This window comes from Parasteatoda tepidariorum, chromosome 5 (assembly GCF_043381705.1).
Source record: "Parasteatoda tepidariorum isolate YZ-2023 chromosome 5, CAS_Ptep_4.0, whole genome shotgun sequence".
Taxonomy (NCBI): domain Eukaryota; kingdom Metazoa; phylum Arthropoda; class Arachnida; order Araneae; family Theridiidae; genus Parasteatoda; species Parasteatoda tepidariorum.
Genome location: NC_092208.1, coordinates 57,171,886 through 57,229,187, shown reverse-complemented (window position 1 = coordinate 57,229,187; position 57,302 = coordinate 57,171,886). Strand labels below are relative to the sequence as shown.

Sequence of the window (57,302 nt, the reverse complement as noted above, 5' to 3'; positions counted from 1 at the left end):
TATATATATATATATATCCTACTTTCTTTGTCTGAAGCCTCTATCAAATCAGCAACATCTTTTATAGATCAAAATTTCATCACGAGTCTTGAGAGTCTTTTTAAATATTTCAAAGTTCTTAATGCAGATATTAGTGGCTAAACACAGGAAACATTGCTATTTCTGCATGTCAATCCAAATCAGTAAGATCTAACAAGAATCTTGAGGGGCAAATTTTTTATTTTGACCTCCGCAATTGTCTGAAGCAAATACTATTTATAACAGCTTAAATCAAGGAAATATTATAAAATGACAAAATCTATAATCCAAAACAACTATCTAAAACAACTATCTAAAAGGTTTTACTCTATTGCAAGCACAAAGTTTTCAGTTTAGGAGTAAACCTTTTTTGCTTTCTACAATTAAATTTGCTCCTTTCGACCACTGAGGTTCTTTTAGTTTAATTTCTCATTTTATTTTTCCATTTTTTATTGACAACTTTACATTTTATTCTTCGAATTCTCATTTACTTCCGGCAAATCATGAAAACGGACGCCTATATCTGAGAGCTTACTAACTCTTAATACTAATTTATATATTTTTGAAACGAATGAAGTTTTTTATCATGTAGTGCCTATCCCATCCAAATTTGTCATTAATTCCAAGTTATTTGTGCATACGTTCTGGGATACACAATTCCAACGATTCAAACGTTTAATAATACAATTTAACTACTGTTCGCTAGATTTTGGGAAAAAATCAAATGAAAACCTTTTTGTTAGCAGAAGTTCCATTAGTATTAGTTTAAACTAATTAATTTGATTTGTAATTACTCTATACAGCTCAAAAAGTACTAATAAACTTTTTGTGAAACAAAAGTTTAAAAGAAGCTCCAAAAAATTCCAAAAAGAGTATTTAAATCCATAAATTCCAATTTTACATTAGTAATATAGATAAGAAAAAATCTAATTTCAAAGTATTCCTAAGCGTGTTTAATATACACATGCAATTCAAACTGTATAATTACTCATTTGAAGCGAAACCCAGTTCAGCTGATCATGATATTGACAAATATCAGCTACACTGTTAGAATTTTCATTCTGAACGGTTTTGAAATCACAGGCAGCAGTCTGTCCATCCAGCTAACCGTAAATTTTAGAGTACGGAGCATTTCTTTACTTTTATTTTTGCGAAACCGTTTACAGCTGATACAGTTAAAAATCCGTGAATATGAAACTATTCGGTGATTGCTACGCCATTCATGCGTGATTGATCGTTTCGTATTCTAATGTTTTAGGATCGCCGATTGAAGAGTGCAAGACACTAAAATCTTTTCAAGTATTGCAGGCGAAATATTGTGGTTTTAACACTGGGATTTGATTTGAGCCCTTGTTCTGCTGGTCAAGAGAGTGACTGATTAGCCCTCTCAGATACAGTATGTATACCCAGTAACAGTATGTACTACTGCCCTGGATTCTCTTCTAACAATACAGGATCACAATAATATCTGGATACTTTCTGACAGTCTCAGTTCCATACAGTACTTATCGCATTGGAGGAAGGTGAGAGACAAAACAGGAGCTTCAATCCTGCACAAATTTATAATCCTCTCTCGACTGCGTGAAGTCCACCTCCAGTGGATCCCTTCTCACGTTGGGGATCTGGGCAATGATATCTCCAACACTCTGGCTAAGGAGGGGACAGAAGAAACTTTGATGAGTCCAAATTCACTGACCTTCATGGAACTGGCATCGAAAAGGAAAAAAGAAGACAATGTTTCCTGGCTCGTACCCCCCAAACATCACTGGTGCCAGAACACCTGTCCAGGAGGTGCACTCAACATTCGGTGCAACCACAAGGATCAGACGGCTCTTACCAGGCTTACTAGCGGCCACCTTAAGTCTCTTTCTTCTGAGGGTAGTGTTAAAATCTTCCCAAACTGCCCAGGTGCCACAACATGCAGGCTTCTCCCCAACATATCCTGGACTGTCTTGGACTGGACAAGAGGGACATTCTAGAAAACCCACTTTTGGTGACCGACTTCCTCCGGGTCATGAATTTCATGGACATTGTTTAGCCCTGCTAATTTGGGGGATTAGGAAGAAGACCAGTATGTACCCAGCTGCATGGAACAAAATGTCTTCTTAAAAAAAGGAGAAGGGCCTAGTTGGCCCAGGTGTGATTTTCCGTAATATCGACTCCCGGGCACCTCCACTCACCACTGTTTTATTCGATAACTGTTTCATCGCCTTATCTAGTAATCCTCACTGAAAGGCAACCCTATGCTCGCCTTAATACAGCACTAGCAAAAAAACAAATCTTCGCACTCATTGTTTTTTTAAAAAGTTGTTTATTGATTTAAGTGAAGATTTTATTCTCGTTTAAGATTGGAATAATTTCAATAATGTTGGAGAAAATACTTCGTCCTTCAATAAAGAATGAGGTGGAAAAATTTGCTGAAATATCATATAACGACAATACATACCCTCCAACTGCTACGGAATTTCCGTAGTTTCAGAAATCTTCTTTTCAGACGGTAGCAAAATTAATGTCTTAATATTTAAAAAAAATTAATTTTAGCGTAACTTGTCCGCTATTACTTATAAAAGTGCAGGCCATATGGCTAGATTCTTAAGTTCTGATAAAAGTTTTATGAGAGATCCATTTGCTTTAAAAATTTCTACTTTGGTTCGCTACCACTAGAAAGAATTATTTTCAAAATCCTCATAAGTTGGAGGGTATGACAATACATACACGCAATTATTTAAGTTAATTACATAAATATTTCGGTTAAAATAAATTTTTAAATCGAAACTATTTCTGTAAATTAAATGAAAATTTGGAGTAATAAAATATTTATATCTTCAGAATAATCAATTTCTTTTTAATACCTTAATTAACAAACTAAGTTAAAAAAAACTACCACCTATATAAATAATCACATTATTAAATGTTCATATTTTTATAAAAAAGGTATCAAATTTTCCTTACACAGTTTGAAAAATTATTCTTTTTATTTCCTTCATTTTTACCAGGTTTTTCAATTATTTCTATTTTAGAAAAAATATGTATCTTCCCTCAAAATGCTCACAATATCTTTAAAAAAGAAAAAAAGAATTACATATTTTTACTAAACATTTGTTTGAAAATATTTTCTTCATAAGAGAGTCTTTAAAAAAATGAAAAAAATTTGGATTGAGATGGAATCTGGATTGTAGATAAATCTGGAATCTGGATCTGGATAAAATTTGGATTGTAGATGAGAAATAAATCTATGACATATTCACTACTATTTTCGCATAGTTAATTTATTTTTTATATAGCTTTAAATCCCATTTATTACAACATAAATTGTGACGGCTAAACTTTTTTAACGTATCTTAAATTTTTCAAGGAAAAATTTGTCCGATATTTTCCTATACTCTTGCTTCTATCACTGTTATTTGTGCACATCTGAAATTATTCATCTGCTTTTTATTTGTTTCCTAGATAATTTTATCACTTTATTTTGCTATATACTTATCCTTTTATGCTATGCTTCACTAATTTCATGACTTATCCATCGCGTAACTTTTTTATCATAATTTTATAACAACTTTAGATTATTCGATTCTGTAACTCAACAATTGGTCTATTTATTTCACAATTTTTTAAATTCAATTTAAACGCTTTTAATAAAGATATGAAAAAATACTATGAAAATTATTAAATTTATTGTCACTCTAAAATGAGACCTTTTTTTCCTTAGTACAAAAGCACATTTACTAACTTAAGGTAACGTAATTTAACACGATTTATCTATTTTGGTAAGAACGATTCAGAGAAACGCAGGATCAATAAAAGTAAGATGCGCATTTTAATTTAAATTCTACTTCAAAAATGAAACATAGAAAGCTTTTTTGTTATTATTTTTTCAGCATTCATTAGTCTTCAAAATTTCAAAAGAATTTATAAGTTGCTCGAATCATATAATAGTCTCATTTGTTGCATCATGTTTTTCTAACTCAGTAAAGTATCTAACCAGCTGCAAGAAACAAATTGGCTTAATAAGGTGTTCATCAGACACTTATTACTGTAAGATTATCAGGCATCTGCTTTAGTATTTGACATTTGGTGATAGAAAAGAAAAATATTATTTTATAATCCTTATTACATGGTTTAACTTCCAGTTAACGATACTCATTGATAGCGCTCGATTCTCATTGGCTGGGTGCCTAGTTGGCGCGAATAAAATTATGGTCGTTTAATCATCCCTTGAATCATCCTATTAGAAGAAAACAATCGATAAACGACTTTTTAAATTTAGGAGAACGCTATACCGCAGGTGGATCACTTTATCATAAATTCTCCTTCACTTCCATAATTAATTTAAAATTATATGAATGCAAAAATTGAGTTTAGGCAAACCTAGAACAAGAGATGAAGTGTCCAATACTGAAAAGACATCTTCAAAATATTGAAATGAAAAGAAATTATGAGGTTAAAACTTCGGAATACGCAATGAAGGAGTTCTCTTCCAATAATTGCATTTTGATAATTTAAAAAAAAAATTATCAGCAATTGAAACTTTTTGACTTTCTGAACTCACTTTTTTTGCTTTAAATTTTAAATAAGTAGTGGAAAGTGAAATAGAGTTCGCGATGAAATGTTTCTCCCTATGTACAGCGTATTCCTAACTACTTTAAATTGTTTTTCTGTTTTGGTTGAATATTTTATTTTATAACCGCCGTTGAACAGCCGACCCCAATTTTGAGTTTACGACTACTAATGTTCAACTCCATAGCCTTGTAATTTTGCACCCAATGCAGAAGACAAGAGAATTTCTGGATCAAGTAATGGAAGAAATTTGCCTTCGTGGAAGCCTTGTTTGATGGGACTAACCCGTATTTGTATTACATGGAGAGGAAAACCAAGAAAACCTCCCATGGTTAGCTTAACGGCTAGGGGATTCTAATCTATGATCTGTGTACCACCGGCTTGTGTGCGAAGTCGAGCACAGAAAGGTAGAACAGTTTAACGAGGATCGATAGCACGCTTCCTATGCAGAATGATCAAAGTGGTCACCCATCCGTTTACTGACCACAGCCAGTGATGCTTGACTTCGGTGTTCTACTGACAGCTGCATCCTTATCATAAAGGAAGATTTTTCCGTAAAGGAAAACTATTCAAGGATATAGTTTGTCTACTGTAAAAACTCCCCTTGCCACTAAGTCTGAGGCCATCTACTGCTATGGAAACAGGAATAACGCATTTCAGTTAGGTTAGTTTCTTTTTACTCTAGGGCTAACACAATAGATTAAAGGAAAATATCCCCTTTCCCTTGCCGATCCGAGCTAAAACCTGTCCTAAACAACAAGCCTACACCCCTACGTGAAATAGTTAGACTTCGTTATTATAGTCACCGCCATGGGTACAGACGAATGGCTAGGGGAGTTCTTACTTTAGACAAACTATAAGAAAATTTATTACTTACAACAAATTATTTTTCCACTTTTCAGCTCTAAAAAATCTCGATTGTTTTCCTATTTAAATACTGGCATAATCAGTTATTGTTAAAACATGAATAAATGAAAAGTAAATGAAATAAGAGAAACTTAACTTTTAAAAATATTTATTTGAAATATTTTTTGGCTTGCAAACAAGTACAAAATATCAAATCATGCTAGCAATCATTATAAATACATACAAAACAGCATTAAGACAGAAATTCAAAATCAAGGAAAGGATAAACACACACTAAAAAAGCAAATCAAAGCGTAGAAAAAAAAAGAAAAAAAAACAGAACCAAACCATTCACCAACTAAAGCATTACCTAAACCAAAGCATTACCTAAACCAAAGCATTTCCTAAACCAAAGCATTACCTAAACCAAAGTATTACCTAACCGAAGCATTACCTGAACCAAAGCATTACCTAAACCAAAGCATGACCTAAACCAAAGCATGAACTAAACCAAAGCTAAGCAAAAGCATTAACCACACCAAAGCTAAAGGAAATCAACACAAAGCAAAACAGGTACTTTAACATATGGCATATCACATGCAAAAAATTACCTTCTTACCTTTATGTTGTTTTACATCGTAAGGCAACGATAGAAAATGCTTGAATATATATTTGGATTGAGCAGGGTGACTAAAGTTTTCAACATAAAATTTGATTAAATTTTTATTTCTTTCAAATATTTTCTTGCACTTAAGTTTCGATAAATTATGCAACCTATTGTACTCATATTCACCTCTAAGAGATTCTTCCAATTCCTTTTCGGTAACAAAAGAATTAGTTGATTCATGTAACACAATAAGAAAACATGTCTTTTGACTCGTTGTAAGATATACATCAGAATTTGAGATTCCAAAATTGTAAAGTTGAATGTTCTTCAGCATTTCTAAGATTAATCTATGCTCCATTGGCATCACCTGGGATCTGAAAAAAAAATTCAAAGGTTTTCAAACTTTTACAAATACTGAGATAATTTATCAATAGTTTTTATAAAATTAATATTTTAATACTAAAAAATGCGTCGATTATTATGAAATCAGCCTGTTTCTTTAAATAATAATTGTTAGTTTTTTTCAGAAATTTCAAAAACATTTAAGAAATAATACTTAAACGGTTTTTTTCAATTTTATAATATTATTTGAATAAAAATAACTTTTGCTAAGAAAATTTATATATTTGAATAAACGGAAATTTTTTCGATTGTTTTGCATTTCCAATTAAAATAGAAGTTTAAAAAAAAACAGAGATTGTTAAGAAACAATATATGGATGGTGTTTTCAATAGAAATGTAAACAATAACAATCTCGAGCTCGGCACCTACTCTAGTTCCGGTTAAAAAGTTTGCAGCTGCTTACTACATGTTATTCTGATAGGCGATGTTTTCAAACGGATAATTTTGTTTTCAATAAAAGAAATAAATTAGATAATTTCTGAGCTCAAATCTGCCATATTTCATAAGATATTAATGTTAATATGTAATTCTTTTGAGTTTGAAGTGGAAATTTGTTTTAGTTTTTTAGAGATATATTGTTAAAAAAGGTGACATGGTTGCTAGATTTTAAATAACTCGCTTTTTTGCCAGTCGTGATATGGCCTCTTTCCGCAAGTTTATTACTGTTTGTTCTTGCTGCAAGCTGTGCACCATCTTACGTTAGTGTTAACACTTTTAGCATTGTAAACACCAGTATTGTTAGCATTGTAAACACAAGTAATAAAGTAATCAAATACATTGTTTGCAAGAATCTCAAAACACAATGATGCCAAACAGCTTTAAAATACAACGGAAACAGTAACCCGGAAATTTAGGCGGTACCGAGCTTGCAGCGTTCCCTAGTGTAGAAAACACCATCCACAGTTTAAAATTGTGTCGAAATATTTTCAGTGAGCAGCGTAATCACCATTCTGTAAATAGATTTTTGGAATCTTAGTCAAAAAAAAAAAAGGGAAAAAAGAATATGCATTAGGATTACAATTAATATGAAAGTCAGGAAAAACGAAAAAACCAATTGAAATATATTGAACTGCAATTAAAAAAGGCAGGACTAGAAACTGATGAAACTTGGAGGTGTTTTTATTTTTCATACAACTCTTAACTCTTTTCTTATTCTTCCGGCTATCAAACAGGATTTAATGTTTTTATCCCTCGTCCCTTTTTGACAGATTTTAGTTTTTCTTTTCTCCACGTTTAAATACTAGTTAACGGCTACTTCTGTAATGCATTTTTGCATACTTCTGCATTTTTAATACATTGAAAAATCTATCTAAATATTCGCACTGCTAAGAAAAGTACGATCAAGATTATCAGAATGTGGTAAAATTTACTGCGTTTCTGGTTCCATAGAAACTAAAAAAAAAAAAAAAAAACTCTGCACCAATGTGAGTTGGTAATTATTTGATAAAATTAACAAAAAATATCGCTCTGCATTATGTGATAAAATTTGGTAAATGTGGTAAAATTTGGTACTTTTTTCTACCCAAGATCATGAGAAAAAAAAACATTCATTCCGGTAAAATTTTTTTCAGTTTTGTTCATTTTATTAAATGTGTGGAAATAAATACTGAAGTTTTAGAAAGCAGAATTTCTGGTAAATGATTACCATATAAACGGAAAAAATACCAAATGAACGGTTTTAAGACCGTATATTTTGATTTTTATGCCCAGAATCAAAATGTCGTACTTTTAGTACGGTAATTTTACTGGAATTTTTCCAAGTGTGGAATTTCATTTTGATCTTAGGCTATGATATTTAGTCAATTCAAAGTGACAAATATAACTGTTTTGATCTTAAATGCAATTTTAGCCATAAAAATCTTATGTTTAAGAGCTTCTTTTCGAGTAATTCCTATGGCTGACAAGATTCAGAATTTCAATTCCGTATAAACAAATAATAAAAAATTTATTTTTATGAAATACAAATCAATTCATGCTAAGGTAATTATCATGCACAAAGCCGAGATGGCACAGTGGTTAAGACACTAAGCTGTCGTTGATAAAAGCTGGGGTTCTATCACCAGTGGTGAGCTGAAATGCACCCAGTTTCAGATCGATGGGTGCCAGCTTGTCAGGGAAGTAAAGGTGGCTTGTGCTCGGTGCTGACCACATTGCTACAATAAGGGCATTGGTGACGAAAATGTGGAGCCTTATCTTCCATGACTCTATAGCTTTATTGAGATGTTGCGGGAATGCTTTTCTTCATTGCATTAGGTATATCAAACAAATCGTTAATGTTTAAATTTAGCAGCTGAGTATTAAAAATTTAAGAATTAAAAGTTTTTAAGATTTTTTCTTAATTATCTAAATAGATATTTTAATTTCCAATGTATTTAAAAAAATTCTACAATTTTTGATTATTTTTTTTTAATTATTTAATAATTGAAACCTATATTTATAGTTTTTAAAAAAAATTCGGAAAAGCTATTTTCTATTAAATTGTAATAACATTCATTTGAAGCAATTTTCTTGCAATTAATCTTCTGAATTTCTTATCTTTAATTCATTATATTGAATAATTTTTGAATTTTGCCAGTTTAATGATTGAGGTAAACTTGCCTAAATGTCTTAATATTAAAACAATCATTTAAAGTGTGACATAATAAATAATTATTCATAATAATGAAATGAAATAACAATAATAATAAAATTCATTAAAATAATAAAATAAAAATAATATTAAAATTCATAAAAAAATATTGGATATCAGAAACAATACAATCAATAATAATTCTTCTTTTAATTTTCTCCTGTTTAAAATGCACCATCACATTAAAGTTTCAAATTTTAATGATTAGCTTTATTGGCAATTTTAAGTTTTGCAATTACATTAAACGGCTTTCTGGTTGAAAGTAAATAATAGAAACTATGACCTCTAAAACATTTGTCACAAAATTATGGTAAGAGTTTCTCAATATATGAAAATATTCAAATACTTTATTTTGCACAGGAGTTATAAAAATTTATAAGCAAAATTTGATATGCTTTGAAAGGTGTGAAAATATGATTCGCTCAGGAGAAAAGAATTACTGTAAAATTGACGTATTGTATGGTAATGACATTTCCGGAAAAAAAGTCGTAATTCTGATAATGAAACCAAAATATAAAATGTTTTAACCATTACTTTTTCTATTCATATGGTAACGGCTTACCGATAATTCTGATTTTCAAAACAAAGTTAATATTACCAGACAATTAGTAAAAAATAAAAAACTAAAAAGTAAATTTAACCAAATACATGCCATGTTTTAAGTTATGTTTTAAGGTATCAGGATTAAGATAGCAAATTTTAAAAAGTTCAGCAAATTCTATCCCAAATTATGAAATGATATTTTATTGTTAATTTCCCCAAAATCATTACTAGAACTCTTCAGTATAAAAATTACGGAATTTTTTTCGTGTCACGAAAGAGCCAGAAACACAATGTATGTACGATATTCTGATGATTTTGAACATAAATAGAAATGTAAATTTGGGAATGTAAATTATATTGCTAATTATGTTCATTAAGGAATGTAAATTTAGTGCACATGAAGAAATGTAAATTTAAGGCACATTAAAGAATGCAAATTTAGTGCGAGTTAAGAAAGCCAAATTTAGTACATTTTAATGAACGTAAATTTAGTACACATTAAAGAATGTTAATCTCTACTTTCACTTCAATAGTTCTAAATAATGATAAACTTAGTTGTTAACTCACGATGCCGACTCTTAATACAAACTTTTACTTTAGCATATTTGGAAAGGATGTAATACAAATTTTTACACCAGCAAATTTGGAAAGAATGTATTGCCCTATAAGCACTCAGAATCTTAACCCTAGAAGATAATTTTTTCAATCATGATTTCTGTTAAAAATATGCAATATTAAAATAAAATCTAGTTTAATAGATCATTAAAAAATCTTGTTAATTAGACTTAACTTACAAATCTGGAAATTCTCCATCTTTGTTCAGTTTTTCATCTGCAGGAAATAAAGTAAATCCATACTCCATTAATTTTTTTAATCTTTGTTCGTCTCCACAAACAACGGCATCAATAATGGAAAAATTTCTGCAGTACTTCCACGCAATTCTTGAATGCTCTTGTGTGAATAAAATATCATGCCCTTTTGCTCTTTGAACGTGCTGCAAAATGTAGCTGAAAAACTTTGGGGAATGCTTAAGTTCCCGAACATTTTTCTCAACTTTAATTTTTGCAAGAACTGAAAGGATTCCTAAAACAATTTCACTGTCATCAATGTTCTTATCACAGCATAAATTTAAAAGTTTAGAGATAAAAAGAAATTGATCCTCTCCTTTCTTGTCATCGGAAAAAATCATAAGCACGGGTGGTATTAGAGTTGTAACTTTAATAAATTTTTTCAATCCAGTCTCCAGCAAACTATTATCATTACAACTTGTTTTCCGGACATGCTGATGACAGTCTTTAAGTATTTGCATCATATAAAAAGAGAGAAGATTCTCGTTTATCAAAAAATTTATTTTCTTCATCATAAGTCTCATCAGATCTTGTACACGATTTCGCTCGTTTTTTGAATTCTCTGAAACCAAAGACTTTCTTCTGCAACGACAAAAGTTTTTCTCAGAATGCCAAACTAAGTGTGTGGATAAATCTTGTATGGTTTTTGAATAACTTGAAATGTTTGCATAAGGCTCTTTGTAACGATCAGATAAATCATAAATGTCAATGTGCTTTTTTAAATAATTTGCTTTGTCTTCTAACTCTGAGAAAAATGAATAACTCTCTGGATGCTCTTTAAGCAAGATACTATCACATGACGTTTTTAAATTGATAATGTTAAGAGCGTCTAAATTTCCATCAATCTTTTTGTGACTTTTAAGATAATTTTCTAGTTTTTTTCTTCCTCTTGGATCCATCGTGTTCTGTAAACAACAATAAGTGAAATGAAATAACTAATTCATACATTAAATTGTTAATATACATAGGATATGTCTTTAATATGAATTAATTCCATCTAATATGTAAGAATTGTATTATGATAGGAATTATAAATTTAATTTTTACTTAAAATATGTTTATTTTATTTGAAATACTTTTTATGTGAGTGATTATTTTTATGATCCTCTAATACATTAGCAGATGCAACTTCAAATCAGCGTCAAATTGTGCTTTTTTATAAAATGCTGTGAAGTTGCTTTTCTTAAACATTTTTTTCTTAATCTTGCGGTTTTTCGTAAACAAAATTCCTTCCTTAAACAAAAAGTAATCTATTATATTCTAATTACGTTATTTTTTTTCAAGGGATTTAATTTTTTTTCTCACTTGATTTGAATGGAAGAGGGTATATTTAAGTTTGATTTTCCTCCCGCATGTTTAATTGCTTATACCAAATTTAGTTTTGTTTAGTTTATGTTTGCTGCTGATTGATTAGAACTAAGCTGTTTTTGTCCAATATATACTCGTATCATTATAAGAATATCTTCAGAAGGGGAGCCTTGGGGGAGCCTGAAACCCTTATAGGGCGCGTCCCCTGGTGGCGGATAGAGGGACGCCTCCATTGGATTCTTCCAATGGGTAGTAGAGAGGAAATGAAATACTCTCCGCTGACCAACAGGCAGAAATCCAACCTTTTCTGAGGCTCTGGCAACCCTTTTTCATGGATAGAGATTTTAATATCAATGGCGATCAACAATACAAAGGATGTTGTATATAGGACCTTTGATCACATTTAAAATTATTTTCTGTTCATGACACGACACTAAACCACCATTATAAGAGGATCCTCAGAAGAACAAATTTAGGTGAATAAATTAATAAATTTACGTTTAATAAATTTAACTTTCGTGAATAAATTTAATTTTCAAAACTTTTTTGTCACAATTATTTTCATAATTCATTTTTGACCATGTTAACCGAATTCTGATTCCGTTCGTATGTCAATCTTTTTTGCCAAAAGGATTATAAAACTGATGTTGCAAACACATCATCTGAATGGTTCTATTAATTTATTAGTTGTTTATTTTTATACGTCATTCTCTACCTATTGCTGATTTTCTCACATTGTTTACTTTTTGAAACGAATAATTAATATTTATAGACTGAAAGGGAAAAGTAAAATCCCTTTTGGCCGTATTTATATTCATAATTCATTTTTGACCATGTTAACTAAAATGTGATTCATTTCGCATGACAATTTTTTTTTGCCAAAAGGATTATACAACAGTAACTGATGATGCAAACACATCGTCTGAATGGTTTTATTAATTTATTAGTTGTCTTTTTTTATACGTCATTCTCTACCTATTGCTGATTTTCTCACATTGTTTACTTTTTGAAACGAATAATTAAAATTTCTAGGCTGAAAGAGTAAAGTAAAGTCATTTTCGGCCGTATTTATATTCATAATTCATTTTTGATCATGCTAACTGAATTCTGATTCATTTCGTATGACAATCTTTTTTGCTAATTGGATTATACAACAGAATCTGATGTTGCAAACACATCATCTGAATGGTTTTATTAATTTATTCGGTATTTATTTTCATATGTTATTCTCTACCCATTGGTAATTTTCTCACATTATTTTATTTTTGAAACAAATAAGTCACAATAATTAGATTTTTTGACTGATTTGGAGTAGTAATATACAGAGGAAAATGTTAATTTATGGATTATTAAAATTGTTTGTGGGAAATCTAAGACGCTGTTAACTAACTAATGTATTGAGCTAATTTAAAACTACATCTTTAAAATAATTGCAGAGCTTGATTATAGAGTTTAAAAAAATATTACTCAATCAATAGTTTTAGAGCAAAGGATTAAAAAAATGTTTATATATTCAACAAATTTATCATAGTAATAATAATTAATAATGACAACACTTTTGATAAATCTTTCTAGTAATAAGTTAATAAAAAAGAATTTCAAGTACACGAAAAATAGAAAAGATAGCTTTTTCAATGAGTTTGAATGTAATACTAAAAATGACTACAAAGCTTTCAAGAAAACAACAAAAAAATAACCTGTAAGTGAAATTAAACAAATAACCACAAAATATGAAGATAAAATAGTCCTAGAATTGCCTGATGGGCCTGCAATATAGCTTACCTCAACAATGTGATAAAAAAATCATCAACAATGTGATAAAAAATAATATTTAAAGCTCAAGTCTCATTTATTTAAGTATTTGAGAAGCAAGAAAGTCAGAAAATCTCAACCAGCATATATATTTCAATTTAAGCAGTAGCTCTCAACCTTAGCAGTGTCTTTTCTTTTAATAATTCCAGAGGTATTTAAAAATTTACCCTTCCTCGAACCAAAAAAAAAAAAAAAAAAAAAAAAAAAAAAAAANTTATTAAAAAAAAAAAAAAAAAAAAAAAAAAAAAAAAACATTTTACTATTTATTTCTGAAAAAGTCATTTTACCATGATGTAAAAGTTGAACTTAAAAGTTCAGTTTTAAAGTAATGAAAATTCATATATTTTAAAATAGGAGTTTGACAGATTTTTTTTTCATTTTACCATACAAAATGTGTAATAAAATATGATCGAAAATTATTACTGCTATTAGATGATAAGAGAGCCCTATAAGGAGGGGATAACTTTAGAATGTATAGTTTTGGTGGAATGTTTCAAAAGTTGTTGACTCCTATTGAAGAAGTATTCGGTATTTAGAACATAATAAGTATTCTGAAATTTATTTGCCATCTCTTCCCTGGTAGAAAGACCTCAAAATATTTTTCTCCTCTCGAGAAAGTTTGAATTCGTATCGTGTTTTATGACATTCATCTGTCAGATTCGTCTGTCAGCCCGTAACTTTTTTAGAACGGTGACGCATTCCCTATATCGCAATTCCAGTCTCAGTAAAATGAAACGATGCAGGACTTTTTTTTCTATTTTTTCTTTAACCAAGATGTGACGTATGTCAAGGAGAAAACAGAGCATTACTATAGTCTTTTCGAATGTAGACGTGGAAAGTTAGAATAATGGGATATATTGAAAAAACGCGAGAAAAGTTTTTCGCTTAATAGTTTAAGAAAAGAAAGCTTTTACCATATGGATAAAAATATCAAGTTCAAACTTATCGTTATTTTTAATAGCTCTGAAGTTATTGAAAATGTGTTTATTATGTTTCTATGATGTCTACCGAGATTTTTGTACCATTTACCCTCGTCAAATGCTAGCATTGCTGGGTCCCAACTCCCTGATGAGAAAAGCAGAGGGGACGAGGGTCAATAAAGGTATGTTAATATTTTATTTGTACTTTTATTATTATTTCTTTTAAAAGTCCCATACCTGGTGTAAGTTTTTTTAAAAAACTTATTTAAAGATGCCATTCAAACTTTGATTTACCACAAAGGGATTCGACGCTTTTTTTCAGAAAGGGTGCCAATCAAAATCATTGCATCAGAAATTAGGCATTTGAATAAAATAGCAGCGTAGTCTCAAGGATATGGCGCCTTTTCATAAAGGGTAGCAGGGCAGGGTCTTAGCAGGGTTTGTTGATTTAAATCAGCTTCATTTAAATCACGATTTAAATCATGATTTAAATCAACTGATTTTTATATGTATATTGATTTGAAGAGTTAAAAAAACAGTGTTTTAAGTTATTGATACTTTAATTATTTTCTTTTCTTAGTCTTAAAATTTATTTTAAATGAAGTGCTGCATAAATTAATTTTAGTTAACGAAATTACTTTCTTTCTTGATGTGTGATAAACTCCAACACATTTGAAATTACATTTTTAAAAATCTTTTGATTCTTGAAATTGAAAATAACATTAACATGAATTAAACATTCAATGCTGCCTTAATATAGACTTGCATAGATGTAGAAAATAATTAATAAAAAGGAATTTTTTTCACAAAAAAATACAAATTATGTTAATTAAAATTCTATTTTTTTGATTGAAAAAGCATGGAATTAAAATCTAGATTATATTTTTTTTGGTGGAAAATGTATATTTTTAAAGCTTGAAGTTTTATTAAAAAGAAATTACCCTAATATACCAAAAATAGAAAAAAATGCTGATAAATTCAGATATTTTTTTCCTGATATAGTGTCGTTCTTCCCCTTAAAACTCTTTCAAAGTCTATTTAAAGCAGTGTGGATATTAACTGGTAACAGGGTGCATGTTTACAGTATCTTTGTCAGACTTTCTATTTCATTACAGATTTTCTATACAGAAATTTTGTGAAAAACAATTCCAATGGGTACGTAGATTTTTTAAATTTTTTTTTAGCTTAACTCTTCTACGTATTTTGATATGGGATTAAAAATTAATGTTTTACTATAAAAATATATAGATTAAATATTTATTTATTTTTTGATGAATGACTACATTTATAAACACAATCTGTTACATTTATTTTGTCATTTTAAAAATCAAGAGAAAAAGAAAAGAAAAGAAATCACAATTTTAAATTAAAATTATGGTTTGCTAAATGAAACTTTGTTTTAATAGTTAAAGTATTCATTAAATTCTCTATTTCATCTAGTATTTAAATTTCAATCATGCATTTATTTCAAAATGGTTGCTGTGCATTCAAAGCTATATATTATAATAAAAAATTGTTTTAGGCAGTTAGATCTTCTAAAATATTGTTCTAATATAGTTTTAATATTAATTTAAGTTTTATTAAGCATTTATAAAGTGTTTTTAATTAAAAAATCAAAGTTCTTACAGTGTATTTGAATAAAAATCCAAAAAATCCGATTTAAATCAAAAAAGTAAAAAACCCTGCTTCTTAGATATTTTTTCTTTTTGAAATTGCGGAATGAATTTATTTATTTTGGCCACCAAAATTTTTGTGCTGCACCAGCACTTTCCTTATATCATCAAGTATTTATATTATCATACTCCTAATAAATAACACTCATAAATAAATAACTCTGATAAAAAAAATGTATTTAAAATTTTTAAAAATCGCGAGGATTTTTTAAAATTTCACATTAATTTATATTAATTATACATTCACTAAAATGACGTTTCATTTTTAAACATTGCAAATTTTTTAATCGGAGTATTTAAATGTATTTTCGACAGATATAGTACAGCCCACATACATAGAATTTAGAATTTAAAACATGTGTAACATACATTTTAAACTCGAAATGTAAATTTACTTATGTCAATCAAAAATAAAGAGTAAAATATAAAAGTTAATAAATTTTAAGAGCCCTTTTGTTTTAGAAAAGAAATTAATTGAAGAAACTTCAAAGTATTTTTAATAGTGATTGTAAAATCATGTAAATCACTTTGTAGACGAATCATTTTATTGAAAATGGTGGATAATATTATATTGAAATAGAAAATCACATTTTTGGTCAATATTTATAAAGCATTCAAGTATTTCAACAATATTTTTTGTTTATAATTTAAACTCGAATCTTAAAATGAAAGACAGTTTGTTTACATTAAATTATCTATTCAAGCAAAATGCAATTTTTTTAACAATTTCTCATATAAAAGCTTTAATTTTTTCGAAATTAATATTTTTTATTCCGAAAGTAATAAACACATTCACATATAAGAGGTAATGTTTTTAAAAATATCATACTTACACATTTTATGAACAAAATAAGTAATACCAGGTGAAAAGATAAATTTCCAAATTAACCATGAATGTAATGAATAAGAATTATTATCTTCATACGAACTTTAATTACTGTCTTTAAAATTAAGTAAAATAATAAACATTATGTGTTTAAAATAACCAAAGCATAATATTTTATTGCATACCGAATACACCCTAAACTATAAACTTTATGTGACGATAATAATCGGAAAATTCACCAACGTTTTCAATTTGGATGATTAAACTATAAAAATATGCAATTATGCACATGAATTACTATGGAACGAAAACATTCTAATAAATGCCGCTAAGCATATCATATCAGTAATCATAAGCATATCAGTATGCCTATCAGGAATCATAAACAGAAACTTATAACGTAATACTTACCTGCGATGTTTAGCCTCGATATAAGTACTAGATGAAAGTGATAAAAAAAGATGAAAGTACTAAAAAAAGATGAAAAGAAGTTCTTTTCAGAAGCATATAATAGAAAAATAAAAGAAAGTGTATGTCAAAAGTTGCATCATAATCAACATAATCAATCAGAAAAATTTGCGCATGCGCAATTTGATATGCTTCTGGAATATTCTGAAATGTATTAGAGAAAATAGCTAAAAAATAATAAACGTTGATTTTTATTTTTATTTTTACTAGCGCATAACTGATTAATAAAAAAATTTGTCTATATTTTCTTTGAAATTTAAAAGTTGTCAACAATATATTCAAAATTATTATTATCAGAAAAATGAGCGTATGCGCTGCATGATACAGTAAACAAAAGGCGTGGAATTTGACAGTAAGGGAACTACTTTTTTGCATTATCTTAGCTTATGATATTTTGTTTATTTTTTTACTCTTTGATTATGGAGTTTACATTATTTGTAGCATAAACACTAGTAAAAATTCTTAAAATATAGGATATTTCGACTTGGACTGTAGAGGGGGAAAAACGGTCTATATTTTAAGTATTGTTAAATAATTTTTCGATAAATTTTATTCTATGGTACACAAAATACCAAAATTTTTTATTCATAATATTTTAGCGGACGAAAAGTTTTTTTTTCATTTTAAATTAGCCAAGCATTCTCCTATTGGAACACACCATGTAACTTCCAACATTTCTGAAATTAATTTTTGTTCCCAATCATCGTTTCATAATTTAATCAAAATTATTTTTTTGATAAACAGGAAAGTATTATAAGTACTTTCTTATAATATTGAAAGCAACGTGGGTAATAAAAAATGCAGCTATTTTTATATCTACTGAAGCTTGATTTTCAATGATGATATTCCTGAAAATTATATTATAATGATATTATTGATAATTCAATAATGAAACAATTGTTCATGTAATTTAAGCATGACATTAGACCAGTGATACCAAAGCAAGTCGACAAATATTTTGATAATTTGAAACAAATGGAATCAAAATTAAAAATAATAAGCATGAAATTAGTTGTTGTTCTTTTTCCTCTGTGTAATTTGAGTGAAAAATTCTATTTATATGCCACTCATTTTTAAAACACTTTCTGAAAAAAATATATTTTATAAATAAAATTTGGTCCTCAAATTAACATTGCAGTTAAATATAAAAACCAGATTAATTGTTTATCTCAAGTAATTTGCTAGTGAAGAGTAAGAATCATTCTGTAGAAATGTTTTTTTTCATTATTTAAATTGTGAAATTAATTTAAATTTTATCACAACAGAAAGCAAAATTTTTCATAACAGCTACTTCAAATACTTTCAAATTTTCATCGTATTATTTCTGTCTATTTTATAAGCATCATACGTGCTTGAAAATGTTTTTATTTTTTTAATTTATTTCTCCATATATTTTCAGTATATAGATTCATTACTATATTTAGTAAAAATATCTTATTAGGTAGAATTTGTTTTAGAATTAAGGTAAAAATTCTTTTTTGTCAAGGAATATTAAAAACTATTTTCATTCTGAAATGCTTTCTAACTTAGGATTTTGAATTGAACTTGCAGATCTCATTGTACTTTTTTCTTTGTAATAGAGACCCTTGATCCATGTCCAATTGTCAAGGGTTCAATTGAAAACTTAGCGTTAACCTGTCATATTGCAAAAATAGTTATTCAGAAAAAAGAAAAGATACAAGTAAAATGAATATAGCTTTGAAAGTTATCATAATATAGTTAACTCCTTTTTGATTTTCAGCCTTATATAGTATAATATTCTTCTACACATTCTGCATATTGCCATTAGCTTACTTTTCCTATGAAGAACAAGACTAAGACAATAGACCTTCAATGAGAGTAAGTCTTTTAATCCTTTGCTGTATTCAAGGAGAATAGACTACTTTTTGTCATAAAATGATAATACTAATTGTACATTCATTGATTTCAACTAAAATTTTACAATCAAGATTTTTTTAACTAGGATAATAGTATTTTATATTAGAAAATGAATGAAATTTCGAACTGTTACAGTATGTTTAAAAGTTAAAATTGTTCAATGGATTTAAAATATAGAGAGTACACCTTTATTCATTTTATGCAATTAAACAATTTAGTGTTTAAAAGACTTTTATGACAGATTTTTATTTATTATAAAAAATATATGGCATTTTGCAAACGGAATTTTTTTATTCAACTCTTTCATTGAATGAAAATTTTAAAAGTTGAATTAGAATTAAAATCCGTATTTGGAATTTGAGAATAATATTTAATATGTACTGTTGTATCTTTGATATTTTTTATTATTATTTTAAATATTGAAAAAAATTACAGAGTGAAGAATTATGATGTTTTGCAAAAACTATGAACAGGATTGCTCAAAAAGTGGCTGTTTGCTTGTAAAAGGTTAATGTTATGTAATGTGTGCTACACTGGCTTCATGTTTTGCAAATCATCCATTTTGTAGTATTTTAATTTATTTATTTTTAAAGCAGAACAGGGATAGAAATTGAGAAAATTAAGTCACCGGTCTAAGGGACCAGCAACAAAACAATATTGCAAGTTCAGTTTTTTTAAAAAGTTACTAATATGAATTGTTGAGTAAAAAATTACAATTTAGAGACTGAATAATAGTGATTAAATAAATTATTTTTTGACAAAAACACAAAATCAAAAACCCAAAATAGCTTACTATTCTTTTGCATCAGTTGCTGCTCTAGGGGTCCGCTGATAATTTATTTTATTGTAGTCCAAGTCAAATTTTATTACTCCCAGATCAATGGACTTGCTAATTTCGCCTTAACTTATTTGGTACATTTTTTTCTTTTTTTTAGTTTTAAAAGACATTAAAAGAAATATATCCTCTCGTTTTGTATTATTTTAATTCTTATATTATTTTACAGGCATGCACAACAGCTTTCTGATACACTTTGGTATTTCTCCTGGTTATATCTGGATTGTTGATTGCTGGGTAAAAATTTATAATTTTTTTGCATTAGTCAAGCTTTTTCTTTATTCCTTTTTGAATATATGTTTTGCGTTTATTAGTTTAAACAATATAGGGGGGAATTGGCTCAGTTTCAACTAACTGTATAAATCCTATTTAAAAAATTTTTTTTAAGATAATAAGCTTCTTTTTGATTAGTAACTATTATAACATTATAATACTATCCGAACTGTATTGTACTGTATAACATTGTATACACTTATTAAGTCACTTTTATGTTTAGAGGTAAGTTGATTTTTACTATAATTCAGTTTGTCAAAAATTTAAAACTTTAAATTTTCGAATTCATTTTTAGGCAATAAAAATTATTAAGGAAGCTGTTAGCAAAACCATTATTTGATTTTTCATAACACATTGTCAGTTTTTTAAATTTTATAGTAACTTTATCTCAGGTTGTCTAAAGATTCAACAATAAGAATTATTTTTATGCGATTAGTTTGCTAAATAATAAAAAAGACAAGGTTGTTAAGAAAAAAAAGTTTTGATCACCGTGTCTCTGCATAAAGCTGTGGAAGGTTATATAGAACATAAGTAAGTGAAATGAATTGTTAAAAAATCATGCTTTGTTCCTAATAAGTTATGAAATGAAGTAAAAAAATGGAGAAACAAGGACCTAATAGATGGAAAACCTTGAAATCACATCACATTTGTTTCCTCTTCCAACTTATTAATCAAAATACATATAAAATTAGACATTTTTGGACATGTTGAAGCATAATATCACTTAATTTTGCTGCATCCATAATATGATACAAAGTTGGACCTCAACAGCATGTTTTTTAAATTTAATTTAACAATAATATGGTTCAACTTCTACTGAAACACTGTTCAATTTCACATTTTTTAAGGTTTCAACAAATTTATACTGTCTTATGGTAGAGGGTTTTATGAGAGTGAGAGTGTACAATGATGTCTATCTAATAAAGTAATAAAAAATTGTCAAGTCGATATAATTTTCCCTATCAAACCCATTATTTACATCAAATTCATTTTCTGTCTATAATAGCAGTACAGTTTTAAACTTTTTAAAGTTCTCTTTAAGTAAAATAAAAATTATGTATTTAATTAATGTGCATTTTTTATGGAAAACTACCTCTAAAAAATTTACAGAAGCTGGAAGTAGTACCTATGTAATAGAGTAGTCAGTAGAGGGTACCTATGCTATAGTTCAATGCTTAAATATTTTTTTCTGAGAGTGTATTTTGATGTCTATCTAATAAAGTAATCAAAAGTTGTCAAGTTGATTTGATTTTCCCTATCAAACCCATTATTTACATCAAACTCATTTTCTGTCAATAGCAACAGCAGTGTTTTAAGCTTTTTAAGTTCACTTTAAGTGAAATACAAATTATGTGTTTAATTAATGTACATTTTTTATAGAAAACTACCTATAAAACATTTACATTAGCTAGAAGTAGTACCTATGTTATAGTTCAATGTTGAAGCCTTTTTCTGAGAGTTTACTATGATGTCTATCCAATAAAGTAATCAATTGTCAAATTTATATATATATATATATATATATATATAGACATATAATAATATAATACTTTTAAATGCATTTTCTTTGTATTTTAGCTATGAAAATGGCATTTTGAAGCATTTGGCAAAATTATATTGTATTAAATACACTGTAACATCATACAACAACAGCAGTAGCAACACGCATCAAGTATTTTGTTGTAAATGTACATTTTTTATTTTGAAATGTTAATACTTTTTGACTTTTCAATAAAGTACTTTGTGGAGAAAAAAATTATGTTTCTTTTTTAAATGAAACAAAACGTTTTTAGGCAGAATTTGCATAGGGAAATTCCAGTTAATTCCCTAATATTTATCGTTCACAAACAAATTTATATCGAAATATTATATATATGACCTAATAGATGGNTTTTAGAAATTTGCATTTTTTTTTAAAGAAAACAAACCCACAATATTCTCATACGAATAGGCATATATATATATATATATATAAGAGTTTTTTGATTTCACAAAAATAGTATGGTTTTTGACTTTCCACCCCTTAAAGATCACGAAATATTTAGTGTAGTATAATTCAGAAAAAATTAGAAATGAAATCACTTTTTTTTAAATTAAAAATAATTAAATTTTTTATATGAATTTTAAAGTTTTTGTTAATATTAAAGGCATGACAGCATTTTGAAAGCAGTAATAAAAAAAGCAAATATATCTATGCTATTTAGAGTGACTGTGTTTTCAAGTAAATAAATATCATACAACTTTTAAAATGTTAATATCGATATTATTTCGATTAAACTGTAAAAATAGTATGGTTTTTGACTTTCCCACTCTTAGAGATCACGAAATTTTTAGTCTAGTATAATTCAGAAAAATTAGAAATGAAATCACTTTCTTTAAAGTTTAAAATAATTAAATTTCAGTATGAGAATTTTAGAGTCTTTGTTACTATTAAACGCATGGCAGCTTTACTTCAAAGTGCATTTACATTGTGTGCATGAGCTACTATTTGCGCCTTTTATTTTTTAAGAAGTTTTTGTGGTGATGTTATTTTTGGGAAAATATGCAAATTACATTAATTCATTTTATTTATTTTTCATGTTTCAAAATCATAAATAAATACAGTAGAAAGTATAATACATTGATAAGTGAAAAATGAAGGTATATATTTTTATAAAAATAGATATAAAATACAAAAATACATGAAGATGTATAAAATCTGTAAGTTGCAGCCTAATATAGTAATGAATAAATAAAAAAATGATTTGATGTAAAATATCACACAACTGTCAGATAAAATAAATAAATGAAACTAACTGATAAATATCAAAATGAGCAGGTAAAGTTGATAACTAATAATGAACAAAAAAATATCACAGGTATTAAGTACATATGGTTATATTTTGTCATAAATTGTTAAATAAATTTAAAACTAACATTCTCTGCTCTACTTCATCAAAGTTAGATTCTTTTCACAATTGATAAAACGGCATATTGCATCATGATATTTGTACATGATAATTGATACAGGAAATTAATAATTCAAAGTACTGCGAATCATATTTTTCACACGAATGGTAATTACAATTTCACATTTATAATTACAGATATTTCACAATTATAGCCATAAATAATTTACATCTACAATAATAAATATTTTTTCCATGCTCTAAATATATAATTTTCAAAAATGACTGCTTTAGTTTAGAATTAAAGCTGTAAAAAAAAAAAAAAGTTTCCATTAAAAATATTATATTTGATAGAAAATTGATAAAAAATTCATTAAAAAATAGATAACTTTAAAAAAGAAAGATCCAGTATTACAACAATGATTCTTAACCCTGTGAGGCTATTTGAAGTATACTTCATACCAAATTCATTGATTTTATAAATGTCGATGATAAGCTATTTTTTCCCTTATGGTTTTGCCACCATCTGATAAATTTTTTAAATAGAAAAAAATCCCAATGAAGGAATTTGTTTACATATACGTCGATAATAGTAAAGTTTATCATCGGGCCAAGGAGAGAGGCTGACACTGGGGAGCTATTTTCTCTAGTGCATTATGCGCATGTTCATTAAACAATTTCTCATCGAGTTTGCTTGAATTTATGCTAGCAGAATTAATAAATTTGGTTATTTATAAGTACTGAAGTTCAAATTTGCATCCGAGTCTTTAGAAAAGGCAATTTTTTTTAGAAATCCTCCCCCAAAAAACTGTTAAAAAATTAAATAATTTAAGGTAAAAAACTAAATAATTTTTTTGCAATTAAATCCAATCCCTTAAATTTGTTAACATGACCTTACTAGAAAAAAAGTAGTTCTGATAAAATTTCTTAAAAATGATACAATTACTCATATATTTTTATCTATATCTGTTGCGCAAAAGTAATTTCTTTTTCAAATAACTTCGAATATCGAATTTTTTTATCATTGCTTATAAGTGTGGCAAAAAAATAATGGATTTTTAGAGTATTGCTGCCATTGTTTTTAGTACGCACTGTTTAGACAACTGTTTTTCACTTTAGAGTATTGCTACCAGGTAAATAATCATATTATTCATAGTACCATAAGCAATTATGTTAGAATTTAGTGTATTACATGAAATATTTTTCTAAAAAATATATGTCTGAGAATTTTAAATGAGTTCTAAACGAAAAAATTCTGATCTTAAACAAAAGTTAATTGGGAATTCTGAAATTTATTACAATTATTCTACATTTTAGGTTAGCTTTTTCTAAATTTAAGTGTTTGACTATTCATGTTTTTGCTTCTACATTTTAGCTTCGTCATGCATTTATCTGTTTGTTCTTCCAACACACATTGTTAAACAATGCCTATGTACAAGACTCAATGCAAGCATTTTTATTTTTTCAACGCTCTATTTACTTTTAATAACAACTTTAATTATGTGGTAAATAAATAAGAAGGAAAAATTCTCTTAGATGAATTACATATTTACAAACGTTGTACAAGTTTTCCATAAATATAGCATACAGTCTTTAGAATAGCATTTTCAACCGTTCTTTAAATTACGACTCTTGTCAATTCGAATTAAGGAAAGCAATTGAAAATAACCTTTAATATATAATCTCTAATCGCTCTCTAGATTAAGATATTCATGCAATCGTTTTGGAACTGGCAATTGAAAAATACCATGAGGAAGATTCCACGATTCCTTTAGTCTGTCTCGAATTGCATATCTGCTTAAATGCATGAGTGATCTTGGTTCCTTTTGTCCTGAAGCCAAATCAGTAAAACATCGTTCATACATCATACTAAACTTAACGTTCTTTTCATACCTCATCGGATTTAAAACGTTATGTTTCGCTAAAATAAGATATTCAGCAAATATGGCAGAAAGCATTTCTGCGTGTTTTACATATGGATCCTGGATCGCTTGCCAAAGTAGATAAAAACACTGTTTCTGCTCGTCTGATGCAATATACAGTCTGTTTGAAGAAGCGCTTGGAGAATGCACAAGAAACAAATTCACGGAACGGATGCAACACATCATCCGTAGTACCATTAGATAACGAGTTGGTAGGATATCATCACTAAAAATAAATAAATATAATTCATTAAAATAACTAAATAATTTATTCTGATGCATTTTTAATTAATTATATTATCTTTCATTGTTAGAATTTTTTTGTTATTATAGACAAGTTAAGGGGCCCACAATGTGCACATTTACAAGTTAAGAAGTGTGAAGCAATATGGTTCCATTAGAAAATCACGGTAAATTACCTAAAAAGCATGTTATAATACGTGCAGTCAAATGTGGCCGTTTGGGTTAAGTGAAGTGTTACGTTTGATTACAATATCATCTGAATTTTTATAACTTTAAGATAGTTAAGTTGAACTATAGTACTGAGCAAAGAGCGTGGTTACAAACTTAAAATTGATTGCCCTATACCATGGTCCAAATTGAACGAAAACATGATTAAATTAACAGTTAAATGACGTGGCAAATTTGCTCGATATTAGTTTCAAACGAACCTATTTTTCTGAGAGTACCACGAAGAGCAAGTTAGCTTTAATTTCGCCTAACTCAATACTTTTATTCTAAAATAATCTACCAAAAATTTTATTAGTTTCTATTTTATAACATTTTTGCTTTTAATGAAAATTCTATTTCAGACAATAGATAATCATCCCTCTTAAACATTTTTAATTGTAATGTCTTGTTGTATAGAAATTTTCACACATATAAATTAATAAAATTTCCTTAAGAATACCTGAAAATTTATGTATAATATTTCTGCTTAAAATATATTTGAACCTGGAAATCAATTAAATAAAAGAAGCAAACAAAATAGTTGTATATTTTCAGGAGATTAGGGGCACAGAAATTGCTATGCTTGATAAATCAGTAAGTAAACAAAATTTAAGAGAAACAATTGAAACAATTGAATATCTTAAAAATCATGCAATCTTTAATTTTTTTTTTATTTTTCTAAAATAACATACTCTATTTATGTAAAATTGCTACACATTCTTTTCGAAGTGTTAAAATTCAAAACTAATCATAATTCATTTATTTCAAACTCGTGATGATTGAAATTTTAATTGTCTTTGCATGTACATATATATACATAATATAAGATATGATATGATATAGATCTTAAGATATGATATTTATCATTAGTCCTATTAAATTTGTGACATACTGATACAAATAATGTATTCATTCTGTTCAAAATTAGAAATAAAATAACACTTAACGGAATTTTGATAACTGTGAAAAGTACTAAAGTAAAGTCCTTAAAACATTTCAAAATCAATATAATCATGCAATTTAATTTTGTTTTATTTCGAAGAATTTGTCATGTTTTAAATTTGATTTGACTAAACCAAAGTAAAAGGTTTATGAAAGAAATATTTTCTCTAGAAACTAAATGTAAATAGATTTTTTATTAAAAGTTACATAATTATTTTTTTTCTTACAAAAATATAAAAAAACATTTAGAAGCGTCTTTGCTTTTTAAGAATTTTTTTAAAGTTTATCCGTATATCAAGCAGAATTTGATAAACATTATAGCTCTTTGAAATTAAATAGACATTATTAGAAAAATTTATTCAAATTATTCTACGTTGAATAAATGATTCTAAATCTGGTTCTTAAATTCTAATTATGATTTCAATAAATTACGTTTTCCAAATAAATTTCAATCCTAAAACTAAACTTTAAAACATATTGGTGTTTATTGGAAATAATAGACATTAATTTTTATTCAGATTACATTCTTATCTATTTTTATTGAAAGAGAACCTATCAAAATAACCTGGTTTGATAAATAAAGTAATTCTGAAACAAATATATTATTGTAAGTATGAAGAACCTCACAGAAATTAGTTATACAATTTGAGTAATTTAGTTGTACAATTTGAGTAATTTAAAAGTTGACATACACGTAAGAAAGTTTTATAAACTTGTTCTGAAATAAAATTAGATATTATTTCTCAATTATATTGTGGCTAATGTGTAATCACGGTTTCTACATCACATCAGAAACCTAATACGAAACCAGGTAAAAACCTCATAGAAATCAGTTATACAATTTGAGTTATTAAAAAAGTAACTTACATGTAAGGAAACCCATGACTACTTCTTCTCAACTCAACATTGGGAAAAACTTCGAATCCATACTGCAAGAGGGTTTTAACCCTTTGAATATTTCCAAACGAAACAGCGTTAATGACACTAAAATTTCTTGAATACTCCCATAATGTTCTTGGGTGGTGCAGACAATATGTGCTCATATCGAATTTCTCTTTCCTTACATGTTCTAGAATGTATTCCAAAAAATCTTCAGGATATAGTGGTTGACGAACATAAAGAGAATCAAACGGGGCTATTCCACATCTATCAATAGTCATTTTAAGAAGAGAAATGACCAAACCAGAATTTTTTATTTTAGTAGTGTTGCAAAAGTTCAACAGTTCAGCCATAAACTCATACTGTTCAACATCCTCTCCTGACAGCTCAACAGGTAGTTTAAGTGTTTTACAAACGTTTATAAACTTCTTTACAAGTTCTTCTCCTTCCATCGAAGTTGTGCAAGCTCGAATTTTTTTCCTCATTAAACACAAATAGTCATTAAAAAAGTTACCTTTCAAGATACTCGTCAACTTTCGTTTGAAGTACAAATATTTCAATTTTGTCAACGAACTGAGGGTGTTTAGTTCCATTGTTAGGCTTGCAGAGAGATCTTTCAAAAAACAGTTGACATGATGTGAAATTTCGTACTCAACGCCATTTCTGTCAGTCTTCAGTTTGCATTTTTGTCCCAGTTGTCGTAAAGACAATAAGGCCCATTCCATGTGTGGGGCTCTTGAAGACAAATAGTTCTGGCATCTTCCTTCGAAATCAATTATATTTAATGCCAGCAAAGAATAACAGCAACAATCATATTTTACTCTCTCCATTATGAAGTATTTTTGAATTCATGAAAGTAATTCTAAATTACAGAATGTAAAACAAACCTTCTGCTATGAATATTATAAGTTTAAATGTAATTCAGCTTTTTTTCCCGTAGTTTTAATTATAATCAGTTTCAGATAAAGATCAGATAACGAATTAGGATTACGAATTAATTAAACATTATTAACCGTGAACTTACATCAGAAAGGAATTTCATTACCAGAAACGCACACTTCCCATGATCAAACATGTTTATTTACAAATAAACGACTTTGTTCTGATACGTTTTAAAATAAAATTGTTGGCTCATTATTATTATGCAATCATATCTGACAATTCTAATGGTAATGACCAGCTTTGCTTCATTATCTTTTATTTCCCGCCGAATTATGACACTAAAAATAGCATTTACAAACGCCACGTGTGATTCATTTAGAAAATAAACTAATCTCTAAAAGTTTGAAAACATGAATAATTCACTCTTGTCTGTTTACGTAGAATAAAAAAAAATATAGTACGTAGTAAACAAAATTTTATGTTATCTTACATACTGAGGTGATTCGATAATTTTGAAATCGAATCACCTCTTCGATGAAAGGTTCATCCTTTGCTACTTCCATCACCTTCTCAATTATTAATTAAAAAATAAATAATAATATCTATTAAATATTTATTTAAACATAATAAATTCATTTTATTTTAAAGAGCTCTATCCTTTAAACTATATTTCAACAAAAAAGTCCCGTTAATTCTATTTGATTTCTATAAATGTATTGAATAAAAAATTTCAAAAGCAAATGATTACATATCTGTAATTTATTCAACAGTTCTTGCAACATGTTAATTTTTAATGATAATTAATAATACAAATATATTGATCATGCTGTTATTGTATCATTATTATTATCGTACCAATTTTTTTTTCTCGAAATAAAAATGAAAAAACAATGAAGTACTTTTCATAAACGGATTCGAAATACAAAATTTAAACAAAAATTTTGGGTAAAAGTACAATTTAAAATGAAATATATAAATACTGAAATTACGAATGTGAAATTAGAATTTAAAAAAAACTTACATAATTATTTAATCGCATGGATAAAAAGATAGATATTCAAAAGCAAATTTCGTGTGCATAATTTTTAAATGCAATCCCTAAGTGAGAAAAATCTTTAATATAATAATTAAAAATGTAAATTTCAGTTAAAACATTTTAAATGCAAATTCCGAATATAAAACAGTAACCATTCTAAATATTTGTTTTTTTATTCATTAAATTATGGAAAGCATTATGTTATTCTAAAAAATAACAACAAATAACCAACAGCAAAAAATTTAATTCAACACTTTTACTGTGAAAAATTCTCCAAAAAGTATTGTATTAAACAAACAAAATATTTCGCCATGTTCAAATTATATTGCTTTATAACTTTGATAAAGACATAAACACAAATTACACTAAGAAGAAAGCAAGGTCGAAAATGTGATAAAATACCAAGTTCTTGGCTCTATGAGAACACCAGAAAGCACAGCAATTTTTATCGAAATGCTTTACTAACGACAAATTAACAACAAAATATGGTTTAATATTGTGTGATAAGATTCGGTAAATATGCTGAAATTTGATAATTTTATCATAATGCCTTAGAGCACGGCAAATAAATACATTTATTCGGTTGAATTTACAAAGCGACGAAATTTAAAAAAATTCATAAATAGATTTAACATTTTACTTTTCTATCTAAATATATTGAGCAAAAATAAAATTGAACAGTTGGTATTAAAATAGAGACAGACTTGTGATATTCACTTTAGAAATTTTAAGAAACCAAGTTCGTTACTGTCAATATATTTCTGTTTCATAACTCTTGTTTTACATCTATAAAATAATTAATTATTTTCTTCGTTCTAATTTAACAATTCAGATTTTTTTTCTTTTTTGTATGATAGTTTAGTAGATAACTTCGATTATAAACTTAAAGAAGATGCGGGAAATTTTCAAATTAAATAAAAGTGATGATTTTGGTATCATACAAATGAACCATGAAATGAAACACAAATGAAATAAAAGAACATCGTAAAAAAACGTAACAATTTAAGCGTAATGCGTTTTAATTTAAATTCTTTAAGAAATAACTAAAACAATTACTAAAACTGGAAAATTGGATTGAAAAATCACAATATATATGTAAAAAAATACATGAATTAACGAAACGTCAATGGACAATTAATTATTACGCAAATTGAAATTACGCAAGACAATGAAATATTTCTACCTTCAAAACAGTTAATGACCTTCCTAGTGTTTTTATTTTAGGTGCTTATATTTGTTTATTACTTGTGCAAGGAATTAGATAAAATTTTGTACATTAGCATAATGCGTATTACTTTAAATGATGCTGACGCTAAAAAATTTTGCTACGCAATAATATGTAGTGTGTAAATATGATTCAATTCGTTACAATTTTAGATTAAAATATTTATTATTCTTCGTTGCATATAACTCAAATTTTGCAATCGTTAAAAATTGTTAAATTTAAATTTATGAAGTGGTGTTAATTAGACAAATAAATAAATAAAAAATGAAAATATATAAATAGAAATATACAAATAAAATAAATAAATTAATTAATTAATTAATGAACTTTCTCATAATATTGCATTCTACACGGAGAAAAATATTCTGGTAAAATTGCAGTACTGTATCTTAATGGCATTACTGACTTTTTTATAAAAAAAGAGAGAAGAAAAAAACATATTTATAGTAATAAAACAAAAATATATGGTATTTATAAACCATTCACCTGACAATCTTTCCGTTAATATGCTAACGGCTTACAAGAAAGTCTGGTCACAACCGAATAAATGGTTTTTATGCCATACTTTAAGAAATCATGATAAAACTACCATATTCTGCCAGAGTTACTAAATTTTGTCACATATTATAACATTACATGTTTTGGTTAGCTTAGCCAAACATGTTTTGGTTAGTTTAACGAAACATGTTTTGGTTAGTTTAACCAAAATCACTACCGAAGCTCTTCGAGCTTTTAGTGAGAATTTAGTGTTCCAATAGAGCCAGAAACATAGCAAATTTAAACATTTTCTGGTAGTTTTACAACACTTTTTTTTCTCAGTGTAGGCAATCTCTCCTGTGATTTCTCGACAATTTCTGCATAAAAAAATGCTTATTGATATGTGTAGTTGTAAAAGTCCTTAAAACGCCATAATGTCCTTTTACATGTTAAAATATTTTTTTAGGAATGGCGAACACCACTTTTGGGCTTTCAAAAAATCTTTTATTTTGCAAACGTTGCTCATAGTGTGTAAATTCAGAACTTCAATTGTATTTTCTTAAGAAACCATAACGTTAAATCTTGTTTTTACGAAACCTCAAAAGCTATTCGACCGATTTCTACTCATTAGCTTATAAGACTATATAATATTATAGTTCACTGAATTTATGACAATGGTGCATAAGAATTTTTTATCTGTCTACATTTGACTGAAAAATGAATAGGTGTAAATAAATAACATTCACAACCAAATAAATCACATAGAAATGCTTGAATTTAAAGACCTAGTCACATAAATAAATAAAAATTCCATGGTGAGCAAAAACTACAATTTGCTATAGTTACTTCCATTTTATTAATACCATATAAGTAGCTTTTATATCATTTAAACTAACACTAATGTTTCTTTAGTATTAAATTCTGCTTTAAAAAACCCTATAATTTTGAGCATTTTACTGTTCTTTTTTTTTAAAATATTAGCTATTCAAAAACTGACTGCACACATCTTATTTTTTACAAAACAATATAAAAAACATAATTTTATGCAAAATGGTTTCTAAAAGAAAAATCACATTTTTATGTTTTTTCAGTAATTAAAATAACGTTTTTTTTACCTCTCATATCATTATATATTTAATTAGTAAATCAGTTTTAGAATTGAAATACATGCAATAAAAAGGGTTTACAAAAAGAGCTTTTAATAGGTTAAAATTATAAATCTCACAATGACTCTTAAAATTTCGCATTTTAAAGTAATCAAATATTTTAAGAATATTCCCTAAATAATAAGACAATAGCAATCACATAACTAAATAACAAAAAGATCATATAAATAACAAGCATATGACACGCATTTCACTAAAAATAAGTATTTGACACATATTTCACTGGAATGCACACAACTGAAAGAGATTTTTGCAAGCTTTAAACGAGTTTTTCAAATTTTTTTTAAAACTTGATGGAAAAGAAATGATCGAAACAATCTAAATATTTGATTTATACGCTTTTTTTTCCTTTTCTTTCTTGCAAAAAAAAAGAACTTTTTAAACGAAAAAGTTCGAATAAAAAATGTTCATATTTTACTTAAAACACTGAAAAACTATTTAGTTGCTTTTCCTACTTTATAGCCAAGACTGAAAACGATGTAAATGGTTGTCAAAAATCATTACAGCGTAACGTAACTACCACTACGATTATTAAATACCAATTCACAGTATAAGACATGGTACTCGATTTTATCTTAGGGTACCTTTTGTTAAATGAAGATTGCCATTGACGATAATTCTTTTCACACCATGGTAGCCTGGACGTGATTTGAACACGCCTGCCTCGTAAGTAACGTCCACTACGACAACAGCACGCCAACTTCGATGGATGATCAACACTGAAGAGCTGACTTGCTATTTGCGACATTGTCCTCTTCGCGTTGTTACTTCTCAGTCCCAATCACACACAACGAAGCCTGTCCACACTCGACTGCTAATAGCCTCACAGAAGCAACCACTCACACAATCATGATCTTAATACAACTCTCACGATCAGCATTAAAAAAAATCTGGTGATCTTAATACAGCTCTCCTGACTTCTCACTAAAACAACCATGAATATATTAGTGAAAATAATTCCTTAATTGAATTCTATCCCAGAAAAAATTCTGGTGGGTGAGCAATGCAATTAACTACCACTACGATTATTAAATACCAATACCCTAGTATATAAGACATGTCAACTCGATTTGTCGATATATAAGACATGTCAATTTTGACTTTGGTTACTTTATGATGCCTGTAGGTTGACATTGTCGATAACACTTTCCCCACAACAGCTTATAATTACTGTCTAAAATCATCAAATTAATATTTTTATTAAATATTATATTAAAACTAAAGAACTTGTATAAAAACTAAGCTTTTATTCGTAATCTTACCTCCCAATACTTAAAGCAATAAGAAGTGAAAGAGACTAACTCAAAATATAATGCAATTAAATACAATTAAAGTAAAATTGTAAGATATTAACGTCATAATATAAGTTATATTCAAAACTATAATAAGAAATGTAATGAGCTGCAAAATATAACTAAAAGGATGTAATAATATACGCTGTCATTTTTTCAAATTTCTAAAATAATTTTCTAAATTTTAATGCTATCGATGAAAATATTTTATTCAAAAATAGGCTTCATTTAATAATATCAATCTTACAAAATTATCTTGGGTTGTAGAATACAAAATATTAAGTAGTATGTACTTCATAAACAAAATTCAACACAATAAACCCTAAATAGGAAATATTTTTAAACAATTTTTTATCTTTTAAATTTAATATTAGTAAAATTATTTAACCCACAAAAACCTATAAAATTTTTCTCATCAAAAGTAAGTGTGAAATACTTGCTTACCAATTCGATTATGTTTCATAAATTTGATAAATTATTAGTTATGATTTAGTTTTTATCGATAAAATGCGGAAATGCATTGTTCAGAATATCTGAGATTATCTGTACATTTAAACTTAATGATTGTTCATTTTTTATAAACTAAACACTGATAAAGCCCTCAGTAACTCAGACTGACTACACAATGACACTAATTAACTTAACAACTACAAATATTCTCGTTTGAAGTTATACAACCAGTTAAAAACCAAAGTCCCTTTTAAAGGACAGTTGTACACTCATATAATATATATATAATAAATATATAATACTTTTAAATGCATTTTCTTTGAAATTTTAGCTGTGAAAATGGCATGTTGAAGCCTTAGGTGAAATTATATGATATTAAATACAATCTAACATCATACAGCAAAAGCAGTAGCAACACGCATCAAGCATTTTGTTGTAAATGTACCTTTTTTATTTTGAAATGTTATTATTCTTTTACTTTTCAATAAAGTATTTTGTGGGGGAAAAATTATGTTTCTTTATTATTTTAGCCATACATAAAATTATTTGCGAAGTTTTTTGTTAATTTGAAAAGCTTTTAAAAACCTTTTACATTTAACTTTTTTAAATAAAACAAAACGTTTATAGGCAGAATTTGCATTAGAAAATTCCAGTTAATTTTCGAATATTTATCGTTGACAAGCAAATTTATATCGAAAAATTAAGGGTAAGTATTAATGGGTTAATAATAATTGACTAAATAAAATATTCTCCGGAATAAGGATTTTGAATCTGCTACAATTCAGTTAGTTTAAATATTTTCTTATTATAAATTAATTTTAAACCTTTTTTTAAATAATAATCATTACAAATTATCGTTTTTTCAAAATTGTATTTCTAAACACTAATCGTTTAAATTTTTTCTTGTTAATAAAATTGTGTATAACAGGAGAAAAAATTTATATCCATTAGCGCCATTTTGTTCTTCTCTACAGATTTTCGTAGTTCTTCTTAAATGTTTTGGAGGGAACCTTTTTTAAAATATAAATCCCATAAAAAAATTTAAATTATTTGGGTAAGATGATTATCCGGATAATTGATTTTTAAATATTGTATTTTTATTTAAAAACTGATTATCTCCAAACAAAATAATTTATTAGATAAATTTGACAAGTGAATCTTAAATTGATTTTTTTTATAGTTTGCTTGACTGAATTTAATTTGTATAGTTATACAATTTAGACTCGATAAAGTTATACAATTTAGACGATAAGCTTTCACTATAGAGAAAACAATAGTAATATAAACATGTTTTAAACTTTCTTCTTGCTAGAACAAAAAAAAAACGTTTCCTATAGTAAAAAAAAACTTCTGTATTATGGTTTCAATAATACTGATTAATTTTACCGATCGGTGATAAAATATACGTATTTTCTTAATCAATAAAATAATTCCGAAGTATATAATTATTATATTGAAAATAATTTATGTATGAATCAAAAAATTTAAAACGATTTAAGTACGTATGTATCATTAATTAGAACGTGATCTCAGAACTTATTAAATACATCATGTTGAACATCTTGTACAAAAACATTAAATAGTTTACATCAGTTGTATATGCAAAAGCAAATTAATAAAATTAAATGTTCATAACGTAAAAATGATTAACTGCTCATAATGCTCATGTTAAGCAAATAGTTATAATTTAACTTTTCTTTGTAATCTTTGAAAAATACTATCACAATTTTATAAGGAAGTTGGTGAAACATTGCTAAAAAGGGATTTCATTATTACTAGCAATAACTGAGAGGCTAACCGTTTTCAAGTGGATACGTACATATGATGTTATCGTAAGTAAATCGTGGCATTTGTCTACGCCGAAGGCAATTAGGTTCCACACACACGCGTGACGTCGCTTACAGTCATCCATTTAAATCTAATATAAATCACATGGCTAGTCATATTCACTTTACTTCTTGTCGAATTGCAAATATCCAATTAGTGCATCAATTAATTCGCGGATTATTATTTCCAAAAGTCTAGTCGACCACTTGTTATATTTCTTCCTAAAAATTATCTTTAAGCCACTGTAATTTTAAATGTAGTATTACATTATGTAATTGTATCTACTGTTTAGTTATTAACTCGTTTTAAATTGAAATCGAATAAACAGTTTTTTAAAAATATTTCACTCTGATGAAGTTAAGGTAAAATATTTTAAAGTGTACACTGAACATGGTAAATGATAGAATAAAATGAAAGTCTTCAAATTAAGCTGTTTTTAGTTCTTTTTATAATATGAAAAATTTGATGGATCAATACAATTAATTACCTTTATTTTTTCGCTCTAAAATGGTGTTCTCCTTCAAACGCTTCTCTGAATAAGCTTTTTGACCTACAAAATACATTAGTTAATTGCTATAAACATACAATATAATATTACATACTTTCATACAATACCATTTAGTACAATGATGCTTGTTATTGATCTTTAAAAGTCATGCCACTTATATATTGGTCATAACTTGTTGGATTATGCACGAGTTCTTTTAACATCTAAAACAAAGCAATTTCTTGCAGTAGATTGCATATAATTTATGGATAAAAACATCCACTCAAACAGTGAGCAAATTTTTCAGTTACAATTTATTTTCGAATATATTTTTACAATTTAAATCACAATAGATTTGCATAGTGTAAGGGGCATAACACTGTGTAAAATATTCCGAATCAAAATACAGTATAAAGTAGTAAAACTTACTGTGCATCATCTGCAAAATCCTTTTGGATGAAAAATTATTTCACCGTAATATCCATTTTTACCGTAGAACATCATACCATAATATTTATATTTATTTCGTTAGAGTGATTAAGTGATTTCACGGTAATAGTCTCTTTAAAAGATACTGTTTATTAGATTTTTTATCCCCTTAACATATGCCAGTAAAAATGCATTTTACTGTAAAAAGTACCGGCACCTTGAGTAAGGGTACTTTTTAAAGTAATTTAATCTTGAATTTTTTACAGTGTAGTTATTTTATATCCTCGAAAACATCACCTTACTTATTACTTGATTAAAACACTTCATTAGCTTCAAAAATAGGCAGAGGGAAATAAAAGCCGAAATGTTTCAAGCACTCAAAAACAAGTGTCCATTTTCAAGACTTTCCAGATGTGAATGAGAAGAAACAAAAGTGATTTTATATATAAATCGTAAAGTTGCCAACGAAAATTTGAAAATAAAGTGAGAAACAGAACTGTAAAAAGCGTAGTTGCGGAGAAGGAAACAAAAATAAAGATGGAAAAACATGGGGGAAAAACCACAGTGACTGAGAAAGTCAAATCGGGGTAGATTTCATGAGGAACTAATGTCGTCAACAAGGGAATCAGCATTCATTTGAATGTAACAAGCTTCCAGGGCGTCAAGATAAGCTGATGTTACCAGGATGAAAATAATTTCGGCATCAATTCAATTAACCCCCATAACACATCAACTCATCTTGATGCTTTGGAATCTTGTTTCATTCATGTGAATGCTAATCCGTCTCCATAACTTTGTAAGGAATGTAGTTTTTTTATCAAATAATATCTTACCGATTAAGTTTTTGGGTAATTTTTTTAGGGTCTCCTTAGTTGTTTCTTTGGCAAAAGAAAGCCGCCAGATTGACAGAGAATGCTGTGGGCTATCATATCATGCGTAAATAATTTTTCATCTAACATAAGGAAAAAAATAGCAAAAAACTGCTGAAATTCTTTTTTGAACATCTCTTAACTTGTTTCTAATCAATATTATAAAGCTGAGTGGAGAGAATTACAATGGAGATAAAATTCTGGTACTTGAATACTTACTTTTACTATATAAGGATTAATTGCACTTTTTCAAAAAAATATCAATGTATGAAACTAAAATTACGTTTTAGTAACAAATTGTTCTATATAATTTTTTTTTTTAATTTTTAAAAATTTTATATTTACAAGTTTTGCTACGCATAAGCTGAATTTTAACAAGGATAGCATACATCTTCCCGAATCCCTTGGGTCATAGACAAACTTGAATGAATTTATAGATAGCGCTTTAAATTAATTTAATAAATTCTGCTTACCGACCATTTACTTTTGATGGATTAGAGATTATTTTTTTAAAATATAATTTTTAGTGAATGCAATTGAATAAAAAAAATATATTAAATGCTTCCTGCGTGACACCAAAATATCTGCCGCGTGCCACCTAGTGTCACTCATACCATAGACTAGAATATGTAACACGTATATAAAATAAAATAACATTTTAAACACTAAAAATCAGCAACCATTTTAATAAATGCTGTTTAGAAATAATAACTATTCATAGTATTTAAAATTTTTAATTTGAACCTCCCATTTATTTTAAATATTAAAAAAAATTTATCTTTAATCTTTGTTTATAAAATTGTTTTTTGTCTGAACATGAAATACGATTTTATTATGTATTTTTCTGATTATTGCGTAATCTTATGATTATGGTGATTTTTATGACTTTTTAAATTTTTGCTACGATTAGGAAATATTTATTACTGCTTAAATTCTTATAATTTCCATTTTTTTCCTTTTTCCTTTTTTTATTTATAGAATTTTTTTTATTTATTTTCTACAAGACTTTGGAATACAAGAGATCTCTTTGTAGTAAAATTATGAGGTTTGAAAAGTTTCAACATGGCTCTGAATTCTTATCAGATAAACATTGACATTTTTGTTTTTAATCAGGCATGTCTGATAATGCCAATTCATTATGACGCAATATTTTTTTATGTTTAATGCTTTATTACACAACTAATGGCTCTCTCTTTCTAATCAATATAATTAATTTCTCATATTGGAAAAATATGCACGCAGACAAAAGAAACTCTACCTTACTGTAAATTACCATACAGTATGGTAATGACGTTTTTGGTGAAAAAAAGCATAATTCTGACAATTGAAACCAAAACGGTATTGAAATAATGCATTTAATAGTTTTACCGTTCATATGATAGCAGTTAGGAGGAAATTCCGGTTTTCAAAATTATAGTTCTTATTACCACACATTTAGTAAAAAATACTAATCTTGAAAGAAAATTTAACCGATCAAAATTTTTTATGCTAAGCTCTAAAATATTATGATAAGATTACCACATTCAACAAATTGTATCATATATTATAAAACCATATTTTATTGTTGACTGTGCAAAGCACCTCGGTAAAAATTACCGAGCTTTTTGGTGTTCCCATAGAGTCAGAAACATATTAAATTTGACCATATTCTGGTACTTTTGAGCTCACTTTTTTTCTCAGTGCATCAATTATTCAATTAATAGATCAAAAGTTTCTTTCTTTATTTATTTTTTCAAGTGTAACTTTATTTATTATCCTATATTATACTGCAAAAATTCCGGATTAAATTATGATATAGTACTCCGGCACTTTTGGTGCATCATCCATAGAATCCATTTTACTGTAAAACCCATTTTTACTATAAAATTTAATTTTTTCCATAAAATATTTTACCACAAGTTTTACAGCAATTTTCATTTAATTAAAATGTTTCAGTGATTTTCAGGTAATTATTACTTAAAAATTGCGGTATATAAGATTTTTTGTGTTCCGTAACATGTTCTGGTAAAAAAGTACTGACACCCTGAGTGTCAATACTTTTTACCATAATTTGATCCGAAATTTTTTGCAAAGTATTTAATGTTTACTTGTGTTGCTTCGTGCTGTTTAAAGACTGTTTTAGATTTCTAATAATTGTCTTTCTCTTCTTCTTAATACGTGTTCATTGTTTGTCTTTCCATCTAGTTTTCATTCATAGTTTTCAAACGTTATTGTTAATTTTCCTCTGCAGATATAAATAAACATCTATTGTCTTCTTCTTCTTCTTTCAAATCCCCATTTCTAGCCTAGCTAGACAAGGTCCATTAGATTGTTCACCTTCAAAAAGTCTAAAACAAGTAAGGGTCTTTCAATTAGGTCTTGTTTTAAAAGACCGAGGCAGTCCAGTAGATGTTCAGGGGATGCCTGGGCCGAAGAGCACTTGGTACAGAGGGCAAAGCACTTTTCTCCTCCAGAGTACCTCAGTGATTTCAGGTGTCTACAGCGGAGACGTGTGATGGCGGTTTGAGACTGACGGTCTTTGTCAGCTGTCAAACAGCTACCCGGTCTGGTACCCTGGTACCAATTGTGACTGAGTGGAGTGAGCCATGCTGATTGATTTTTGGCTTTAGCAATGGAGAAAAGCTCTGAGGATGTAAGAGACACTGGAGGCGCAGTGGCCTCAGCTGCACCTGCCTTGGCAAGACTATCTGCCATTTCACTGCCTGATATATCTACGTGTGAGGATATCCATTGTACATGAATTCGACAATATTTGGAGAGGTTTAAAAGTTTACAAAGGATGTTCGTGCTAGTATTGTCCCTCACTCTGTGCCAGCTAGCCAAGTGCTGAACCGCGCTTCTACTGTCGGTAAGGATTCAAATCTCTTTCGGAATTGAAAGAGATAGTATTGAGGCAAGTCCATCATCGATGGCGATAAGCTCGCTCCTAAAAACGGAACAGTGGTCGGGATTCCTTTTCTGGATCTTGATTTCGCTCATCTGAGTTTTGATGAAGATCCCACTCCCGGTGTGATTGTCTTCGCTCTTGCTTCCATCCGTATATATTTGAACAGCCTCCGTTGGGATAGTGTAGATTCTCTCAAGTGCTGCTTGTCTAAGAACTGCAGGGTGATCATTTTGCTTGTTGACTGCCACCGGGAGATCGGTGTGGAAAGACACCTCCGAAGGACCTTCCGCAGGGTCTATGCTCTGCCTGAGGAAGTGCTGTTCCACGTTTCCAAAAGTTATGTTGGACGAAAATACTTGGCTGAAAGGGCTGTTTCGCTTGAGCCTTTGACTACGTTGCCACTTCGTTAGTAAATCCGAAGTTCCGTTTTGTGATCCAAAACTATAGAGTTTGCTGTAATATTTTACCATGCATGAACTTCTTCGGAGGCTTAAAGGTTGCAGGTCAGCCTCAAACAGTATAATATCACCAGGACAGGAATTTCGGAGGCCAGTGATAATCCGCGCAGCGCTGAGTAGGATTCTCTCTAGTTTTTGAAAATTTGTATGGGAAGCACAACTGTAGATAGGGAATCCATATTCTAGAATAGGCACTAAAAGATTGATGTAGGTGCTCCTAAGGGTCGAGACCTCAGCACCCCAGTCTCTTCCCGATATATACTTAAGTATATTAAGACGCTTCCTTGCCTTTAGTACAAGATGGTCGATGTTTTTATTACTTAGGATTTCTGGATCCAATACAAATCCTAGATATTTCGGGTGTTTTTCAACTGCAACTGGTTGAACATCTATTGTTGATATACTAGACTGTTGTTGCATGCGCAAGAAGTAAGATATTATTTGTAGTTTCATATTTGCTTCATTTGTCTGCTGCAATTATTAGATACTCAGCTCGCTATCTTAATTCTTTTTGGAATAATTCGATAGAAAAATTCATTTCGAAATGCAAAATTCTTATTCATAATACACGTTAGTTTAAATCATGAATTTGAATGAAAATGTTTTTTATGAGATATATTATGTAATATTTTTTCAAAATACGGAGGCAACGCTCTTCTAGCTCCAAAACGTCTTTATTTATTTTCTGAAACATAGAATTGTTCGATTTTGGGAAACCATTTTAAAATCTTACTCCTTAATATCTCATACGTCAAAATACATTTAATGCGATGTTTCAAATGTTTTCATTTATTCCTAGAAACGAAATGTGCGCTTTCTGAAAAAATTTTAATATCTTATTTATTAAAATACTTTTAATGCTACCTTGTTCCAGTTTCAAAATATATTTAACTATTCCCTGAAACGAAGTGTCCGCTTTTCTGAAAACCATTTTAAAGTCTTATACCTTAAAATACATTTAATGCAATTTTTTCAGTTCCAAAACATCCTCATTTATTTCTTGAAACGAAATGAACGCTTTTCTGAAATCGCCTTAAAACCTTATACCTTAAAATATTTTTAATGCTCCAGTTTCAAAATGTATTTATTTATTCCCTAAAACGAAACGTCAAACGAAATGTGCGCTTTTCTAAAACCATTTTGAAACCTTATATCTGAAAATAATTTTAAGGCAACGTTCCTTCAATTTAAAAATTTATTTATTTATTCCCTGAAACGAAGTCTTTGCTTTGTTGTTGTTTTTGTTTTCGTGTTCATGGATCTTTAAATCACATCAAAGGTCTGGACTATTGCGGCCGCCAGCTCCAGGCAGTTTCTGCAGGGAACGTATGTCCTGGTCTTGTCCAGGAGAATTTTCATCCCTCTGAAATGGTTAGTTTTAAGTCTTGCTATTACCAATGTCAAGGCTCTAGGGAAGGGTCTTTGCTTTTCTGAAACCATTTAAAAAACATGTACCTCAAAATGCATTTAACACAATTTTATCTCTGCTTTAAAACATCTTTATTTATTCCTTGAAACGAAATGTTAGCTTTTTTAAAAAAAACTATTTTGTAAATTTCGCACTTTAAAATACTTTTAATGTAACGTTTTTCTATTTTTAAAAGTTTTAATTTAATCCCGGAAACATAGAAATGTTTGCTTTTCCGATACCATTTTTAAATCTTTTCTTTTCATAATATATGCATTAAAAAAAAATTTACTACACAAAATATTAAAGTTCAAATTGTATTTTTATGAAACATCGGGGTACCATCTTGTGATGTCATAATAGGCATTACATATTTCCCAGCTTTTAAAATTTATTTAATTTCTTACACTTATTTTTTTAATCATTCTTAACCGAATTTTAATTAAATTAACTCAATTTAAATTTTATTACAATTTGTAAAAAGCGGATAGAAAATATTTTATTCTTTTCTTAACAATCAATGTAACGATTAACTTTTTTATTTTAATACTAATGTAAGACTCATTAATTCACTGTCACGACTAAATCAGAAACAAAAATTCTTTATTTCTTACCACAAAATTGTTTCAGTTACATGGTCATACTAATTCTCACAGTCTCTTTGCGATTCAATTTCGCAAAAATATTTTAAGAATTTTTTTTCGATAAATGCATTTAATATTGAATATAGGGGGTTGGCTTTATTTTTGGCTATATTATCTCTCAATAAATCGCCAATCATGGATCTCTTCCCATCCTCCTAACTGTCTGTTGGGAACAATTAATTCCCTTTCAATTTTTAATTATTGGCGATAGGATTGGGGGGAGCCCTTTTCGGCCTCTCCGTCCCAACTGCTGAATATCTATCTTAACAGAAATTCTCGATGTGAAGAAAATTACATTTTTGATACCTTTAAGGGACTTCCTTTCATTATTTTTATATTTTTGAATGCGCTCATATTCAACTTAATATTTACTCAATACACTAATGTTTCCTAAAATGATTTTATTCATTTCTCTGAGATGAATATCCCTAATTGATATTCAAATTAAAGAGTATCTCACACGGCCAAAAATATGCTTAATACTACAATGATGCTACCTTAAACAAACCACTAAAATTAGACTGATAATCACCGTCTTCACACATTTAATTTTTTAAAAATAAAGTTCATTTGTTGGAGTAATAAAATTACATAAAGAAATTTTGATTGATTTTATTTCTTCTCACACAGCGAAATTCACTCCGTACTTTACAAATCGGAAATTTTTAAAAAGAATAAGGTTATTTATCTATGAGATAAATAATCTACTAATGTATGTAAGCATAAAAGTATAAAAATATGCATAAAAGCGGCGAATAATTTACGGTTGATTTATATTCATCCCCGTAAATCTGGGAAAGGATATATTTATACAATTAATGTCATTTCATTTTTTATTTCAGCTAAAAATAATCTACTAGAGATAAAATAAGGTACAAAATTATAGAAAAAAATTATTATTATTTTTAATGACTGATTGAGATTATGATTGAAGAAATTAGGGTGAACTTCTAGATATTTCACTCCCTACGTTATTTACTTGCCTTCCTTTAACTTAGTAAACTCGTTTTTTTAAAGCCGAGGTGCACCCAAGTATCCAATTCAATTTAGAAAATACATTTTTTACAAAATTGCAAAATTATAATCCATCTTATCGAACGTTGTCAAAAATAAAACAATGAACAATTCGACGTTGATAAGATATTGGTTTCCTTGTTTACTTCAATCAACTTTTACTACAGAGCAACTCTTTTATATAACCTCCTCTATAAAAATTTTTGATTTAAACATAAGATAAAACAAAAATTGTTGTTCTTTTTTAACAAAAAGAAAAACCAAGTGATAAGATAACTTATAGTCCATAAAGCACCTATAAAAGCAATAAATTATTGAATTGAAAAAATTTTTACAGCGAAATGGATATTATTTCTCTAATATTTGCTGCTTTAGTTATTTTCATTACTCTGGTATGGCTTATCAAAAGAAATTCTGATAAAAAGTCATTGCCTGGACCCACTGGATTACCTATCGTTGGCTATTTACCATTTTTAACAAAAAAACCCTACATCAAGTTGCAACAGCTTGCTAAAAAATACGGTCCAATTTTCAAGTAAGTTGCTTTCTTTAAAAAATTATCTATTTTTTTGTTAAACGAGAAAACATTTAAAGAGAAATCGATATTGTCATTCCCATTATGAATTATTAATTGCATAGTTTAATTTAAAATTTCAATAAAATGCAGCTCAGCTGACTTAAAGGTAAACTCCATTGTAGAAAATTTAAGCAAAAATTAATCATATTTATTAATATTATAGATATAATTTTATTTTTTGTGTACAACTATTATTGGCAGTGCATAAATTTCGGAATTTTGTGAAGAAAATTAGTTAAGTTCCCCTGCAGAAATTTTATGGAAAATTAATTCTCTGTCAAATGGCTGAAAATTTAATATGCGGTAGCTCAAAACATTCTCATTGACATGAAGTATAAAAATTGATAGTTTCCGAAATACGATGGTTCAAACTATAAATAGTAATTCACACGTCATTAGCATTAACCGTGAAAATTTAAAAAAAGCTAGTAAATTAACTTTTAAGTAAGCATTGAAAGTAGTGAAAAAAGCTAGTAGCTCGTCAGAATGTCCAGCATTAAATGAGTAACTTGCATTAGACTGTTAGAATTTTCATTCTAAAATTATGGTAAAATAACTGGCGGTAGTCAGTTCATCTAATTAACCATAAAGTTTTCGGAAAAGAATATTTTGTACTTTTACGGTTTTTAAGACCGTTTACAATTAGTGTGGTTAAAAAGCCATAAAAAGAAATTTAACTGGACATTATAGATAGCTCAGCAACTTTTTGGCTGCATTGATCTATGCGTGATTTATGAGATTATCGTATTCTAATAACTCAGAGTCAAAAGTTAGGGAGTGCAGGACTCAGGGAACTCTTCATATTTTGAAGGGAATGGTGGAATTATTGTGGTGCCAGTGCTCGAACTCCCGTTCTGTCTTTCATAGAATTGACAGATTAGCACTATCGGCTAAAATATGTGCTATCCATCAGCAAGGAATTTAGTGATTTCATTAGGTGGATCTAATTAGTGCAACAAAACTCTGGTTTTTTAACCGTATTAAGTGAAAGCAGTTAATAAATGACTTTCTCACAATTAACAGTTTGATTACCATCTTATTTGTGGTTATTTTACTATTTTGTTAGAATATGGTAAAATAACAGTAAATAAATTGTTATTTAACTATTTTTTCCGATAAATTTTTAACAGTTACTTCTTTGCATTCACCTAAGCCAATAAAGCTGCGCGCTTCAAGCACCTTTCAACACTGTAACCATTGCCTATACCTCTTATGTTTGATGCTCTTTATCTCGGAAACTATCTATTTTTGGACTTCGTATCAATGAGAACTTTTGCTCAAAATGTTTTGAACTTCTATAACATATTAAATTTTCAGCCAGTTAATTTCTAAAAGATTTGTGAGAGGTCCTGTGCGTTTTATAAATTAGTACAGCATTTAATAAACGACTGGGATGATTCTTTTGAGATTGGTAACTTTTAAAAGCCGTAAGTTTTTGTCCTGGTCGCATGCATTTTTTTTTAAATCTTTTTGCTTCATTTAAAACAAACTCCTGCTCACTCCAAGGAGATTGAAAAATTAATCGTTCATTTTGTAGTTTAGGAACAAAAGAAACAAATTAGCTTTTGAGTTGCATTATAGGAAAAAACCGTGAAAAATTCCTTGTTATTCTAATGATCATTAAACACAAATGAAACTAGTTCCTTTATCATTGATGATATATTTTGTCAGGGCTATTCAAGGAAAATCAAGGAAATTTTTCTTTTTTCTGGTATTTGGCATTATGCCACTGTATATTGAAGGCCTGGTTTCTTAGGACAGGTTGGAATTGCAAAACGTCAGCTTGAATTGAACTCTAACCACTGATTGGTCAATTGGTGTGTTTGACAGCATACGTCACATAAAACGCCCAGCTTGAGCGACAACTACCGTACAAAGTACAAATCAAGATTACAACGTGACGTTAACGACAGAAACAATGGCGTACAACATCCCACAGTCCATTGAAATCAGCCAAGATTTTGATTTTAACATTAAACATAGCCTCTTCTTCCTCTTCTTCTTCATTTATCTAAGCTATAATGTGTTTTTTTTCTTGGACAAAGTCATTATTTGTTCTCTAAAGCACTGGTCGACAATAACAAAATCAATTGAAATTGAAAATAAATGTTTGTTTACGTTATTAACGCATGCGCAATGCGAGATGATGTCTGCGTTGGGCCAACTGCTCACGCTGAGCTAACAAAACAGTATTTTGTTGGCGTCAGGGTAACGTCAATTTAACGCTGACGCCCAGATAAGGCGCTTTTCCAGATCCAGTTAAGAAACCAGATCTTATGAAAGAATAGATTAGAAATGAGAAAATAAGATAGCATAGAATCTTGTAAACATAAAATTATTAATACGTCATAATCTATTTGATTTGTGGTGTAATCAGCTTATTTGGTTCAAGTAGCCGAGGTTCATGCTCTGGCGACCCTCAATGTATTTTTGTTATCTCCTTAATGAACTGAACTGAATATCAGGAAATGAAATGTGATATACCATAGTATAACTTTGTTCTTTTCTTTCTTTGTGATTTGCTTTACGTCTATTCGCGATCGCAACGAACTATAGGGGGCGTTGTTGTATGAGACGCTTACCTGCGATTTCCATATGAACCGTCATTCAGTTACTCTGGAGACGTCGTTAATGTAGCGTGTAGCATTGCAACGTTCCTTCTTTAATGTGGCTTATTAAATTTAAAAAAGAAAAATGCTTGATCTTCTTTCTTGTACAACCGAAAACAAAATGGTATCTCTTTTTATTAGAGAAGGAATATCCAAAACACATCGGAAAAATATTTGTACATTAACAGAAAAAAATATGTATATTCTTATAAGAGTTAAAACCTAATGCCCGAGAAATAGTATTACTAAATTTAATGATATAACATGAAAGGCCCATTTAAACTTTACATTCTATAGTTTTAAGAATCATATTACTTCAAAAATTAAAATGAACAAAAAGTATACATAAGCCTCATAATTTTATGAAATTTAATTTTGTAAACAAAGTTTTTTGACAACAATTTTTATCAAAAAATTTCAAGTTTCAATAAAAATCATTATTTAGAAACTAAGAAACGTAAAATAAAGAATGCTGACGAAACAAAAAAAAAAAAACAATTCTTTTTTGTCGCCATTTTTAGTGCTACGAAAATTCGTCTTTGGGATTTGCCAAAAACAAAACAAGATGCAATTTTATTTTTTCAGGAGGGAAATATTTTACCGAAAAAACGAAAATGTACCAATTCCCACAACATAAAACTTTATCTTGGTAAACGTACGTTTTGGAAATGTTATTTCATTTGGAATCTTATTTATCAGAGTTCATATGGCGATATGATTGTTTTGAATCTATGCTAAACTCTATATCGGCTCATTTTCCACCGAAATCCGATTGACTATTTTGATTTTAAATAAAGTGTTTTATTTTATGAATTGTCGCAAAAATTTTAAGTGTAGATTGGCGGCACTTAAAAACCGCCAAATCTGTAGCGGCGGTGGCGTTAATACGTAAGTACCGAATTTTTATTCCATACTTTTCTGAATCATATTACTTCAAACATTGGAATATACAAGAAGTATACATAAACACATAATGTTATACCATTTAATTTTTCAAAAAAAGTATTTTGAGAACAATTTTTATCAAAAAATTATAAACTAAAAAACGGAAAATAAAGAATTCTTAGGATAAAAAAAACGATTTTAAGAATTCTTAACATTGAAATAAAAACTTTCATATTGTTTCTTTTTTTATTATTCTTATAGTTCTTAATCAGACGTAAAAAACCATTCTGTAGAGAACCATCATCAAATGAAAAAAAAATATTTACAAGCAAATTTTTTATTGTAAAAATCATTGCACTTACCTGATTTATGATTCCCGGAGAATTCCAAAATGATAAGTTCCTTGTTTGAAAACTTTATTCTCAAATAATAGATACATAGTTTATACCTTCATTACTTTTAGATAACATACTACACAGCAAAATTTTATAATTGATATGAATTTGAATATGTAGCTAAAAACAGAATAGCTGAATTCTAGTTGAACTTATTCTTTCAAAATTAAAAAAAACTTACCAAGAAAACGATTTAAATTAATTAAGAATCAGCACAAATGGCACTATTTCAAGTAACTTGGATAATTTTTTATTGTTGTTTTCCGAATTATATGGATACAGAAATATATACTATTCTATAACGAAGAAGAATATGCTATAACTATTACAATTCTGTATGTTCTGAATTCATATTTATTCACTGGAATGACGAAAGCAATGTTGACTTCACTTTAATTCGTAATGAATTGAAGACAGAAGAAATGCATTTTACCTTAATACACACATCTGTAACAGTATCCGAAATCGGAAGTCATCAGTTGCAAGTTTGTTGATAATAGAAATTAAAAATTATTGAGGAATTTTTCTTCAAATGTTTGGCGTGTTCTGTTCCTGAAAGATTTACTAATATTCTGGAGATTTTTTTCAAGTTCTTCGGCCTTTTCCTTAGGGAAATTTTGTTTCTTATTTGCTGCTAAAAAATGGCGTCTGATTCAGTCAATGACTTTGATGGCAGAAAATGTGATTGTATTAAGTTAATGTCCGATATTTACAGGCTCCCGCTAGACGGCGTACTCGAGCGTTGCGATCGCGAATTCTTTAGTTTTTACGCGTTCGATAATTCTTGGATGGTTTTTGAAGGAAAATTTTATTAAAGTTATGTTTATATTTCGCATTTCTCCTTTTTTTTATCTTTGGCAACTGACTTAACTAAAAGTGCAAAACACGCAACCGATTCTCGCCAAAGATTTATTCATTTTTTTTTTATTTGTTCAGAATTCGACTAGGCAGCGTGGATGTACTTGTTCTCTGTGACTTTAAAGTTATAAAGGATGCCTTTGCTGAAGATGCCTTTATGGGTAGACCAGCTGATGGTCCCATCCCATTGAGTGACGAAACAATAAGTAAATATTATGAACTATAATTATTCAACATTGGTTTCATCATTTCATTATTACTTATTAAGATGGGCAACAGCTTATTTTGGATTAGAAAAGCAACCAGCGTCAACACTCATTACAAATAGTTACGCGAGATTATGGTCGTTTCTGACGAAACAGTTTCCTGGTCAAGGCACCATTCCGCAAAATTTAGGAAATGGATATCTTCATATGTTTCTGAAATTAAGCTTCGTGAAAAGAATTCGCCTTAACCTTTTGACCCAGAATTTTTATTAAGCATATTTTTCATACTTTTTTTATGATTTTGTATCAAGTTTGGTCAAACTAAGTGAAAACTATTATATTTTGCATTTTAATAATTTATGATTATGAAATACAGCATGATACACCGGTGTCTTTTTCTGGTTCTTTTTTCTTTGCGTTAAATGTAAAAGTTTCTTCACACGGCTCACTGCCCAACAATTTTTTTTCAAATTTGCACTTATTGGAATTCAAGAAAAATAGTAATTAATCATTGATTTTTTTTTTAATTTGCAAAATCAATTATTGATAAGTTTTTGAATGTGAATGAAAAAAGAATATTTCCAATTGCTTTTTTCTAGATTTTATATTTCATTACAAATAAAATTCAGATAATCTAACATATTTCTTAATTATTTATTAGACTGTTTTTGACTGAATTGAAAAACACTAAAATATATTTTTGCGTGTAATTAAAACACCAAAAAATCTATAAAAGGAACACCGGTGTCCCATCTGCACCAAAGGGTAAAGGTTGCAAGTCGATTAACACAATTGATATAAAAATACGATATACAAAATATAATTTGCATGAGATCTGTCTGACAAGCAAGTGGTCTAACAAAGAATTTTGACTTAAATTTTAAGGAATAAATTCTATCACATGTGTGTACTATCAAATTATACGAAAATAAATCACTTATTTTTTGAAAATTTCCCTAAGATGGTCCCTAGTAAATAACGTTACTATCCAATATAGTTTGAATAAATATTATACATTGTTTTGTTTTCTGTTGAATAGCTAAAAATATTTTTACGAAACCCTTTCATTGTAAAAGGTACTTATAATATTTTTAATCCTGTTTAGGAACTGGTGCTTTCTTAGATTTAGGATGGAAAGAACAGAGAAGATTCTCACTGCATGCTCTTCGTGATGTAGGTTTTGGCAAAACCCGATTGGAGGCTCAACTTAAAGTAAACTTAATTTCATTGTTGCTTTGCATTAGAAATTTAAAAACATACTCCAAAAATATAACTCTAATTAGTTCAGAAAAGAAAGGTAAAAAAGGATATTCTACATTAGGGTTCTTCCTGCGTGGCCCGCATGCCATTATTGCTCCGCTGAATATATTTTGGTGATCCTCCAAATCATCTCATTCAGTTTAAAAACAATTCATAGAAAATAAGATACAAAAGACTGCAAAAAGGCAATTACTTTAGATGATATATATGTACAAAAATTTGACGCATTAGACTGTTAAGTATTTTGTTAAGACTGAAAGGAGAAATAAGAATTTTAAGTTTCGTCTCGATTTACAAAGTTTTACTTTAAAATGGCCTTTACAAGAATGAAGTTTTATGCAAATGCTGAACAAATGAAGGTAAATAAAACGAGGATTTACCAGCAATGGCTTATAAATGAATCAAGTGCTGCAATACATTTCAGTTAATCAACTCATTTCAGATGTATTTCGTCTTTGTACGCGTAATGGCAGGTTGAAAAAGTAATGAAGAAAACTTGCTCAAAAAGGGAAATTATTTTCCCCGAAAAAGAGAGTCTTACAATAAGGAAACTTTAGCAACTTATTTCTACTTTTTCTCTTGGCAACGAGAAAGCAACGGTATGTACACACATCACAATGAATTATGATACTTAACATATAGTTCAACGTATTATGAACAGATCGGAGCGATGAAATTACGAAATCAAAAATAAAACTAATAAGCCAGCATTTACTATTTTTCACAATAAATAAATAATCTTATGATAGTTTTCTTGTTGTCTACATAATGAATCTAATCCTGTTATCTGCATAACATTAGTTGGCTTAATTTGATCCATAAGTGAAATTCAATTTCTATTTTTAACAAAACATTTTGAAAAAATACAGTAACTTACACACAATTGTTATTCTCTTCCTGCCACTGATATCTTTTAATATTGTCTAGCACAGTGTCACTCCCATGACCTCCTGAATTTTTTACTTTGGCCCCAGAACGCACAGGGTATAATACACCTCTACCCATCGTGACTTAAATTTCATCAATTTCCGAATGAAATCTTAATTTAAAATAAACTTCATTTCATTGTTGTTAAACATCAGACATTTATAAGCACACTGCAAAGAAGGTAATAGAATTTCTTTGCAGCATTTTCCAAAGACAAGTTTTAGAGGGAAAGAAAGGTAATCTCACAACACGTGCTTCGTAATTTAGATTTCTGAAAAGCCTGATTAGAAACTCAACTTAAAATAAACTTCAATCCATTTTTGCTTGAATCAATTATTGGAAAGTATATTGCAAAAAAGATTTAGAGAGTTTATTTTTCCTCAGTGGAAGAAACAAAGAAAAATCGTGTTTTAGGTTCTGTTCATACCGAAATGAAAGCTCACCTTAAAGCTAACTTGATTTTAATCAATTTTGAACCAATCTTTCTATAATTGATAATAAATAATAAAACCATTATAAGAAGCGACTTCTTCCTAAATCCACACACTGGACAAAATAGAATTCGAGTACAAAAGTTATTTGCATTTTCTTGCAAATTTTAAGGAAATTGTTTTTCTCTAAAAGCACAGCAATTAAATAAAAGATATTCTTTACTGTAGGAAGAAGTTGTTGAAGTTTTAGAAAGAATGGAAGAACAAAGAAGTGAACCGATAAAAATATCTGATATACTTGCTTCAAGTGTATCGAATAACATAGCCTCTCTGCTTTTTGGACGCCGGATGAAATACGACGATCCGAGACGAAAAGAACTCAACAAACTAATTGCCAATGTTGGTCGTATGGCTGGAGCAGTTGGATGGCAAATGTTCTTTCCTTGGGCCAGAGCTATAATGACACATCTGAAAATTGGAAGTAATGAAAAACTGAGAAGGGCTGTTGAGGTACTTACTGAGTTCTGCAGGTATTCGAATTCCAAAAAATTGCTTCTTTTCTCTTCATTTATTTTAATGAAATTATTGTCATTTGAATTTAAATATTGATTTCGCCAATACATTTACTTTTATTTCTGGTTTATGGTTTTCGAGAACATGATTATAATGAATGTAAAGGAAACTTTTTTAAGGATCCACCGCCTGTTCACTTACGCTCCCCAGCCCCCGAAGACAGCCATGCAATTTTATAAGGCTTGGTAAACCCTGTTAGCTTCGCTCGCTACTAAGTTAAACCCATTTAAAATGTCTCCTGGCATAAAATCATAAGATCTACCAATTAAAATCTTTAAAACTAATTCCTCATCAAAGAGTTAGTATTTTCAGTCAATAAAAAGTTATTAAATAAAATAAAAATTTAAATGAAATGTTGCGTCTTTCATATCAGTCATCAATATTTGTTGTGGATTTTGTAGCTTTAAATTGAGTAATAATTTTTGTAACTTACTGTTCAAAAAACATTTTGATCATTAGTAAATTTAAGAAACATGAAAAAACAAGCAAATAGTCGCTCAAATTTCCAAACATGCAGGCGCTATTTCTAACCGCTCTCCTGACGAAACCATATTTTCCAGATAGCGACTTGAAAACAAAACATTCCAAGCCTCCGAAATGAAGTTATATTTATTCAGAGAAATCGTGTTTTTGTAACTATTTCTTGACTTTAAATATATTCAGAAAACATTACTTATGAAATCATTGATACCGCTTCTTACTATGTAAGAATCCGATAATTGGATTCAAAAGTCGTAATGTTTAATAGAGGTAACAAAGAAAACCATAAAAGTTATAGAAGGTATAATGTTTTTCAGGGTCCATCCTAGAAAACTTGTTTATATGTTATTTGTTTTGCATCGCGTTGTCAAAGTTCAATAAATAATTTTATTTATTCTGCGAAATATTAAAGAAAAAAAACTAATTTACGATTAATATAATTTAAACGAAAAGATAATTTAAGATTAAGTATTTAAAAAAATAAAAATATCTGGTTATTATTTCAGAAAAGAAATGGAGGAACATGAAAGAACCTTAGATCCAAACAACATCCGGGACTTTATGGATAGATACATTATTGAAATCCAGAAAAGAGAAGGACAAAATACTGGATTTCACAGTGAGAAGCAAAAATTGCTAATTCAATTTTTATTTACGACTAGGAGAGATTAATTATGGAAATATCTTAAAGTAATCTATTATAGTTGAGAAATTGTAAGGGAGTGGTAGAAGATAATTTGAAATTTCAAGAAATGCGCTTTGTTTTTTTGTTTTTTAAATTTTTTTTAACCAAATATCTTATATAGCTATACACAAATTAAATTATTTGGTATAAACATCATAAAATAATACTTTTGAGGTTCTTTTTTGAGTGTTCCATCCTAAATAATGGAGTCATTTATTGTGAAGTGCAAACCAACTATTTAAAATTTTATTAAAATCTCGCTTGCACATGCGCCTTAATTTTAAATATTTATGAGCAAGTGTAATATTTCCATTATTATATGCCCGAAGATAATATTTTAAACTGCAAAATGGTTCATTAATCTTTTGTTTTAAAACAGACTGCGTGACTGGATTTAATATTTTTCAAAAAATGCAAAAGCTTTTCAGAAACTCTTTCTGATTTGACTTAACAGAGAGCAAATACTTCAAAATTAGTTTTGATCAATAAATAAAAGTCAGGATTTCTGTTTTGTGGGTGGCTAAATGTCCTCTCTCACAGGTACCATCGTTGTGAGAAATAACTGCACTAAAATTCGAAAATTAGTTTTGCTCCTAAAGCTAGAGATTTTTTTTTTAAATCACAATTTCAGTCTATTTTTTGTCGAAATGCACAAGATGAAAAGCGTTATATATAACAGAGGGTCGCGTAAATGTTACGAAGAACTGCTGGAGGAATAAGGGCACATCATCGGGATTAAAATTGCATAGAAACCTGTCCCGGGGAATGCCGTCGTATGCGGCTAGTCGCACTTCCCAATTTTGACCAGTTCAGAGTGACACGAAGAAACAGTTCATAACAGGGAAGTATCTGTAACGGCGTATGGCGACATTTCCGCACATGAGTACTTATGCAATATTAATCCTGATGATACGATTTAACTCCCCTAGAAGTTTATCACAACATTTACGCAACCCTCTGTTATATATAGCGTTTTTAAACTGATAAATTTCGACAAAAAATAGACCAAAATTGTCTTTTAAAAAAAACCATAGCTCAGAGCGAGAAACCTATTACAGATTTAAGATCAGCGATACAAAAATCTCTATGGTTTGTTAAAAAAAAATGTCATGCAACATAAAAAAATGTTACCCAGTGTTATTACTGCCGGCCTGCTTGAGCTTGGCTAATACATTGTAGGTTAAATATACTTTTGCTACAACTGACTTTAGCCCATTTTGTATAAATTCCATCGGAATACTGAAGAAATACTATAATGACTTCGTTAGGCTAAATATTATAAAGCACAAAATTCTAGAATATCGTTATTATATAGTTATCGAATCATACAGTTCTAGAATATCATGAAACGTGCTGTGTCTTCATTTCTTACAACTTCTACTAGCACAGAAAAACTATCAACTAAAAAATTTGGTGCTAAAAAAGAAACAAATGGAAGTTAATTAAGAATATCATTCTCAAAATAATAATGATAATCATAATATCTTCTGCTAAAAGCAGTACTTCTTTTATCAGACATTACAAATTCCTGAAAAAAAAGCTCTAAAAAGAAATAAAGGATAAATCGCACATGCTCCAACTACGAAATTGCAGGCGGAAAGGGAGCACGAATCCACGATTTATACACTTATTACGAAAAGAACCTGAGAAATTACTCAGGTCCTGAGCACAAAAGCCTGATAGTTGCCAAGTTTGAAGATTTATTATGTTTACGTCCCTTGTTTTCCATTGGGCAAAATAGTTACAATAGGCGATAATAAAAATATTGTAATAATAAAATTTTAAATGTGCAGAGCAGAAATGAGGCGAATATGTGATGCATGAACAGAAAGACCATAGGAAGGAAGCTCATAGTACCGACTGCTATGATGAACAGCAGACACCAATGTTGTTGCTGGGGTTAACGATGAGAATACCTTTAGGTTTAAAAAAAAATTTAATTTTTAACCAAACTTTTATGATAAAAATTGATACCTTTACCTAATTGCAATTTTCAAAAATTTTGTTTTTAAGTTATGGCTATAAGTCAATGTGGAGCCGCAAAACGGTGACTTCATGACGGTGGGCCATCTCGCCAATGACGGCGGATAGTAAATAATAAAATTAGCTTAAACTCTCATCTCGAGCTACTCCTTTAAATTTAAGCATGTCATTTGTACCCTAAAAATTCTTGCTTAGGTGATTAAATACACACATTCAACGAAGTAAGGAAACGAGACGTACTTGAAATGAATGATTGGTATTATTGTAGATAAATGCGCTTAAACTGCGTCACAAATTGCATGAAAAATTGCAATCGTATGTTTTCCAATTAATATTGGGTTCTTTTCTGTTCTTCCTAAATATCGTATGAAACTCTATTGATGAAATTAAAAGTTAAGGTATATATTTTTATCTAAGGGTCGTTTAAAATTTTTTCAACTAATATGGTTTCCTTTGCTTGCTCCATAAACATAAAAAAATTATTCCATCACTAATCCATATAAAATCTGAAAATAATTCCAATTTGATATATTTTTACAACAAAAAAGATTGTTCATAGCTTTAAATAATTTCTAGGGGAAGTTTTGCTGGATTTAGCTCGTGGTTTCTTTGGAGCTGGCAGTACAACGATTCGAGTATCTGTAGACTGGATGTGCCTGGTCATGGCGGGTTTCCCAGAGGTTCAGAAAAAAATACAAATGGAGATCGACGATGTTATAGGACGAGATCGCTTCCCCACCTATAAAGATCATCTCCAAATGCCATACACCGAAGCTGCAATATGCGAACTCATGCGATGGAAAACTATTATACCTTTGAATCTTATGAGATCGTAAGGCAATTTTAATCTTATTCTAAGACCATTAATTTTAAATGTGTTATTCCGGATGAATGAAAATTATTATTTCTCTTGTAACTTTGACGCTCGCTTTGAATAACTGCTATAGAAAATAACTGATCAGCTGCTTGTAATTCCTGTATTTTAAAGATGAAAAACATGAAAACAGCATAAAAAATTGCTAAGAAACTTAACTTGAAAGAGAACTTATTTTTATGATACGCCATCACTACTCAAAACTGGAAAAGTAATTCTCACTATCCCCGTATTTCATTCTAAATTAAAAATATGACGGCAAATTTGTTATACAAATGCGTTAGCTTTAAGCTATATTCAGAAAGCAAGTTTCAATATTTGTCCTTCAACTAGATTATTTTTTGGAAACTTATGCAAATTTGATTATTGTTATTTTTAAAGAAAATAGATAATCTAATCTTAAACTCTTGATTACTCTAAAAGCCTATTTAAAGTGATCCATAAAATTGCATGACTCGCAATCCAATCTTAATATATATATATA

General features: G+C 28.6%; 4 protein-coding genes and 1 long non-coding RNA gene across 5 annotated transcripts in view; 2 read left to right on the top strand and 3 right to left on the bottom strand.

Annotated features, from left to right (window-relative positions):
- Positions 1-5,573: 5,573 nt before the first annotated feature.
- Positions 5,574-17,557, bottom strand: LOC107457113 (uncharacterized). Its single transcript, XM_016075192.3, has 3 exons — positions 17,401-17,557; positions 10,397-11,355; positions 5,574-6,402 (listed from the first exon to the last, which is right to left on the bottom strand). The coding sequence occupies exons 2-3, from the start codon at positions 11,347-11,349 to the stop codon at positions 6,015-6,017; spliced, it is 1,341 nt and encodes a 446-aa protein (XP_015930678.1). The 5' UTR covers positions 11,350-11,355; positions 17,401-17,557; the 3' UTR covers positions 5,574-6,014.
- Positions 16,890-22,193, top strand: LOC107457114 (uncharacterized). The gene is made up of 4 exons (XR_011636866.1): positions 16,890-17,809; positions 19,199-19,296; positions 20,340-20,407; positions 22,022-22,193. It is a non-coding gene; the product is annotated as an uncharacterized lncRNA (long non-coding RNA).
- An 807-nt stretch (positions 22,194-23,000) lies between these two features.
- On the bottom strand, positions 23,001-28,961 carry LOC107457108 (uncharacterized). The gene is made up of 2 exons (XM_016075181.4): positions 27,513-28,961; positions 23,001-25,479 (listed from the first exon to the last, which is right to left on the bottom strand). Exons 1-2 carry the CDS (start codon positions 28,352-28,354, stop codon positions 25,017-25,019), a joined length of 1,305 nt encoding a protein of 434 aa, XP_015930667.1. The 5' UTR covers positions 28,355-28,961; the 3' UTR covers positions 23,001-25,016.
- Positions 28,962-40,520: 11,559 nt separating this feature from the next.
- On the bottom strand, positions 40,521-41,462 carry LOC139425654 (uncharacterized). The gene has a single exon (XM_071181056.1). It carries the CDS (start codon positions 41,460-41,462, stop codon positions 40,521-40,523), a length of 942 nt encoding a protein of 313 aa, XP_071037157.1.
- A 2,926-nt stretch (positions 41,463-44,388) lies between these two features.
- LOC107457109 (cytochrome P450 18a1) overlaps positions 44,389-57,302 on the top strand; it is a 15,494-nt gene continuing 2,580 nt past the window's right edge. The window contains exons 1-6 of the mRNA XM_016075182.4: positions 44,389-44,610; positions 49,478-49,605; positions 50,711-50,817; positions 52,452-52,753; positions 53,783-53,895; positions 56,521-56,776. Of these exons, the coding sequence (XP_015930668.1) occupies positions 44,417-44,610; positions 49,478-49,605; positions 50,711-50,817; positions 52,452-52,753; positions 53,783-53,895; positions 56,521-56,776 (1,100 nt within the window). The 5' untranslated portion in view covers positions 44,389-44,416. The remainder of the gene's footprint in view (positions 44,611-49,477; positions 49,606-50,710; positions 50,818-52,451; positions 52,754-53,782; positions 53,896-56,520; positions 56,777-57,302) is intronic.

Coding starts and splice junctions, on each gene's coding strand:
- LOC107457113 (XM_016075192.3), bottom strand. CDS start 11,349: ATGGATCCAAGAGGAAGAAAAAAACTAGAAAATTATCTTAAAAGTCAC. Junction 6,403..10,396: donor GATGGAGAATTTCCAGATTT/GTAAGTTAAGTC, acceptor TTTTTTTTTCAG/ATCCCAGGTGATGCCAATGG.
- LOC107457108 (XM_016075181.4), bottom strand. CDS start 28,354: ATGGAGAGAGTAAAATATGATTGTTGCTGTTATTCTTTGCTGGCATTA. Junction 25,480..27,512: donor AGTCATGGGTTTCCTTACAT/GTAAGTTACTTT, acceptor ATTTATTTTTAG/TGATGATATCCTACCAACTC.
- LOC139425654 (XM_071181056.1), bottom strand. CDS start 41,462: ATGAAACTACAAATAATATCTTACTTCTTGCGCATGCAACAACAGTCT.